The sequence below is a fragment of the Bidens hawaiensis genome, unplaced genomic scaffold (genome assembly GCF_021521415.1).
Source record: "Bidens hawaiensis isolate Kalapana, Puna unplaced genomic scaffold, B.hawaiensis_p1.1 tig00025785_1, whole genome shotgun sequence".
Lineage (NCBI taxonomy): Eukaryota > Viridiplantae > Streptophyta > Magnoliopsida > Asterales > Asteraceae > Bidens > Bidens hawaiensis.
The window spans coordinates 236,182-308,064 of record NW_027494130.1 but is presented as its reverse complement, the minus strand read 5'-3'; the positions used below and the strand labels follow the sequence as shown (position 1 = coordinate 308,064).

General features: G+C 37.3%; 2 protein-coding genes and 1 pseudogene across 2 annotated transcripts in view; 2 read left to right on the top strand and 1 right to left on the bottom strand.

Moving 5' to 3' along the window:
* The first annotated feature begins 13,746 nt into the window (after positions 1-13,746).
* Positions 13,747-16,386, top strand: LOC143572265 (putative receptor-like protein kinase At5g24010 pseudogene; annotated as a pseudogene).
* Positions 16,387-24,979: 8,593 nt separating this feature from the next.
* On the top strand, positions 24,980-40,161 carry LOC143572268 (uncharacterized). The gene is made up of 2 exons (XM_077057472.1): positions 24,980-25,114; positions 39,925-40,161. The coding sequence occupies exons 1-2, from the start codon at positions 24,980-24,982 to the stop codon at positions 40,159-40,161; spliced, it is 372 nt and encodes a 123-aa protein (XP_076913587.1).
* Positions 40,162-70,379: 30,218 nt separating this feature from the next.
* The window catches only part of LOC143572256 (uncharacterized), a 5,758-nt gene continuing 4,254 nt past the window's right edge, over positions 70,380-71,883 (bottom strand). Inside the window, exon 2 of the mRNA XM_077057465.1 lies at positions 70,380-71,477. Within this exon, the coding sequence (XP_076913580.1) occupies positions 70,553-71,116 (564 nt within the window). The 5' untranslated portion in view covers positions 71,117-71,477 and the 3' untranslated portion in view covers positions 70,380-70,552. The remainder of the gene's footprint in view (positions 71,478-71,883) is intronic.

Below are 71,883 nucleotides of genomic sequence, written 5' to 3'. Positions count from 1 at the left end.
TCGATTCCAGAAGAAAGTCAAATAAGATAAGACTGACACTACAACAAATAGACTTATAAGTAGTGCCACGTGACTAGAAGTTTATGTATGTCCCACTTCGGATCATTACATTCAGAACTTTATTTGTAAACAAGATCATTTTTCATAATTTGATTTAAATAATATAAAAGTTGCTCTATATTCTTTGTACTAATAAACCTGATTTTATATTTTGTAATATGCAATCAACTTTAGTGATTTACATTATACAATTCTAAATTTATAAAATGAGCTTGTGCTAAATTTGTTATTCCTCTTTAAAATGTTAGCCTTCAAATTTTTAATTTTAAATCACAAATGTGTTAGTTTTAGTATTGGTGAACCAAAGCGTTGTTTGTGTAATTTACTAACGAAGATAAAGACAGAAGCTATTCAGTTTTGAAAGTAGAGAGAATTATCAAGACGTACTATATTAAAACGTTGAGTTTGGCGCAAACCGCACCTAGTAGCTACATTTACATAAGATACATGTTGGGCATGAACCCATAATAACCCATGTCGCTAATCAATCAGACGACAAGTGTGCTTACCTTGACTCGGGTTTGACTCATTTATAAACAAGCTTGTTTTGAACAAGCTTTGTAATGTATAACTTATTTAGAAAAAAAAACCACCAGTTGTGAATTATTTGAATAAAGTATTTGAGGTTTAGGTTGTGCTCGATATGAGTCAGATCAAAATTTTATCACTACCCTCTACAAGTGGTCCAGTAGAGATGTGGTATTGTACGACAACATAACTTTGTAAAGCGTAACATTATGTTTCTAACTTCTAATAATATAACAAAGTACAAATAAATGATAAAGAGATAAGTGAAGGAAATTCTATCTCACATTAGTGGAGTAAAGAAATGAAGAAGGAACCACATTAGTATAAATAGGTTTGTAAACTCTTGTCCCACATCGCTAGATTAACAAACTAGTGAGCTCTTTATAAGAAAGGAAATTTCTTTGTTAATGTTCCTATAAGGCATATCACACCCAGTGGTCCTAGCGATTCGCACCCAAACGCGCACGTGCTTGGGCGAAGTGCGATGGGAGCAATGTGACGCTTTAATGGCGCACTTTGCACTTCGCCCGCCTTAGTATTTTTGTTGAGAATTAAGAAAAATAAAATAAAATAATATAAATAAATAAATAAAAATATAAATCATTCCATCGCGATACGCGACGGGTTTAGATTACCCATCGCGTACCGTGACGTGGAGGTTACGCAGAGGACATGTAGCCTGCTACGTGGCGTGCCACGTAGCAGGCCTAAGGCTGACTCAGCGAAGCTATAAGATGCTTCGCGGTACGCGACGGCTTTCTATTTATGGTCATCGCGTACCGCGATGGGGTCCGAAACTTACTATAAATAGGTTGGCAGTGAGACATTCACAACTCGCTCAAAACTTTCTTTCCTTCTCTGAATACACACACATATATTAAGATATATAGTATAATACCGAGTTGTCGTAACGATACCCTATCCGATCGGAAGAAATATACACGAATCCGAAAGCTCTGCCTGTTAAGGTATGACATTGTGCCATCGTGTAAAGTTTCTACTCTCGTGATTATCGTTATGATTATTGGTTTTATACTAATCTAAACATGCTACATTGTGTTTATCCTAGGTGCTTAATACCAGGAGGTTTTCTTTAATTGTAAACCTGCAAAGGTGAGGAGTTTTTGTACTACTCACATTTGCGTGAGACAACTGTTTTTCCGACACTGTCAGGATGATTTCAAAACCTATAAAACTCATGGCAGATGATCTAAATATTTTCAAATATATTTTTAAAAGTATTTTAAATACATTACAGTGATTAAGTCTCTATAGACTTACGGGATGGTTACTACTGGTATTGTGGGTTTTGTATACAAGGCTTGCCTACTGGGCTATTACACGTTACTTATTGGACAAGTGTTAGCCAATAAGTAATATGACCACAGTCATAGATACGGTCGAGTGACAAGTACCTTTCGGTAATTTGTAAGCAGGCAGGTGTAAAAACATCTTAATGTTGTAACTGTAAACTGTGTCATTTTCAAATGAATGTACTCACCAGTATTTCTTGCTGATCAAATATTTTAAACATGTTTCAGGTGACTTGTTAGAGACAAAGGAATGATGTCTGCGGGCTTCCAGCTTAAATAAGTGGCTTGTCATCAGAATAAAGAAACATGTTTTGTAAATTAGGGTTTAGCCCTATAAAACTTATGTTTGTATCAAAAGGGATTAAATTCCTGTTTTATCATAATCATAATCATAGTGTTTTTATAACTCTGATCATTTTTTCTAACTACGGTTCGGATGAAACTTTCCGCTGCAAAATAATTTAACAAGCACCGATACCACCAATCAATGTTCACGGCTTCCCTCCCGGGGTATAGGGGTCGGGGGTTGTGACAGCTGAAATGGTATTAGAGCCACTGGTTTAAGCAATATGGGTATTTTAATAATACCTAATCTTAGGAATTAATGTTAGGAAATACATGCATTAAGCTATGTGTTAACCATAAAAATAAGATTCTAAACACACGTGAAAATAAGTACTATTTTCGTTGGAGTTCGTTGTTTTATTGTTTTTGATTAACAACATGAGTGAGCTAGTTGAAGCTTTTGAACACATATCCGTTAACTCCACGGATATAGAAGAAGGAGAAGCTAGTCAACAACAACCTGAACTTATGATCTTTCAAGCCCTACCTGTAGAAAAACAAAAGCCTAAAAGAAGAAGAAGGCTCAAGGACTGGCAACGGGGGTTGAGAAGAAACAAGAAAAGAAAAACCACAGTCAAACAACCAACTCAACCACAACCCGAAAAACCAACTCAACCACAACCGAACAACCAACTCAACCACAACCTGAACAACCAACTCAACCACAACCAATAGAACCACCACCAACTTTACCACCACACATGTCAACAATACCAATGGAGGAGCGACTAGGCAGATGCCTAGATGAATGTGAAATATTTCAACCCATATTCAATGATATAGGTGCAGGAAGCTCCAGCAACCCGAATATGCCAACTCATAACCCAAATGATACATTTCCCCATGATGATATTATCAGTAAGCTCAAATGGAGGAATGGTGGACCAATGATTGGCAATATCAAACAATGATGAATAACCCATATGCACCGTTCCAGGCAGAAACCGCAAACTACCCCACCATGACACCGGAGATGAAGACAGAGCTCCGTCACTATGGGGAAGAATTGGTGGATCACGCCAATAGACTGAGGGATGTCGGGGAGACCCTACTCTGGAGGTTCTACGACCGAGAGCCTTGTATATAAAGCTATATATATATATAATATTTATATGTTTATTATCGTAATTTCTTTGATAAAAAAAAGAGTGTATGTATGTAAGAAAGGTGTGTAGTGACGCATATATATAGTGTGTAGATGTAAAATATAGTGATTTATATATATATAAAGAGTAAATGTCGCAAAGATCGACGATTTTGACATATTTTGTGCCTATGTGTTTATGTGTTATTAATATCTTGCTTACTCTATTATTTGATCACGATATTAATAATTCCTTTCTTATATGTAATTCAGATGTCGAATGGGCATAGTCACGAAAATGAGCACAATCGCGAAGATGAGCACAATCGCGAATATGAGCACAATCATGAAAACGAGCATAATCATGAAATTCATAATCCAGAAACTCATCTGAATATGAATGCCATTAAAAACATGATAGTTCAGAAAATCACTGAAGCAATTCCTTTAATTGTTGATGCTATTAGGCAACCCGTTTATGTAATTAGGCATAAAACCGAGAGTAATAAACGCAAGTCTAACAATGAGGCTAGTCATAGCGTGAATGGAGGAAATAGCAACCCACAACCCAAAAAGTCAAAAGTTCACGGTTGTACTTACAAGGATTTCTTAGCCTGTAAACCAACCGAATTCTCTGGAAATGAAGGATCAATTGCAGCATTACGCTGGTTAGAAAAGACGGAAGCCATTATAAGAATCGGCAAATGTGCTGAAGAAGATAAAATAATATATGCTTCTAACCTCTTCATTAATGAAGCAATGGAATGGTGGAACACGATTCTCCAATCAAAAGGAAGTCACAAGTCTATATTATGACCTGGGAAGAATTTAAAGAAATAGTAGAAAGAAAATTTTGGCCTCCTCATGAAAGAGAAAAGATTGCTACTATGTTCTTAAACCACAAGATGGAGGGTGTGAAGTGTCGTGAGTATACGACAAAATTCTTCGAATATGCAAGAATGGTACCGGCTTTGGCTTCGCCAGAATCAGTACTAATTTCTCGTTATATTTGGGGATTAGTAAGTGAAATTCGTGATCTGGTAAAGTCAGCTAGACCTCAGACTATTGAAGAAACAGTCGAGCGAGCGAATACCATGACAGATGGATTAGTCCGAACTCAGGAAGAAAATAAAAAGAAAGATTTAGCCCAAAATATTTCCCAAGAATTTCGGAAGAAAGGAACAGGGCAATCTTATGCTCATCCTTTCTGTAGATCTTGCAGAAAAAGGCATTCAGGGAGATGCGCTTTTAAGAAAACCAAGTATTGTAATTATTGCAAAATGGCAGGACATACGGATGAAGAATGTAAAAGAAAGGAAAGTCGTGTTTGCTACAACTGCGGAGAACCTGGCCACATCTGTGACACTCGTCAATTTCAGGTTAACTCCGTTAATTCAAACTCCGTCAATTCACACTTAAGATCACTTGATCTATAACGCACATCTCATTACATTTAAACTAGGGCTTTAAATGACGCTTGACAATCACTACACATGTAGTCTTTCGGGATTGCACCGAAACGCAAACGAGTTGACGCAAACCATTGGTGAATAAACGACAAAACATCCAAACAATAAGTATTTGAGAATTATGTGTTAGGTTTATGTGTTATTTGATATTCATATGTAAAACATTAACTCAAGATGCAAAAGTCTATGTTATGCTAGAAATTGATTAATTAGAAGCTTAAGGGGGTTAAGTGTAACATAATTATATATATAAACAACATATTAATAACCTAAACCCTAATCCCCTCTCTCCCTCCCCTCTCACCTGGCGGCAGCCCCCCTCCCCTCTCCTCTCTCGTCGACCGAGCCACAAGGCACACACACACACGTATACAAGTCAGTTTCAAGCTTGATCGAAGAGTTAAGAAGCTAATTAGGTAATATAAACACCATATCTAATCCATTCTATCATTTAATTGTATGATTAAACCTGTAATCATAAACCCTAAGTGTTAAATATGTTGTTTGTTGATGATTTAGGGTTACATGCATGATTGTTAGTTCATAGGTTAATTGTTTATTGAGTTTTGATGAAAACTGATGCTGGACAGATTATTGAATTCGTGTTTGGACGGCTGTAACTCGATGTTAATGTTATGTTTTTATACTATTGTTGATTCTACAGTATACTAGGTCGAGTCTAGTTTCTGAAAAGTCCGAGTTTGTAATTTTTGGACGTATAAAAGTCTGTTTTTATTATTTTACAAAACTGTTGTGCAAGGCTGATTTGGGAGACCTGCTGTTAGGCTGTTTTGCGATTAAGATATCTCATAAACTACAAGACCAAATTGGTTGGTTCAACTTCTGGAAGAAAATAGATTGAGTTAGGAACCTAACCTAATTGGTCTTGCATTAATTGGATTTTTCATTTAACGGGAATAACAAATAACATTCTGTTGCGCATGATTCTGACTGCTGTGAGTTTACTGTAATGTTTTGACTATTGTGAGAAATCTATGTGGAATAAACCTACAATAAAAATATTTCTTGAAACCTAACTCATGTGTGCTTTTTTGACGATTTTTGGTGAATTAATTGATATGTTATGATCTGTTGAATAGAGTAATCTTTCAAGTAGAAATCTGTCCTAATAGAACTAGCTGCTGAACTATATGAAAATGTGCTTGTTGCTAGATAATTGCCATGTTTTGACTAAATTGACCTTGTGGGGAATGATTGCTAGTAATGTACAATATTAATATTTGACACGTAAGTAGTTGTTCACACATGTAACGTATCACCAATGTGTTTGTTGAGTCACACACAATTCACAAACGAAACACGAAACGTATCTTATGCATAGGTATTATGTGCCAAGTCTAGAGACTCAATAATAGTTCCAACACTTAGAAAATCTCATTCTTGTGTTAGAACGCTAGTGAGGATTTTCTGTGACGCGCATCTCTTGGTTGACTTATTTTTGAATTCTTCGCAAACAGTGAGTTTCACGTTTCCCCTTTTACTCTTTTAAACGCTTTTACTTGGGGGAGAATACATACTCCGAAACGCTTTTGATTTTGTTATTAGATTATATATCACTTGTAAAGGCTAAGTGGCAAACGAAGCAACTAAAGTCCTTCATAACATCGAACCGTTTAATATTGGATAATAGCGAATCACTGTTGAGTAGTACTACTGGGTTTGACAAACCCCACCCAACGCTAAACTCGACTGGAGGTCGAGCGGGTGTAATCTTGGCTAACACATTTTCCATGGTCTGGATAGACATGGTGGCAAGGCAATTGATAAACAGTCAGCTTCGGTGTCGAACACTTAGTAATACTTGTTTTATAGGCTAGCTACCTATAGATATATAATTGATTTAACATTATCTGGTAACGCAAACGCAAACGCAAAACGCAATCGCTTTATTTATATAAACTTGTGAACTCACCAACCCCGTGTTGACACTTTTAGTATGTTATTCTCAGGTAGCCGAGGCGGGCGCGCGGTATAGGATCATGCATTACCTTGAACTCTATCGTTTTTGCAAACTTGTTTTTAAAGTGTTATCAATTGGGTTTTATGTCGTCCTGCGTGACGCAACACTTGGTTTATGATTTTACGCTTCCGCACTTATTTACACTTAAATGTTTCGTGGTTTGAAAACTTTACTTATGATGTTTGATTATAACTAATGATTCCGATCCTGTTAGTTCACACCCTCTGACGGTAAAACTCCGTTAGTGGATTTTGAGGGTGTGACAACATCCGTCCAGAATGTCCAAAGCTGATAAAGGCGTCTGACAACAAAGCAAAGAACACAGATGGACCTAAGAAGAATGCACGAGCCTTTCAGCTTACTGCACAAGAAGCAGCAATGATTCCGGACATCATTGCGGGTACGTTCCTTGTCAATAATGTTTACGCTAAAGTATTGTTTGATTCCGGAGCAAACCAAAGTTTTATAAACACAAAGTTTTGCCAAGCCTTAAATCAACCATTAACCAAACTCCATCAAGTCTGCACGGTAGAGACGGCAGATGGAAATTCCATTCATATTCATGAAACACTCCAAGAAGAAAACATAAACTTACTAGGCCACCAGTTTAAAGCAAATTTACTCCCAATGAATCTGGCTGGATTCGATGTTATATTAGGAATGGACTGGCTAGCAGCCAATCATGCTCGAATCCTATGTAATACAAATTCTGTTGAAATTCGCTCGCCAACAGGAGAAATTATTACAATTCAAGGGGATAAGATGCTTAAGCCTAGAAAGTTTATATCGGTAATGAAAGCGGCAAGCTATCTAAGGAAACAAGGCGTATTATATATGATTTCTGTAATCATTAGCGCCAAAGGAAAAGAGCTAAAAGAAATTCCGGTAGTATCGGAATATTCTGATGTCTTTCCAGAAGATTTACCTGGACAACCGCCTAATCGAGAAGTTGAATTTAGAATCCATATAATACCAGGAGTAGCACCAGTTGCTAAAGAACCATACCGATTAGCGCCAACAGAGATGTTAGAATTAAAGAAGCAATTAGATGAATTGCTAGAAAAAGGTTTCATACGACCTAGCTCATCACCTTGGGGAGAACCGATACTGTTTGTCAAAAAGAAAGATGGGTCGATGCGTATGTGTATTGATTATAGATAATTGAATAAAGTCACAATTAAGAATCGGTATCCTTTACCGAGAATTGATGATTTATTTGATCAACTCCAAGGAGCTCGATATTTTTCTAAAATCGATTTACGCTCAGGATACCATCAATTAAAAGTGCAAGAAGAAGATGTTCCTAAAACAGCTTTTAGGACAAGATATGGTCATTATGAGTTTATAGTCATGCCATTTGGTTTAACCAATGCACCAACTGCATTCATGGATATGATGAACCGAATATGTAAACCATATTTGGATAAATTTGTAATCGTTTTTATAGACGATATACTTATTTATTCCAAAACCAGTGAAGATCATGTCAAACATCTTCATAAACTTTTGACACTATTGAGAAAAGAGAAGCTTTACGCTAAATTCTCAAAATGTGAATTTTGGTTACAAGAAGTACAGTTTCTAGGACACTTGATTAACCATGAAGTATTCATGTGGACCCTTCCAAAATAGAAGCTATTACTAATTGGGAAATTCCTAAAACTCCTACAGAAATTAGAAGTTTCTTAGGATTAGCAGGATACTATAGACGCTTCATTCAAAATTTTTCCCGAATAGCAGTTCCGTTAACTAAGTTAACGTGTAAGAATGTCAAGTTTGAATGGGGACCTAAGCAAGAAGAAGCTTTTATAACTTTGAAGCAAAAGTTAACAAATGCACCAATACTTGCACTACCAGAAGGAACTGAAGATTTCACAGTTTGTTGTGATGCTTCTAAATCAGGATTGGGATGCGTACTAATGCAACGTGAGAAAGTTATTGCTTACGCATCTAGACAATTAAAGAAGCATGAAGAGAATTACACAACACATGACTTAGAATTGGGAGCAATAATTTTTGCCCTAAAGATCTAGAGACATTATCTATATGGTAGTAATTTTACCGTATTCACAGATCATAAAAGTTTAAAATATATCTTTGGGCAAAAGGAGCTTAACATGAGGCAAATACGCTGGATGGAAATCCTTAACGATTATGATTGTTAAATCCTATACCGTGAAGGTAAGGCAAATATAGTAGCCGATGCATTAAGCAGAAAAGAGCATGAGAAACCTAAAAGAGTGCCAGCTCTAAGGTTAGAACTTCAAATCAATTTAATTGATGAAGTAAAGAATGCTCAGAAACAAGCAATAGAAGAAAATAATATTGCTGATGAGAAAAGAAATGGTACCATTGATCTACTTGTCAAAGGAAATGATGAAATTCTCCGAATGGGGAACAGGATCTGGATACCAATCATAGGAGGATTACGAGAAAAGATTCTTGAAGAATCTCATAAATCCAAATACACAATGCATCCTGGAAGAGATAAAATGTATCAAGATTTGAAGAAAATCTATTGGTGGATAGGAATGAAAAAGGACATAACCAGTTATGTTTCAAAATGCTTAACTTGTTCACAAGTTAAAGCAGAACATCAAAAGCCATCAGGATTACTTCAACAATTAGAAATGCCAGAATGGAAATGAGAATTAATAACAATGGATTTTGTTACCAAATTACCTACCACAAGAAGAGGTAATGACACAATTTGGGTGATTGTGGATAGATTAACAAAATCAACTCATTTCATACCAATGAAGGAAACTTTCAAAATGGAACAATTAGCTAAGCTGTATGTATAAAAAGTTGTCTCATTACATGGAGTTCCATTATCCATTGTATCGGATCGGGATATCCGTTTTACTTCTCATTTTTGGAAAAGTTTCCAAATAGCTATGGGAACAAAATTAAACTTGAGCACAACATACCATCCACAGACTGACGGTCAAAGTGAAAGGACCATACAAATATTGGAAGACATGCTAAGAGCATGTGTAATAGATTTTGGTGGAAATTGGGATGACCATTTACCACTAATAGAATTCTCCTATAATAATAGTTATCATACAAGTATTAATGCTGCCCCATTTGAAGTCCTTTATGGACGAAGGTGCAGAACTCCAGTGTGTTGGGCAGAAATAGGAGGAAAACAATTATCTGGTCCTGAAATTATACAAGAGAGCACTGATAAGATAAATCAAGTTAAGGAAAGATTAAAGACCGCACGAGATCGTCAGAAAAGTAATGCGGATCATCGACGCAAACCATTGGAATTCCAAGTTGGAGACAAAGAGCTACTAAAAGTATCTCCATGGAAAGGAGTAATCCGATTCGACAAAAAAGGAAAGTTAAGTCCAAGATTTGTTGGACCATTTCAAATTATCAAACGAATTGGACCAGTAGCCTATCAGCTAGAATTACCAGAGGAGATGTCAGGTATACATGATGTGTTTCATGTAAGTAACTTAAGAAAATGTTTAGCTGATAAAACACTAGAAGTACCCCTTCAAGATATAAAGGTAAATGAAAAGTTGAAATTTATTGAGAAACCTTTGCAAATTGAAGATAGAAATATCAAGAATCTCAAGCATAAAAGAATAGTTCTGGTCAAAGTGAAGTGGGATTCAAAACGTGGACCATAATATACTTGGGAATTAGAATCTGAAATGAAATGGAAGTACCCACATTTATTCCAATCAAATCTCGAGGACGAGATTCAAAATAAGGAGGGGAGACTATAACAAATTACAAATAAATGATAAAGAGATAAGTGAAGGAAATTCCATCCCACATTGGTGGAGGAAAGAAATGGAGAAGGAACCGCCTTAGTATAAATAGGTTTGTAAACTCTTGTCCCACATCGCTAGATTAACAAACTAGTGAGCTCTTTATAAGAAAGGAAATTTCTATGTTAATGTTTTTATAAGGCATATCACACCCAGTGGTCCTAGCGGAAGGTGCGAAGCACCCGAACGCGCATGGGCACGGGCTCGGGCTCGGTAATGTGGCGCTTTAATGGCGCACTTTGCACTTCGCACGCTTGCAGAGCCGCTTACGGGCCGCCTTAGTATTTTTGTTGGGAATTAAGAAAAATAAAATAAAATAAATAAAAATATAAATCCTTCCATCGCGATACGCGACGGGTTTAGATTACCCATCGCGTACCGCGACGTGGAGGTTACATAGAGGACACGTAGCCTGCCACGTGGCGTGCCAAGTATCAGGCCTAGGGCTGACTCAGCGAAGCTATAAGATGCTTCGCGGTACGCGACGGCTTTCTATTTATGGCCATCGCGTACCGCGATGGGGTCCGAAACTTACTATAAATAGGTTGGCAGTGAGACATTCACAACTCGCTCAAAACTTTCTTTCCTTCTCTGAATACACACACATATATTAAACACATATATTAAGATATATAGTATAATACCGAGTTGTCGTAACGATACCCTATCCGATCGAAAGAAATATACACGAATCCGAAAGCTCTGCATGTTAAGGTATGACATTGTGCCATCGTGTAAAGTTTCTACTCTCGTGATTATCGTTATGATTATTGGTTTTATACTAATCTAAACATTCTACATTGTGTTTATCCTTGGTGCTTAATACCAGGAGGTTTTCTTTAATTGTAAACCTGCAAGGTGAGACATTCGAGTTTTTGTACCACTCACATTTGCGTGAGACAACTGTTTTTCCGACACTGTCATGATGATTTCAAAACCTATAAAACTCATGGCAGATGATCTAAATATTTTCAAATATATTTTTAAAAGTATTTTAAATACATTACAGTGATTAAGTCTCTATAGACTTACGGGATGGTTACTACTGGTATTGTGGGGTTTTGTATACAAGGCTTGCCTACTGGTCTATTACACGTTACTTATTGGACAAGTGTTAGCCAATAAGTAATATGACCACAGTCATAGATACGGTCGAGTGACAAGTACCTTTCGGTAATTTGTAAGTAGGCAGGTGTAAAAACATCTTAATGCTGTAACTGTAAACTGTGTCATTTTCAAATGAATGTACTCACCGGTATTTCTTGCTGATCAAATATTTTAAACATGTTTCAGGTGACTTGTTAGAGACAAAGGAATGATGTTTGCGGGCTTCCAGCTTAAATAAGTTGCTTGTCACCAGAATAAAGAAACATGTTTTGTAAATTAGGGTTTAACCCTATAAAACTTATGTTTGTATCAAAAGGGATTAAATTCCTGTTTTATCATAATAATAATCATGGTGTTTTTATAACTCTGATCATTTTTCCTAACTACAGTTCTGATGAAACTTTCCGCTGCAAAATAATTTAACAAACACCGATATCACCAATCAATGTTCACGGCTTCCCTCCCGGGGTATAAGGGTCGGGGGCTGTGACAAATAAGTTTGTGTTTTTATACATATACCAGATTTCAGTTGTAATATGTAGGAAACCCCAAAAGCTTATATACACACTAAAAGCTAACAACTTGTACAAAGTGGTAAGTTGCCCCTTTAGAACTTTCGAGGTCATAAATCCAAGTCGTGTAGGATAAGACCGCGTACATAAAACTTAGCGATCTAACACATTCCGAATACCACACAAAATAACAAATGCAAAAGATAAGTCAATATGAGCTTTTGAATTACTTAAAAGTTTGAAAAAAATCAACACACTTAGATAGGGGTGTTCATGGTCCGGTTTTGATGGTTTTTAGGTCAAACCGTAACCAAACCGTTAGTAACGGTTTTTAGTAATTAAAAACCAAAACCGAACCGTTAAAAAATAAAACCAAACCAAACCGAACCGTTACTAACGGCTTGGTTCTGGTTTGGTTTCACGGTTTAGGCTTATTGGGTAACCGTATTTACATGTCTACTTGTATTTGCAGTTGCTCGTATTTAAATTATACTGAAACAATAAGCAAATTGTGTTACTTTTTTATGAATTGACATTTAAAAGATTGAAATTACAAAACACAAGCATGAAGAATATGTAGAAGCTTACAGTAGAATCTAGTTCGCCACAAAAATAATTTGATCGTAGTCCAAATTAACACAAAGGTCTAAATACATAATAGAATAAAAACATATTTATGTTACCATTTATTGATACTTAGTTTTGCATTTTATAAAATACAGTAGAATGTAAGTACTAAATTACAAATCAAACTATCTAACTTACAGGCCCATTACATTTCAATAAATAAGCAAATTATGGGTAATATATAAATAGTTAAATATGTTATATGAAGTATTTTTAATAAATTAAAATATATTTAAATTTTACGGTGCGGTCCGGTTTCATAAGGTTTGAAAATATTGAAATCGACCGATCGAAAGCTAAATAGAAAAACCGACCGTGAAACCAAACCGATGACTAGTTTGAACGGTTTTACGGTTTCGAACCAAACCGTGAACACCCCTACACTTAGACTATCTCCGATGCACCCCTTAAGTTGCATGCCATTAACATCGGAGAATCATGTCTTTACATGTTTGAAGTAACCAAGCCCTTCCATAATGGCTTTTTTTTTTCTTTGCTTTTGCATATGAGTGGGCCTCGTTAAGTAAAAGAAAATGTTTTGTTTAAATGTCGTGTGTTGGGCGTATGTGATAAGATGAAAACTAAGAGTGATAAGGATATTTATAGGGTTAAAGATAAAATAAGAATTTATAAGAAATATAACGTGACAAATAGTGTGACATTATGGATAGTCTTATGTTATTTTTATAATAAGTTGGCATACACTCATAGATCATCATCCACCTTAACCATCATCTCTTAAAACTTTCCATTAACACTCAATTGCATAACACACCCCACCACCAACCTCTTCACCCATCATTTTTCAACCTTCTTTATTCTCCACCATTTACTCCCATTTTCCACTCACTTCCACTACCTCACTTACTCTCACCCAACCCAACCCAACCCAACCCAACCCAACCCAACCCAACCCAACACTCTCATCTCAATCCTCCATGAACACACCTCAAAACTCTCACAAACCCATAACCAAATGGCTGCAAAATACATAACCCCATACTTCCTCTCACTCATCCTCGTCTCTTCCTTAGCCTTCACACCCGAAGACAACCTCCTCATCAACTGCGGTTCAACCACCAACACCATATTCACTAATAGAGAATTTTTACCCGATTCGGGTTTTCTCAAAGACAAATCAATCGGTCTCTCAAACCCGAACCGAAACCCGAACTCACCCGAGCTTTATACTACCGCTCGGGTATTCACTACTCTCACAACTTATCATTTTAATATAAACAAAACCGGTACCCATTTAATACGTCTACACTTCTCACCTTTTAACACACGTGACTTTAATTTCAAGTCACACAATAATAATTTTAGTGTTTTCGCAAATGAGATTTTAATATTGTCAAATTTTAGTACCGAGTTAACTCTTGTTAAAGAGTTTATACTACCCTTGGATCGGGTTTGCCTCGATGTGACATTTGATCCTAATAATAATAATAATAACAACGGGTTCGCGTTTGTTAACGCGATCGAAGTGTTTTCGGCCCCGGGTGATCTTATTGTTGATGATGGGGCAAAAACTGTTAGTGTTGGTGGAATTCAAGAGTTTAAGAATCTGTCCTCACAGGTTTTGGAAACTGTTTATAGGATTAATGTAGGTGGTGCTAAATTGACACCTTTTAATGATACCCTTTGGAGGACTTGGGTTCCTGATGAGGAATATTTAAAAATTAAATCTTCTGCAAAAATTGTTGCCACCACGCAAACGCCTAATTATCAGGAGGGTGGGGCTTCGAAAGAAGTCGCGCCGGATAATGTTTATATGACGGCACGAGAGATGAATAGGGGGGACTTGACTATAAACTCTGTGTTTAATCTGACATGGGGTTTTCCGTTTGATTCGGGAGCTAATTCGCAAGGTGGGTTGAAGTATTTTGTTAGGTTGCATTTTTGTGATATTGTTAGCCTTTCACTTAATCAGTTGTATTTTAATGTGTATTTGAATGGGTTGCTCGCGTATAAGGATCTTGATTTATCGTTACTTACGTTCCGTGTGTTGGCGTCTCCGTTTTATGCGGATTTCGTTGTTGATGCGGGTGAATCCGGGGTTTTGGAGGTGAGTGTCGGCCCGTCGGATTTGAGTACGAGTTTGAATAAGAATGCGATATTAAACGGTGTGGAAATTATGAAGATAGTGAAGCCTGTAAGTCGGAATATTTCGACAAAAAAGAAGAGCATTTGGGTTTTGGTTTCTTTAATTGTTGGAGGATCTGTTTCTTGTTGTGTGATATTAGCAATCTTGATTCTCTTGAAACTTAGAAAGAAAAAAACAAAGACAACGCGAGCCGAAAGCAACGGATGGACACCAGTGCGTGTGCACGGGAGTTCGCATAGTAAATATTCGGACGGAACGAATAATATTAATAAGTTAAAGATCCCTTTTGTCGATTTACAATCAAGAACGAATAATTTTGACAAAAGTCTGATAATCGGTTCGGGTGGATTTGGTATCGTTTACAAGGCGGTTCTTCGTGACAACATTAAAGTTGCAATAAAACGATGTGTTCCTGGTTCAAGACAAGGGCTCCCAGAGTTCCACTCGGAAATTACCATTTTGTCCAAGATTCGACACCGACATCTCGTGTCTTTAGTTGGTTACTGTGAAGAACAGTCGGAGATGATACTGGTGTACGAGTACATGGTAAAGGGTCCGTTAAAGAACCACTTATACGGGTCGAATCTACCTCCGTTGTCATGGAAACAGAGGCTTGAAATATGCATTGGGGCTGCACGCGGGCTTCATTATCTTCACACCGGTTCAGCACAGGGTATAATCCATAGAGACGTGAAGTCGACGAACATATTACTTGACGAAAGTAACCTTGCGAAAGTGGCAGATTTTGGGCTATCGAGGTCAGGCCCGTGTTTGAGCGAGACGCATGTTAGCACGGGCGTGAAGGGTAGTTTTGGGTATTTAGATCCCGAGTACTTTCGAAGGCAACAACTTACTGATAAATCTGATATTTATTCCTTTGGGGTTGTGCTGTTTGAAGTACTTTGTGCTCGGCCTGCTGTTGACCCGTTGCTGGCTCGGGAAGAGGTCAACTTAGGCGAGTGGGCGGTTCAGTGGCAAAGGAAAGGACTGATTAAAAAGATTGTGGACCCACGTATTGCTGACGAGATAAAACCGGGGTCTTTGAAGAAGTATGGGGACACGGCTGAGAAATGTTTGGCGGATTATGGTGTCGACAGACCGACTATGGGTGATGTGTTGTGGAACTTGGAATATGCACTTCAGATTCAGGAAACTGAAAATGTGGATGCAGTGACCACAGGTCATTCGGGTGCGCCAGAAATTGTGTCGGGTGCTGGACCGAGCAATGTTGATGGTTCGGTTTCGGGCTTGAAAACGAACCAAGTGTTTTCACAGTTGTTGACCAACGAGGGTAGGTAACAAGTGGTTGATTTGTTGTGATTTTTATGTCATATGTTTATACTTTAGGGGTCATAACTCATAAGTTACATGACACATAAAATTAACATAAAGATCGTGTATTGGTAATATACTTTGTTTAATAGTATAATTGTATAAACTCATGAGTTTGTTCACTTAATACTTGGTTTAAGTTTAAAAAACTAATTGAAAAGTTGGTTTATCCCTAATTTTGTATACAAGCAATAATTATAGTTATAGAAACATGATTAAATACATTTTATTTTTAACATGAAAACAGTGAGAACCAATTTGTTGTTATCATTAGGTTTATTTTTACAGGTGTTTGCTGTTAAATTTTATTCGTATTTGCTAATTTTTGATTATGAGACGTTATAAGTATTTGCTGATTTATATTTTGTTGTTATTATTAAATTTTTTTTTCTTTTGTTGGTATTCTTTTGTTCTTGATTTTGATTTTTTTGTTGTTGTAATTTTTAGGTTTTTTTCTTTGTTATCATAAACCATTGTTCATGTAGATTGGTATTGGTATTGTATTGTTTCTTACACTCTCAAAATTTTTAAATTAGTATTATTTTCAACGTTCTCATATTTAGATTAAAATGTACATGAGTCTTCTCCTATGGTTATATGTAAAATATACAATAAATAATTTATGTGTTTGTGTTCTCTTTGACTAGATTGTAGATATGTTTAAAATAAGGCATCGATGCTTAAAGTAAAGTGTTTGAAATGATTTAAGTTTTGAGGCCTTGGAAACCACTGCAATGTTCCCACTCGATTTTCAGTAGCTTTTCCAACAAACACGAAAACAACCAAAATCCCCCCATGGTCCCGAAATCGAGGCTTATGGCGGTGTCAAATTGCTTGAGTATGTCGCTTAGCTGACATACTGTTGTATTTGTTCGATTTCACCACGGAAAGGTTGAGTGGCATCATTGACATCGTAATTGCCATTAACCTAGTATAGGAAAGTGAGATCAATGGGATTGGGCGTGAAAAGTAAAAAATAAATAGAAAGAAAAGTGTAAGAGCATAAATGTTAGAAAGTTGTTTAACGACTAGAGTATAATAGTGTGACATTCGTCAATTTCAGGTTAACTCCGTTAACTCAACTCCGTCAATTCAAACTTAAAGATCATTGAATCTATAACGCACACCTCATTACATTTAAACTAGGATTTAAATGACGCTTGACACTTACTACATGTGTAGTCTTTCGGAAATTGCACCGAAACGCAAACGAGTTGACGCAAACAATTGGTGAATAAACGAAAAACGTCAAAACAATAATTATGTGATAATTATATGTTAGACATATGTGATACTTAATTATATTATGTGTGATGCTAGACAAGAAACAAGAACTAGTTAATTAAGCTAGAAAAGTAACAATTAAAAGTTGAGGGACTAAAGTGTAACATCTTGTTATTATCAATATTAACCTAGAACCTTAATCTCTTTCTCTCCTCTCCCTCACAATTGACGGCAGCCCCCCCCCCCTGCTCTCCCTTGGATCGGCTCACACACACACACATATCTCTTGGTTTTTGATCTTGTTTTTCACAATTAAAGCATCCTACACCCGATTCTAGTCATCTTCTACCTTCCTCTTGCTTATTTTTGTGCTTTTGAAGGTATAATTATAAACCCTAGAATCTGGAAATTATATATATCCGACCTAGCTCATCGACTACAGAGAACTGAACAAGGTGACGATCAAGAACCGTTATCCTTTACCCCGAATTGATGATCTGTTTGACCAGCTTCAAGGATCGAGTTACTACTCGAAGATCGATCTGCGATCTGGTTACCATCAACTAAGAGTGCGCGGAGAAGATATCTCAAAGACGGCTTTCAGAACACGGTATGGTCACTACAAGTTTTCGGTTATGCCTTTTGGCTTAACCAACGCACCAGCCGTATTTATGGATCTCATGAATCGAGTATGCAAGACGTACCTCGACAAGTTTGTGATTGTTTTCATTGATGATATTCTCGTCTACTCCAAGGACAAGGCTGACCACGAAGAACACTTGAGGTTAATTCTGGAGTTACTAAAGAAGGAACAACTGTACGCTAAACTCTCGAAATGCGAATTTTGGCTTCGCGAGGTTCACTTTTTAGAACATGTGATCAATGAGAATGGTATCCATGTCGATCCCGGCAAGGTAGAGGCCATCAAAAACTGGGAAACACCTAAGACTCCGACTGAGGTGCGGCAATTCCTAGGACTGGCCGGCTACTACCGGCGTTTTATCGAGGGATTTTCAAAGATTGCTCAACCCCTCACCGCTTTGACTCACAAGGGTACTAAGTACAATTGGGGTGACGCACAAGAGTCCGCTTTCCAACTGTTGAAAACCAAACTCTGTAGCGCCCCTATTTTAGCCCTACCCGAGGGAACAGAGAATTTCGAGGTACATTGTGACGCATCGATACAAGGCCTCGGTTGTGTGCTGATGCAACTCGAGAAGGTTATAGCCTATGCCTCTCGACAACTACGGATTCACGAGAAGAACTACACGACCCATGACTTGGAACTTGGAGCTGTGGTGTTTGCCCTTAAGATATGGAGGCATTACTTGTACGGTACCAAGTTTACCATTTACACCGACCACAAGAGTCTCCAACATATCTACGATCAGAAGGAGCTGAACATGCGACAGCGTCGTTGGGTCGAGCTGCTTAAGGATTATGATTGTGCCATCAAGTACCACCCTGGCAAGGCCAATGTAGTGGCCGACGCTCTCAGCAGAAAAGAAACCGATAAACCCAGGCGGGTGCGAGCATTGCAACTCACGATTCATGCCAACTTATCCGACCAGATTCGCGATGCCCAACTCGAAGCTTTGAAAGATGATAATCTTCCACCGGAACACATGCGGGGCATGAACAAACAACTTGAAACCAAATCGGACGGGGTCCGATACTTTGAGAACCGGATTTGGGTTCCACGATACGGAGAGTTGAGAACTCTAGTGATGGACGAAGCTCACAAGTCCCGATATTCTATCCACCCTGGCTCAGATAAAATGTATCATGATTTAAAGGCACTTTACTGGTGGCCAAATATGAAAGCCGACATTGCCACCTACGTGAGCAAATGCTTGACTTGTGCCAGAGTCAAGATAGAATATCAGAAACCATCTGGTTTGCTGCAACAACCGGAACTTCCAATGTGGAAATGGGAACACATCTCAATGGATTTTATCACGGGTTAACCTAAGACACCGACGGGATGCGATACCATCTGGGTGATCGTTGACCGGTTGACTAAGTCGGCACACTTCTTAGCGATCAAGGAATCGGACAAAATGGAAAGATTGACTCGCATCTACATGAAAGAAGTGGTGTCTAAACACGGGGTGCCTGTCTCAATCATTTCTGATCGAGATTCCCGTTTCACTTCGCACTTTTGGAAGTCGCTACAGAGCGCCCTAGGCACCCGTCTTGATATGAGCACAGCATACCATCCTCAGACGGATGGGCAAAGTGAACGAACTATTCAGACCTTAGAGGACATGTTGCGTGCATGTGTGTTGGATTTCGGAAAAAGTTGGGAACCTCACTTACCTTTGGTAGAGTTTTCGTATAATAACAGCTACTACGCAAGTATTAAAGCAGCGCCGTTTGAAGCACTGTACGGAAGGAAGTGTCGATCACCTCTCTGCTGGGCAGAGGTGGGTGACAGCCAAATCACTGGTCCAGAATTAGTACTCGAAACTTCGGAAAATATTGTTCAAATCCGAAATCGCATGGCAGCAGCACGAGATCGCCAAAAGAGTTACGCCGACAAGCGCAGAAAACCTCTCGAATTTCAAGTGAACGATCAAGTGTTACTCAAAGTCTCACCTTGGAAAGGTGTGGTTCGCTTTGGAAAGCGAAACAAACTCAACCCACGATACGTTGGTCCTTACCAGATAACTGAGCGCATTGGTCCGGTGGCGTACCGACTGGACCTACCAACGGAACTCAGTGGCGTACACAATGTATTCCACGTATCCAATTTGAAGAAATGCCTATATGATGAAACCCAAGTAGTCCCTTTGGATGAACTTCAAATTGACGAACAATTACGCTTCATTGAAGAACCAGTCGAAGTTTTGGATTGGGAAACCAAAACACTTAAGCACAGCAAGATTCCAATCGTTAAGGTTCGTTGGAACTCGAGACGTGGACCGGAGTTCACGTGGGAACGCGAGGATCAAATGATGAAAAAGTATCCTCACCTTTTTGAAGGGCTGACCAAACACCGGAAACCGCGAAACCCGTCAAATTGTCAGAAATCACCGGAGATACGAATTAAATTTTGAGACGAAATTTCTTTCTACTAGGGGATGATATGACAAACTGAAAATTTTTCTTACTTTTTCAGACACTCATCACGACTTGACTCAAATTTTCGCGACGAAAATTCTTTAACATGGGAATGATGTGACATTCGTCAATTTCAGGTAAACTCCGTTAACTCAACTCCGTCAATTCAAACTTAAAGATCATTGAATCTATAACGCACACCTCATTACATTTAAACTAGGGTTTAAATGATGCTTGACACTTACTACATGTGTAGTCTTACGGAAATTGCACCGAAACGCAAACGAGTTGACGCAAACAATTGGTGAATAAACGAAAAACGTCAAAACAATAATTATGTGATAATTATGTGTTAGACATATGTGATGCTTAATTATATTATGTGTGATGCTAGACAAGAAACAAGAACTGGTTAATTAAGCTAGAAAAGTAACAATTAAAAGTTGAGGGACTAAAGTGTAACATCTTGTTATTATTAATATTAACCTAGAACCCTAATCTCTTTCTCTCATCTCCCTCACAATTGACGGCAGCCCCCCCCCTGCTCTCCATTGGATCGGCTCACACACACACACACACACACATCTCTTGGTTTTTGATCTTGTTTTTCACAATTAAAGCATCCTACACCCGATTCTAGTCATCTTCTACCTTCCTCTTGCTTATTTTTGTGCTTTTGAAGGTATAATTATAAACCCTAGAATCTGGAAATTATATATATAATGTTCATATGACTTGTTTTGATTAGATGATGGTTAATTACGTATTGATTGTTGATTTGATAACTAGAATGGATGTTATTGCATGTTAATTGCTTGTTTCTTTGATTCTGAGTTCAAGTAAAACCCTAATCATGTATGTTGTGTGTATTTGATGTGCATGGATAATGATTATGGTGTCTAGAATGTCATATGAACGGATTATGGTCCATAGATAGTTAATATGTTGAGTTTGGATGCAAACAGTTTCTGGACAGATTGTGTTATTGATGTTCAATTGACTGTAACGGGGTGTGAATGTGAAAATTGGTCGAGATAATTGATACTACAGTAAACTAGGCCGAGTCTAGTTTCTAAAGAATATAAATTTGCAATTTTTGGACGTGTAAAAGTTAACTTTTATGATTTTACAAAAACGTTGTGCAAATCTGAATTGTGAGACCTGCTGTTAGGTTGTCTTGTAAATATTATATCTCATGAACCACAAGACCAAATGGGTTGGTTCCACTTATGGAAGTTAACTTGTTGAGTTAAGAACCTAACCCAATTGGTCTTGCATTTGTTGGATTTTTCATTTAACGGGAATTTCAAATAACATTCTGTTGCGCATGAATTTGACTGTTGTGAGTTTGCTGTAGTAAAATGGTCATTGTGAGAAAAATATGTGGAATAAAAATACAAAAAAATATGTTCTGGAAACCTAACACATGTATGCTCTTGTGGTGATTTTTGATGAATTAATTGATGAGTTGTGATCTGTGAATTAGAGTAATCTTTACTAGTAGAATTATGTCTTGGTAGAGTTAGCTGCTGAACTTTGTGAAAATGCATGAAAAGTGCTAATTGCTAGTTAATTGTTATGTTTTGACCAAATTGCCCTTGCGGGGAATAATTGCTAGATACGTACAAATTAACACTTGACACGTAAGTAGTTACTCACAAGTGTAACGTATCACAAATATGCTTGTTAATACACACACGATTCACAAACGAAACACGAAACGTATTTTGTGCTTAGGAATTATGTGTCGGGTCTAGAGACTCGATAATAGCTCCGATTCTTAGAAAATCTCCTTGTTGTTATAGAACGCTAGTGAGAGTTTTCTGTGACGCGCATCACTTGGTTACTTGTTTTGGGAAATTCTTCGCAAACAGTGAGTTTCACTTACCCCTTTAAACTGTTTTAAACGCTTTTCACTTGGGGGAGATAACATACTCCGAAAAACGCATTTAAGATTTTGTTAGTAAATTATATATCACTTGTAAAGGCTAAGTGGAAAACGAAACAATTGAAGTCCTACACATCGAACCGGTTAATATTTGGATAATAGCGAGTCACTGTTGAGTAGTACTACTGGGTTTGACAAACCCCACCCAACGCTAAACTCGACTGGAGGTCGAGCGGGTGTAATTTTGGCTAACACATACCATGGTCTGGATGACCTGGTGGCAAGGCACTTGATAAACAGTCAGCTTCGGTGTCGAACACTTAGTAATACTTGTTGTATAGGCTAGCTACCTATCGATATATAATTGATTTAACACTATCTGGTAACGCAAAACGCTTAACGCAAAACGCTGAACGCAAACGTAACGCTTTATTGATATAAACTTGTGAACTCACCAACCCCGTGTTGACACTTTTAGTATGTTATTCTCATGTAGCCGAGGCGGGCGCGCGGTATAGGATCATGCATTGCTTGAAAACGCTTTTGTTATGCAAACTATTTTAAAACTGTTATCATTGGATTTAAGTCGTCCTGCGTGACGCAACATTTATTTTATGGTTTTTACGCTTCCGCATTTAATTACTCGTAAAAGTTTTCGTGGTTTGAAGACTTTGTTTTATGGTTTGATTATAACTAATGAATCCGATCATGTTAGTTCACACCCTCTGACGGTAAAACTCCGTTAGTGGATTTTGAGGGTGTGACAAATAGTTATTTAATAGAAAGTTATCCTAGTGCCTAATTATAACAAAAACCAAATGTGGTACTTATTATTAATAGAAATTAATAACCAACACTTCAAAAGTGTGATTTGACTAGTTTCTAAAGTCTAAAGGACTAAGACCACAACCTAACTATACCATTACCAACCTAAAAAGGTCAACAAATAAAAGAATTATCTAGATACCTTTTTACGAGGTGACTCAATGGCAAACACAACCATTAGCTGACTCAACCTAGTTGTACGGAGCCCTTAAATGCTTCAAAGTTATCACCAGTTCAAGGAAAACTCACCCGCCCTAAGGCCTACTTGTGGTAAAATCCAGACGCCCTCATGATCTAACTGGAGATCACAAATATGACACTCTTCTTTTATTGAGCCACTCATGCACTCCCCAAAGTATTGTCTGTGAGGATCGACCCGAATCTCCATCGAAGAACCCCATATTTTCTACCAGCACACCACATTAGGCCAGTGGGTATGAATCAACAGGCAACCCCCACTGGTCCTACGCGGTAGCGCCCTCAATCAAATGAGGCCAGTAAACACCCCTTGCCCCCTCCCTTTTCTTCGTTTCAATAGTGACACGAGACCACTCACCATGGTCACGCTAGTCAGTGACCAATCAATTTTTTTTCTTTTTCAGTAGTTTATAATATTAAATAGTAGAATGGTGAAGAATGAGAGGAATGATCCATATCGCTCGTTAAAGAGTGAGGAAAAATGAGAGAGACAAAACTGACCTGATGATTAACAACCATGACAATATGACATTAGCAACTAGTCTCCTTTGATTCTTTCTAAACTGAATATTCAAAAATATCAAATAAAAAGCAAATCTATACTATATATAATGTACTACCCATGGGCAAATTAAGACACATAATTTTAAGTAATTTACAAATTTTCAAACACATTGTACAACCTTAAATAGGGGCATAATAGACATTCTAACACTAAATTTTACGTTTCTTTCATATTTCTTCAAATTATTTACAACAATACCCCCTCAACTTTAATCAACATTTGGAAATTTAAAGAATAGTTACCACTTTGATCCCCCATCTTTTAACTATATATTATTTATAATTTCACTTTTAACCCAAATTCCTCCACGATTTTTAACCGGTCATAATTTTTTCATACGTTAATATTTTTTTAAATAAACTGCATTATAAAAACAAGCATTTAATTCTTTTTAATTTGAGTATGATATTGTCATAGTTTGTTTTCAGTTAAAAAAAAAATCTTACGTGTAGTCGTTTGTGGTCCGGTTTTGATGGTTTTAAACTAAGCCGTGAGCCAAGTCGTTTTTTGTCATCGAAAACTGAAACCAAACCGTTGAAAATTATAACCCAACAAAAACAAACGATTAACAATGGTTAGATTTCGGTTTCTTTTGTACTTCGCTACTAAATTGAGTTTAAAATAAGAATTCTTAATTCATGGTTTAAATGGAACGATGAGCACCCAAAAATCTCTTACGTGATTATTAAGGCCTGTATTTCCCGCTGCATCGGACGGGCACTCGTCTAGTATTAATTAATATACAAAGTCTAAAACAAATAGAAAAAATTAAGGAATCTATAAGTAACGGTACAATCCATTCCTTTCGCTTTTACTAATTATTGACCCACGTTTGTACTCGTGACGCTGCAACAGAATTAAACACACTACTCATCGTCATCATGACGTCTTCTTTCTATTTCTAATCAATTTCATTTCAATTCAAACAACTTGTTAGGGTTTGTAAATCTATCAAGTTCAAAGATGACAGAGGTTGTACTCCATGTATATGACGTCACAAACAGTGGTTCATATAACACTAACAACGCCATCCTTCAGATCAACCGGATTTTCAAAGACGGTATCGGTGTCGGTGGCATTTTTCATAGTGCCGTTCAGGTATTTATATATATGTTTTACACTAATTAGATTAGATTAATTAATATGCCAACCATCTAGGGTTTCATTACGGTTAGTTAATTGAATGTTTGGTTTCTACTTTCTAGATTCATATTGTTTAATGAATATGATTGTAGTAGAGATGTACATGATTGTTTGAATCTCAGTACATTTGCATCAGGCAGTAGAACTCACTAGGCGCTAGTCGGCAGTTGTGGCACCGGATTAATCGAATTGGAATTTTTATATGTAATTTATATTTTATATATGTACACAGTCACCTATGGAGTCGATATCACCGATGTATCATCGATAGATCGGTCCCTTGGTAAAATATCAGTGCAAAATATCGTTCCCGATATTATCGGCGATATTAACCGATATTTGACTGATATTGGACCGTTATTTAACCGATATATCACTGATTTTCCCCATATTAGTTTAATAAGTCTTAATTGTCAATTTTAGAGTTAGAGTTAGTGTTAGTGTTTTAACTTTTAAGTCTTAATCAGTTCCTACTTGCTACAATTGTTAGTGTTTTGTAAATTGCAAAAGGTTAATAGTACGAGAGTATAATAAAAGGTTAAATAGTAGAGTTGATTAATGATTGTAGTAGAGATATGACTGGTTTGAATCTCAGTACATTTGCATGACGCAGTGTTGTAGAACTTGCTACTTGCTAGGCGTCTAGTGTGGTACTGACTAGCGATTAATCGAATTGGAATGTTTATATGTAATTTATATTTTATATATGTACACACACGTTTATATGTATTTAAGTAATTTACAGAGTTTGGATGGAAATTAGCCAGTAATTTGGTCCGAGTAGTGCAATTTGGTCTGACTATGACCGACTTGGTCCAACTAGACCCGACTAGGGGCGATTTGGACGTCCTACTTGTGACTAATTTAGCCGATTAGCAAAAAATTAGTCGGTTGAACATGACTACCGACTAGTTCTGTATGTTACATTGATTAGGCTCATATGCTAACAATTTAGGGTTTCAATTTCGGTTCATATAGTTAGTTAATTTGATGTTTTGATTTTAGGTTTCTAGATTCATATTGTTTACTGAATCGTAGAGTTGATTAATGACTATAGTAGAGATATGATTGGTTTGAATCTCAGTACATTTGCATCAAGCAGTGTTGTAGAACTTGCTATGCGAGTAGGCGCCTGTCGGCCGGTGTGGTAGTGACTAGCGATTAATCAAATTGGAATTTTTATATGTAATTTATATTTTATATATATACATGTTTATATGTAATTTAGTAATTTACAGAGTTTGGCTGAAAATTGGCGGCGATTTGGTCCAACTAGACCCGTTAGGACCGACTAGCGACTAATTGGCGGCATTTTTCACAGCGGCGTTCAAGTATTTCTGTATGTTACTGTAATTAGGCTCGTGTTGTAATGATTGTAGGAAAGATATGATTGGTTTGAATCTCAGTACATTTGCATGATGCAGTGTTGTAGAACTTGCTAGGCGCCTGGTGTGGTACTGACTAGCAATTAATCGAATTGGAATGTTTATATGTAATTTATATTATATATATGTACACACACATGTTTATATGTAATTTAGTAATTTACAGCAAGTAATTTGGTCCGAGTAGTGCAATTTGGTCTGACTATGACCGACTTGGTCCAACTAGACTCGACTAGGGGCGATTTGGACCGACTAACGACTAATTTAGCCGAATAGCAGAAAATTAGTCGGTTGAACCTGACTACCGACTAGTTCTATATGTTACTGTGATTAGGCACATATGCTAACGATCTAGGGTTTCAATTTCGGTTCATATAGTTAGTTAATTTGATGTTTTGGTTTTAGGTTTCTAGATTCATCGTGTTTACTTAATCGTAGAGTTGATTAATGACTTAAGTAGAGATATGATTGGTATGAAGCAGTGTTGTAGAACTTGCTAGGCGCTAGTAGGCAGTTGTGGCACCGGATTAATCAAATTAGAATATATATATATATATATATATGTAATTAAGTAATTTACAGTGTTTGGCTGGAAATTAGACGGTGATTTGGTCCGACTAGTGGCAATTTGGTCCTACTAGATCCGTTGCGGCGATGTGGACCGACTAGCGACTAATTTAGCCGATTAGCTAAAAATTAGTCAGTTGACCTTGACTACCGACTAGTCGGCGGCTTTATTTCACAGTGCCGTTCAAGTATTTCTGTATGTTGCTGTAATTAGGCTAGTGTTGTAATGATTTAGGGTTTCAATTTTGGTTCTTATTGTTAGTTTTTGTTTATTGTATTGTTTATTGAATGTGTTAATTTTTAGGTTTCTAGATTTATCTATTTTACTTGCTTTTACTAAATTTTAGAGTTGATTAGTGAGTAGTGACTGAAGTATTGGTTTGAATCTGAGTGCATTTGCATCAAGTAATGTTGAACTTAGTTATCCCTTAGGATAGTTGTGAAAGATCATGAATTTGGGAAAGAAAGCTCTTTGTAACAGTCCATACACAATGAGTAATATTAGTGATTAACTGGTACATGGTTTGACCTATAATTGGACATTTATCAGATGAATTACCTTGTTGATGATCCTTTGGTAGTCATTACTCTTGTGGCTAGGGCTGTAAACGAACCGAACAAGGCATTGTTCATGTTCGTCTATTAATCTTTTATCAGATAAAGATAAGTGAATGGTTCACGAGCAGCTAAACCGAATGAAGTTTCTTGTTCGTGTTCCTTCATTAAGGAAATGAACTTGTTCGTGAACGATTCATGAACACAAACAATGTTTTATTTGATTTGTCTAACCGAGAATGGTCAGTGTCAACGGTTCGATCCGGCTACCAAGTTTGTGTCCAGCGTCAGGTTGATGTCACCACGTCCGTGTCCAGCGTTTCTTCCTGCCATTTCCTTGTCCGAGTACTTTCCGACTGCTCCAAGTACACTCAACTCCTCTGTCGGTCGCCTAGGGTTCGCTTACCGATCTTTGCAACCTTGCATGTGTATAAGATTTTATGAAAGTAGTCTAGTCCATCGGTAGCATCTTCACTAACCTTTGTAGTCGTACACCATATAAAACAGTAGCATCCACCTAGTATTGTAGAGAACATAATCCTAGATATCTCCTATATCTTGAAACAATGACTGCTTGACCGGGTGGATGATGGTGGCCGCCAGTTGGTATGGATCATGAAGCGGCTGAATGATAAGAAAACGTTGCTAGTGCTATTTTTGTTCGGGTCCTTGCTACTTGGAGTTGCTCTTGCAAGTCTATCATCTCGGCTTGCCTCCTTCTCATAATCTTCATCTGATGATCACTAGCCTCTTGCATTTCCTTCATTGCCGCTGTCAGGCGGAAAATTTCCTCCTTAGTCTCGGTTCCATCTTTTAACAGTCCGGAAACGTTAGCTCTCGTATAGCGCATGTAACCCACATCACGCTCCAAACAAGAAACGACAGCCGCGAGAACTCGCTCCACAGGTTCGGTTATGGGTGGTAGAGTGTTGGGGTAAGCAGGATGGTTCGGGTGAGGTAGCGGGGGAACTCGTTCGCGATAAACCATACGCCTAATCATATTAGGGTACCAATCCCAGCTAACTTCGTTTTCGCACATACCTACGGATAAGCGGTACCTCTTCGGTGCGGGAGCTTCGAGTTCCGGGACTACTCGGGGTGGCGATGCGGTAGGTAACTGCGGTTCTTTCCCATGAGCATGAGTCATCTGATCGGACGAGGATGATGGTAGAGTCGACATCCCTACAGGTAAGCCGTGTATGCGCGCGTACGAGTGAAAGAGGTAAAGAGATAAGATAACAAAGAATACACAAACATATGCAGTGTGTATTATTATAACTAATGGGTCGTCGCGGTTATAGTCTAGTATGCATGCAATTTCTAGTTCGCTATAACCAATGGCTTTGATACCAATATGTCAAACCCTCAAAATCCACTAACGGAGTTTTACCGTTAAAGGGTGTGAACTAACAGGATCGGAATCATTAGTTATAATCAAACCATAAAAATGTTTAAATGAAAATAAGTGCGGAAGCGTAAAAACCAAAAGATAAAAGTTGCGTCACGCAGAACGACTTAAAACCCCATAACAACAGTTAAAAATCAGTTTGCATAAACAAAAGCGTTTCAGATAATGCATGATCCTATACCGCGCGCCCGCCTCGGCTACCTGAGAATAACATACTAAAAGTGTCAACACGGGGTTGGTGAGTTCACAAGTTTATATAAAATAAAGCGTTTAGCGTTTGCGTTCAACGTTTTGCGTTTAGCGTTTTGCGTTACCAGATAGTGTTATGTCAATTATATATCTATAGGTAGCTAGCCTATAAAACAAGTATTACTAAGTGTTCGACACCGAAGCTGACTGTTTATCATTTGCCTTGCCACCAGGTCTATCCCGACCATGGTATGTGTTTAGCCAAGATTACACCCACTCGACCTCCAGTCGAGTTTAGCGTTGGGTGGGGTTTGTCAAACCCAGTAGTACTACTCAACAATGACTCGCTATTATCCAATATTAAACGGTTCGATGTGAATGAAGGACTTTAGTTATTGCGTTTGCCACTTAGTCTTTACAAGTGATATATAATCTATATTAACAAAATCTTAAAAGCGTTTTCGGAGTATGTTAGTGAAAAGCGTTTGAAAACAGTTTAAAAAGGGGTAAGTGAACTTACTGTTTGCGAAGTATTCCCAAAATAAATCACCAAGATGCGCGTCACAGAAAAACTCTCTCAAGCGTTCTAAAACAACAAAGAGAATTTTTCTAAGTGTCGGAATATTATCGAGTCTCTAGACCCGGCACATAATACCTATGCACACAGTATGTTTCGCGTTTCGTTTGTGAATCGTGTGTGACTTTAACAAGTACATCTGTGATACGTTGCATGTGTGAGCAAATTATTTACGTGGCATGTATTAATAATGTACATCACTAGCAATTACTCCCCGTGAGGGCAATTTGGTCAACACATGACAATTAATTAGCAATCATTCCCCTCAAGGGCAATTTGGTCAAAACTCGACAATTAATTAGCAATTACCATGTTTCATGCAACTTTTACAAAATTCAGCAACTATTTTCTTAATGACAGAATTATACTTATAAAACTAGTCTATTCCACCGATCATAGCATCTCAATTAATTTACCAAAAATCATCACAAAAACATACATGTATTAGGTTTCCAGAACATATTTTATTTTATATTTATTCCACATATGTTTCTCACAATGATCAATTTACCACAGCAAACTCATAACAGTCAAATTTATGCGTAACAGAATGTTATTTGAAATTCCTGTTAAACGAAAAATCCAATAATTGCAAGACCACTTGGGTTAGGTTCCTAACTCAACAAGTCAACTTCCAGAAGTGGAACCAACCCAATTGGTCTCGTAGTTCATGAGATATAATATTTACAAAACAACCTAACAGCAGGTCTAACAACTCAGCTTTGCACAATGTTTTTGTAAAATCATAAAGTTTAACTTTTACACGTCCAAAAATTGCAAATTTATATTCTTTAGAAACTAGACTCAACCTAGTTTACTGTAGTATCAATAATCTCAATAAATTTTCACATTTACACCCCGTTACAGTCAATTGAACATCAACAACACAATCTGTCCAGAAACTGTTTGCATCCAAACTCAACATATTAACTATCTATGGACCATAATCCGTTCATATAATACTCTAGACACCATAACCACTATCCATGCATATCAATTACACCATACATACATGGTTAGGGTTTTTATTTGATCTCAAAATCAAAGACACAACAATTAACATGTAATAATATCCATTCTAGTTATCAAATCATCATCAATACATCATCAAATCAAACAAGACATATGAACACAACTTATATACAAAAATAGGCCCTAGGGTTTTTAATTAACCCATTAAAAATCGAAATTAAGTATAAAGGATGCAAGGGATAGTCGTTTATACCTTCCTAGCACCTTAATCTTCAATCAAAAGCTTGAAAATTTGCTTGTATGTGTGTGTGTGATTGGCGGCAGCCGTGAGCAAGGGGGAGGGGGGTCCGATCGGGGTAGAGGGAGAGGAGAGAAAGAGAGGCTAGGGTTTATAATATTATTAATAATAATCATGTTACATCTAGGTCCCTCCACTTCAAATTGTTAGTTTACTTGCCCAAAGTAATTAGTTTGCATCTTGAGTTAACTTCTTAAACAATGTAATCACATAACACATAAGCCTAACACATAAATATCACATAATTATTGTTTTGACGTTTTTCGTTTATTCACTAATCGTTTGCGTTAACTCATTTGCGTTTCGGTGCAATTCCCGAAAGACTACACATGTAGTAAGTGTTAAGCGTCATTTAAACCCTAGTTTAAATGTAATAAGGTGTGCGTTATAGATTCAATGATCTTTAAGTTTGAATTGACGGAGTTGAGTTAACGGAGTTAACCTGAAATTGACGATTGTCACATCATTCCCATGTTAAAGAATTTTCATCCCGAAAATTTGAGTCAAGTCGTGATGAGTGTCTGAAAAAGTAAGAAGAATTTTCAGTTTGTCATATCATCCCCTAGTAGAAAGAAATTTCGTCCCGAAATTTAATTCATACCTCCGGTGATTTCTGACGGTTTGTCGGGTTTCGCGGTTTTCTGTGTTTGGTCAGCCCTTTAAAAAGGTGAGGATACTTTTTCATCATTTGATCCTCGCATTCCCACGTGAACTCCGGTCCACGTCTCGAACCTTAACAATTGGAATTTTGCTGTGCTTGAGTGTTTTGGTTTCCCAATCCAAAACTTCGACTGGTTCTTCAATGAAGCGTAATTGTTCGTCAATTTGCAGTTCATCCAAAGGGACTACTTGGGTTTCATCAGATAGGCATTTCTTCAAATTGGATACATGGAATACATTGTGTACGCCACTGAGTTCCGTTGGTAGGTCCATTCGGTACGCCACCGGACCAACGCGTTCCGTGATCCGGTAAGGACCAACGTATCGTGGGTTGAGTTTGTTTCGCTTCCCAAAGCGAACCACACCTTTCCAAGGTGAGACTTTGAGTAATACTTGGTCGTTCACTTGAAATTCGAGAGGTTTTCGGCGCTTGTCGGCGTAACTCTTTTGGCGATCTCGTGCTGCTGCCATGCGGTTTCGGATTGGAACAAACTTTTCCGAAGTTTCGAGTACTAGTTCTGGACCAGTGATTTGGCTGTCACCCACCTCTGCCGAGCAGAGAGGTGATCGACACTTTCGTCCGTACAACGCTTCAAACGGCGCTGCTTTAATACTTGCGTGGTAGCTGTTATTATACGAGAATTCTACCAAAGGTAAGTGAGGTTCCCAACTTTTTCCGAAATCCAACACGCATGCACGCAACATGTCCTCCAAGGTCTGAATAGTTCGTTCACTTTGCCCATCCGTCTGAGGATGGTATGCTGTGCTCATATCATGACGGGTGCCTAGTGCGCTTTGTAGTGACTTCCAAAAGTGCGAAGTGAAACGAGAATCTCGATCAGTAATGATTGAGACATGCACTCCGTGTCTAGACACTACTTCCTTCATGTAGATGCGAGTCAGCCTTTCCATCTTGTCCGATTCTTTATTCGCCAAGAAGTGTGCAGACTTAGTCAATCGGTCAACGATCACCCAGATGGTATCGCATCCCGTCGGTGTTTTGGGTAATCCCGTGATAAAATCCATTGAAATATGTTCTCATTTCCACATTGGAAGTTCCGGTTGTTGTATCGGGCCAGATGGTTTCTGATATTCTATTTTGACTCTTACACAAGTCAAGCATTTGCTCACGTAGGTGGCAATGTCGGCTTTCATGTTTGGCCACCAGTAAAGTACCTTTAAGTCATGGTACATTTTATCTGAGCCGGGGTGGATGGAATATCGGGACTTGTGAGCTTCGTCCATCACTAGAGTTCTCAACTCTCCGTATCGTGGAACCCAAATCCGGTTTTCAAAATATCGGACCCCGTCCGATTTGGTTTCAAGTTGCTTGCTCATGCCCCGCATGAGTTCTGATGGAAGATTATCATCTTTTAAAGCTTCGAGTTGGGCAACGCGAATCTGATCGGGTAAGTTGGTATGAATCGTGAGTTGTGATGCTCGCACTCGCCTGGGTTTATCTGTTTCTTTTCTGCTGAGAGCGTCGGCCACTACATTGGCCTTGCCAGGGTGGTACTTGATGGCACAATCATAATCTTTAAGCAGCTCGACCCAACGACGCTGTCGCATGTTCAGCTCCTTCTGATCGTAGATATGCTGGAGACTCTTGTGGTCGGTGTAAATGGTAAACTTGGTACCGTACAAGTAATGCCTCCATATCTTAAGGGCAAACACCACAGCTCCGAGTTCCAAGTCATGGGTCGTGTAGTTCTTCTCGTGAATCCGTAGTTGTCGAGAGGCATAAGCTATAACCTTCTCGAGTTGCATCAGCACACAACCGAGACCTTGTATCGATGCGTCACAGTGTACCTCGAAATTCTCCGTTCCCTCGGGGAGGGCTAGAATAGGGGCGCTACATAGTTTGGTTTTCAACAGTTGAAAAGCGGATTCTTGCGCGTCACCCCAATTGTACTTAGTACCCTTGTGAGTCAAAGCGGTGAGAGGTTGTGCAATCTTTGAAATTCCCTCGATGAAACGCCGGTAGTAGCCGGCCAGCCCAAGGAATTGCCGCACCTCAGTCGGAGTCTTAGGTGCTTCCCAGTTTTTGATGGCCTCTACCTTACCGGGATCGACATGGATACCGTTCTCGTTAATCACATGTCCTAAAAAGTGAACCTCGCGAAGCCAAAACTCACATTTCGAGAGTTTTGCGTACAGTTGTTCCTTCTTCAATAATTCCAGAATTACCCTTAAGTGTTCCTCGTGGTCAGCCTTGTCCTTGGAGTAGACGAGAATATCATCGATAAATACAATCACAACTTGTCGAGGTACGCCTTGCATACTCGATTCATGAGATCCATAAATACGGCTGGTGCGTTGGTCAAGCCAAAAGGCATAACCGAAAACTCGTAGTGACCATACCGTGTTCTGAAAGCCGTCTTTGAAATATCTTCCTTGCGCACTCTTAGTTGATGGTAACCAGACCGCAGATCGATCTTCGAGTAATAACTTGATCCTTGAAGCTGGTCAAACAGATCATCAATTCGGGGTAAATGATAACGGTTCTTGACCGTCACCTTGTTCAACTCCCGGTAGTCGATGCACATGCGAAAAGTCCCGTCCTTCTTTCGGACAAATAAGACAGGGGCTCCCCATGGCGATGAGCTAGGTCGGATAAAACCTTTATCCAATAAATCTTGCAACTTAGTGGACAATTCCTGAAGCTCCGCCGGTGCGAGCCGATACGGGGCTCGTGCTATGGGTGCTGCACCGGGGGTCAATTCGATTTGGAACTCGACTTGTCGAATAGGTGGGAGTCCAGGCAAATTCTCCGGGAAGACTTCTGGAAAAATCTCGCACAATCGGTATGTCTTCGATTTGTTTCTCCTCCGCGGGTTTCTCGACAATATGGGCTAAAATCGCCGGATGACCCTTTCGTAAATATTTCTGTGCCTTCATGAGGGCGATGACGTTGGTGGTCATGCCGCTCTTCTCGCCCTGGATCGAAATGATCTCGCCGGAAGGGGTAGTAATGTGGACTATCTTGTCGTGACATATAATCTCCGCTCGGTTCTCGGATAACCAGTCCATGCCGACCACGACATCGAAACTATCAAGCGTAAAAGGAATAAGGTCGATATCAAAAACATGACCTGACAGTTTTAACTTACATCCCGCAAGTACATGAGTCGTTACTATAGTCTTACCGTCAGCTAATTCAACAGGAAACTTAGCATCTAACGGGGTTGGAGTTAAGTCTAAGAGTTGGCTAAAGGCTTTCGACACAAAACTCCTATCAGCTCCAGTGTCAAACAATACAGAAGCAAAACAATCGTTCACAGGGAACTTACCAGTCACCACGTACGGATCATTGCGGGCTTGACCCGACCCAATAACAAAAGCCCTTCCTTTACCATTGTTTCCACCACCACTGCCACTTCCATTACCTCCATTGTTGTCGTTCTGTTTCAGCTTAGGGCAGTCTTTCTTAAAATGTCACTCTTGTCCACACTTAAAACATCCCTTGGTTGTCATGGGTGGTTTAGGAGCACCCTTTTCCGCAAGGTCTCCTCTACATTCCTTTGCCTGGTGACCCATCTTTCCGCATCTCAGACACTTGACACGGTCACACGGGCCAACATGATGATAGTTACACCTGTTGCACTTCGGATATCTACCAGCATAGCCGCTCGAAACCCTGCCCGCTACCGTTGTTAATGTTGTTGTGACCCTGATGGTTGAAACTCCGGGTGAATTCGGGCTTACGGTAGTGGTGTTGCTGTGGGGGGTTCGAGGATGAGGATCTGGTGTTGTCAAACTTTCTCTTTCCGCTGTTCGGGTTGCTGTTGCTGTTGTTGTTGTCAGTGTTCGGGTTGTCACGGGCTTTAGGGACTGAACCTCTAGGTGGTAGCGCACCTTGGGTCACTGCCTGATCCGTCAGTTTGTGAGCTAACCGGATCGCTTGTTGAATCGTGGTTGGTCTGGAAGACGTCACCATGCCCTGAATCTGTGGTGCTAACCCATCAATATACATTTCAATTCTCTTACTCGGCGGATCTACCATCCGCGGACACATCACAGCTAACTCGTGAGAACGGGTAGTGTAGGCTTCGATTTCTGAACCCACCATCTTCAATGACCAAAACTCGGATTCCAACTTTGCAATCTCCTCTCTCGGACAGTACTCTTCTCGCATCATGTTTTTGAACTCCTCCCAGTTCATCGCGTTAGCCAGTTCCAATCCAAGAATCTGTACGTTCGAATTCCACCAAGTGAGGCAGAATCTTCAAGTGTTCCAGCAGCAAATTTGACCCTACTGGCGGGTGGACAGTTACACATCTCAAACGCCGATTCGGCCTTCTCAGCCCAACGCAGGAAGCCTATAGCTCCCACAGTGCCCTTAAACGTACTGGGCTTGTAGTCAAGGTACACGTTCCTATTGGACCTCCAGCTTGGTTCTGGACATGTGCGGCTAGAGCGGCCGCCGCATGGTCGTTCAGCAGAGTTTGGAGTTTTGCTGCAGTCAGGTTGATGTCACCACGTCCGTGTCCAGCGTTTCTTCCTGCCATTTCCTTGTCCGAGTACTTTCCGACTGCTCCAAGTACACTCAACTCCTCTGTCGGTCGCCTAGGGTTCGCTTACCGATCTTTGCAACCTTGCATGTGTATAAGATTTTATGAAAGTAGTCTAGTCCATCGGTAGCATCTTCACTAACCTTTGTAGTCGTACACCATATAAAACAGTAGCATCCACCTAGTATTGTAGAGAACATAATCCTAGATATCTCCTATATCTTGAAACAATGACTGCTTGACCGGGTGGATGATGGTGGCCGCCGGTTGGTATGGATCATGAAGCGGCTGGATGATAAGAAAACGTTGCTAGTGCTATTTCTGTTCGGGTCCTTGCTACTTGGAGTTGCTCTTGCAAGTCTATCATCTCGGCTTGCCTCCTTCTCATAATCTTCATCTGATGATCACTAGCCTCTTGGATTTCCTTCATTGCCGCTGTCAGGCGGAAAATTTCCTCCTTAGTCTCGGTTCCATCTTTTAACAGTCCGGAAATGTTAGCTCTCGTATAGCGCATGTAACCCACATCACGCTCCAAACTAGAAACGACAGCCGCGAGAACTCGCTCCACAGGTTCGGTTATGGGTGGTAGAGTGTTGGGGTAAGCAGGATGGTTCGGGTGAGGTAGCGGGGGAACTCGTTCGCGATAAACCATACGCCTAATCATATTAGGGTACCAATCCCAGCTAACTTCGTTTTCGCACATGCCTCCGGATAAGCGGTACCTCTTCGGTGCAGGAGCTTCGAGTTCCGGGACTACTCGGGGTGGCGATGCGGTAGGTAACTGCGGTTCTTTCCCATGAGCATGAGTCATCTGATCGGACGAGGATGATGGTAGAGTCGACATCCCTACAGGTAAGCCGTGTATGCGCGCGTACGAGTGAAAGAGGTAAAGAGATAAGATAACAAAGACTACACAAACATATGCAGTGCGTATTATTATAACTAATGGGTCGTCGCGGTTATAGTCTAGTATGCATGCAATTTCTAGTTCGCTATAACCAATGGCTTTGATACCAATCTGTCACACCCTCAAAATCCACTAACGGAGTTTTACCGTTAAAGGGTGTGAACTAACAGGATCGGAATCATTAGTTATAATCAAACCATAAAAATGTTTAAATGAAAATAAATGCGGAAGCGTAAAAACCAAAAGATAAAAGTTGTGTCACGCAGGACGACTTAAAACCCCATAACAACAGTTAAAAATCAGTTTGCATAAAGAAAAGCGTTTCAGATAATGCATGATCCTATACCGCGCGCCCGCCACGGCTACCTGAGAATAACATACTAAAAGTGTCAACACGAGGTTGGTGAGTTCACAAGTTTATATAAAATAAAGCGTTTAGCGTTTGCGTTCAGCGTTTTGCGTTTAGCGTTTTGCGTTCAGCGTTTTACGTTACCAGATAGTGTTATGTCAATTATATATCTATAGGTAGCTAGCCTATAAAACAAGTATTACTAAGTGTTCGACACCGAAGCTGACTGTTTATCATTTGCCTTGCCACCAGGTCTATCCCGACCATGGTATGTGTTTAGCCAAGATTACACCCACTCGACCTCCAGTCGAGTTTAGCGTTGGGTGGGGTTTGTCAAACCCAGTAGTACTACTCAACAATGACTCGCTATTATCCAATATTAAACGGTTCGATGTGAATGAAGGACTTTAGTTATTGCGTTTGCCACTTAGTCTTTACAAGTGATATATAATCTATATTAACAAAATCTTAAAAGCGTTTTCGGAGTATGTTAGTGAAAAGCATTTGAAAACAGTTTAAAAAGGGGTAAGTGAACTTACTGTTTGCGAAGTATTCCCAAAATAAATCACCAAGATGCGCGTCACAGAAAAACTCTCTCAAGCGTTCTAAAACAACAAAGAGAATTTTTCTAAGTGTCGGAATATTATCGAGTCTCTAGACCCGGCACATAATACCTATGCACACAGTATGTTTCGTGTTTCGTTTGTGAATCGTGTGTGACTTTAACAAGTACATCTGTGATACGTTGCATGTGTGAGCAAATTATTTACGTGGCATGTATTAATAATGTACATCACTAGCAATTACTCCCCGTGAGGGCAATTTGGTCAACACATGACAATAAATTAGCAATCATTCCCCTCAAGGGCAATTTGGTCAAAACTCGACAATTAATTAGCAATTACCATGTTTCATGCAACTTTTACAAAATTCAGCAACTATTTTCTTAATGACAGAATTATACTTGTAAAACTAGTCTATTCCACCGATCATAGCATCTCAATTAATTTACCAAAAATCATCACAAAAGCATACATGTATTAGGTTTCTAGAACATATTTTATTTTATTTTTATTCCACATATGTTTCTCACAATGATCAATTTACCACAACAAACTCATAACAGTCAAATTTATGCGTAACAGAATGTTATTTGAAATTCCTGTTAAACGAAAAATCCAATAATTGCAAGACCACTTGGGTTAGGTTCCTAACTCAACAAGTCAACTTCCAGAAGTGGAACCAACCCAATTGGTCTCGTAGTTCATGAGATATAATATTTACAAAACAACCTAACAGCAGGTCTAACAACTCAGCTTTGCACAACGTTTTTGTAAAATCATAAAGGTTAACTTTTACACGTCCAAAAATTGCAAATTTATATTCTTTAGAAACTAGACTCAACCTAGTTTACTGTAGTATCAATAATCTCAATCAATTTTCACATTTACACCCCGTTACAGTCAATTGAACATCAACAACACAATCTGTCCAGAAACTGTTTGCATCCAAACTCAACATATTAACTATCTATGGACCATAATCCGTTCATATAACACTCTAGACACCATAACCACTATCCATGCATATCAATTACACCATACATACATGGTTAGGGTTTTTATTTGATCTCAAAATCAAAGACACGACAATTAACATGTAATAATATCCATTCTAGTTATCAAATCATCATCAATACATCATCAAATCAAACAAGACATATGAACACAACTTATATACAAAAATAGGCCCTAGGGTTTTTAATTAACCCATTAAAAATCGAAATTAAGTATAAAGGATGCAAGGGATAGTCGTTTATACCTTCCTAGCACCTTAATCTTCAATCAAAAGCTTGAAAATTTGCTTGTATGTGTGTGTGTGATTGGCGGCAGCCGTGAGCAAGGGGGGAGGGGGGGGGGGTCCGATCGGGGTAGAGGGAGAGGAGAGAAAGAGAGGCTAGGGTTTATAATATTATTAATAATAATCATGTTACATCTAGGTCCCTCCACTTCAAATTGTTAGTTTACTAGCCCAAAGTAATTAGTTTGCATCTTGAGTTAACTTCTTAAACAATGTAATCACATAACACATAAATATCACATAATTATTGTTTTGACGTTTTTCGTTTATTCACTAATCGTTTACGTCAACCCGTTTGCGTTTCGGTGCAATTCCCGAAAGACTACACATGTAGTAAGTGTTAAGCGTCATTTAAACCCTAGTTTAAATGTTATAAGGTGTGCGTTATAGATTCAATGATCTTTAAGTTTGAATTGACGGAGTTGAGTTAACGGAGTTAACCTGAAATTGACGATTGTCACAGTTTTGAGTGTTTCTATGCCGACCTAACTTTACTTTTTTTTTAATCTTTTTATAAATGAATATAGTTCAGACAAGCTAAAACCGAGAATGTGACAGCTAGCAAAGTGGCATATCGGTTTCTTGCAGGCATCGGTTCAAACAATGCCAACAATACCGCCCCGGGATCTCCAGATTCCCCGGGCAGTACGAACAGAAACGGACCTAAATTCCAACAACCTGCTTGGTTTAAAAGTCTCGTGTCTGCTGGAGCAAAACCATCAAGTAGTGCTACAATTGAAAATGTAGACAACCAAGTTCAGTAACCGCAGCAGCAAAGACAAGAGAAACAGCAACCCTGAGGTCACATGAGATGTAAGACAGTGTCGTGCAGCCTGTTTGTGTACTGGTTATATAGGCACAGGGTAAACCTTCTGTGTTATTCGTTTGTGGATTTGTCATGGTTCCTTCCATTCTTGCACAAAGTTTCTTTGAACTAAATCGACTGTAATTTTGTCATTCTCTTCTCTATTTTCTTGGGTACATAACATAATATGCTATTTGTAGTCTTCATGAAAAAAGTTTCACTTTGGGCTTGAGGATTTTGAAGGTGCATATTTGGTTTCTTAACATGAAGTTAGTTTAAAAAGGTGTGCCTGATCCGTGGGGCGCATGGGCATCCAGTTAAAACTCGGGTTCCTGTGGATATAATCATTGAGGGAGGGAGATACAAGAAATAAACATACACGCTTATCATAGAATTATCACTGAGACATTTGAGACACCCCTGAATAATATACAAGAGTCATTATAATCCCACATGTTTAATATATTTTTAAGTTTAAGCATCTTTAACCATTTTTCTAACTATAATATTCTATCAATGAAGCTATTATTTCTAAGACTAACATTAACTATTAAAAAATGGAAAAAGAGTTTTGGGGGAGGTGTGGACAAACCAGCAATGATCTTCAATTTAACTATGAAGGCGTTCGGGTTTTATCATGACCGAGTCTTCAGGTGGCTTAATGAAAAAAGATTGGGATCTTTGTAATCTCCAATTCAAACCTGATGGCGTCCGGGTTTTATCATCAGTGGGCCTTTGTACGATTGGGTTTTCCACAACTGGGTTGGGCCTCGGCGGTGACCTTTTGCCATTGGGTCACCCGATAGTTACGGGGTATTTAGACAATTATTCATTTTGTTGCCCACATAAATTTCAAGTACCATAGAATAAAAAGTTAATTAATAAAGAATTATTTTTGAGTGAATAAGTTTTTGCAATTTATAGGGTTTGAACCCATGACTCGAGCTGAGCTTGGGACAAGTTTGGCTCGGTTATGAAAGTGAGCCAACTCAGTTCAGGTTGTTTCAAATCATGTTTTGTAACTAGTTTTATTCAAGCTTTTATCGAACGAGACACGAACTTATTTAAACAACCTTAGTTTCGTCCACCCGGAAATATAATCTCCACTTTGGCTCAATTTCCTTTTTGGCTTAGGTTCTTTTAGTAAAGTACTTCTATTATTATAAAAATCTTAAATATATATATATTTTTTTTTTTTTGAAAATTGACTTTCATTAAAAACAGACACAACCAACGACTATCACCAAGACGGAGAAAGACGCTGAAAACCAAAAACCAAAACCAACGATCACGTTACATCAAATAAACACCAACTTTTCCAATCCACTACCCCTATCTTAGATCTATTTTTGTACCAAAGAAAACCCAAAGATTTTATGTCCGCAACCATTTCTGCCACCTTAGTGTTCTTGCCCGAAAAAATCTTTTCATTCCTAGCCCGCCAAATCCTCCAACAAGTAATGATGACAATTCCATGAATAATCAATCTTTTATTCCCCGTCGCACCACAAACCTTATGCACTTCCACCAAATCATTGACATGAAAAACAAAAGATCTAGGGATGTTGCACCATGAACCAATCGCATTCCAAACGGCCATAGAAATGAAACACCCGGTTAACAAGTGCTCGAGCGATTCCTCATTACTTTCACATAAAGCGCAACTATGATCATCACAATACAAATGACGTCTAGCTAAAGCCTGCTTGGTTGGAAGGCTATCCAGAACGGCCCTCCACATAAAAATATTACATTTTTTCGGGACCCAATTGCTCCATTGGAAACTGGAACTCCCAGCATCCTCAACGGACCGCACCATCCATCTTTTAATCGCCGAAACCTCGAACTCTTTGCAGCTACCAACCGCCCAAGACCATGAATCTTCACGGTCAACCATCACCACCTCTTGAAGGAGATCTTCCAACTCCTGCTTCTCGAACACCTCCTGTTGGGAGCAAGGAGCTCTAAGCCAATCCCACACAATGCGACTAGAAGATCCAGTGACCACCAACCGATCAGCTAACAAGACATTTTTATGTTTTTCTACCGCATATAAGGACGGATACTTGTCCATAACCGGCGCCGAACCCAACCACAAATCCGTCCAAAACCGAACTTGGCGACCATTCCCAACTGTGGCCCGGATCACTCTATTAAAACCCACACCATCAACCTTAAATTTGTTCCAGAACATAACACAATTCTTCCAAACCCCGGGAACTCCATTATTAACCGGAGCAAGCCCCCAACAGCGCGAGGACCCGTGAATAGACAACACTACTCTTCTCCACATCGCGTGCTGATCATTTAGAAATCTCCCAAGCCATTTAGTAATCAGCGCTTGATTATTAACCTCTAAACGAGCGATACCTAAACCCCCTTCTTTTATAGGTTTGGTGACTACCTCCCAAGCCACCCATGACATCTTCCTCACTTCATCCGAACCACCCCATAAGAACCTTCTCATCAAAGCTTCTAAATCATTGGTAACCTTCTTGGGTGCCTTAAAAAGCGAAAAATAATAAGTGGGAAGACTATCCAGCACCGATTTAATAAGGGTTAACCGACCAGCCATAGATAACGAATTAACTTTCCATTTAGATAGCCTCTTCTTGAACTTGGACACAACCGGTTCCCAATTAACCACCCTATTCATGTTAGCGCCAACCATAATCCCTAGATAAGAAAACGGGATTCTACCCGGCTTACAACCCATGAAACCGGCTTGGATATCGATCTCACCATCTTCTACACCTACTCCAAATAACACTGATTTATGGAGATTAATCTTTAGCCCCGAACACAAGTAAAATATGCGAAGAATACGTTTCAAGTTATCAAAATTAAAAGAAGACCACTCTCCCATAATCATAGCATCATCCGCATAAAAAAGATGGGATAAAGTAGGACCTTCATTAGGAAGAGTAATACCATGAAACGCACCTATATCACAGGCTTGTTTCAACATACCTGAAAAAGCCTCCATCAGAATAATAAAAAGAAAAGGCGATAGCGGGTCACCTTGACGAATGCCTTTATGACATCCAAATTCGAATGTAGGAGACCCATTAACAAGAACAGACGATCTGCTCGCCAACAAGATACCACTAATCCAATCGCACCAAACCGAAGGAAAACCCATCTGAGAAAGAACCGACAACAAGAACTCCCAATTCACATTATCAAAGGATTTATCGAAGTCAATCTTGAACATAAAAATTCTTCTTTCCCTCTTCTTAGCCCAAGCAATAACCTCATTAGCCACCAAAGGGCCATCAAGAATATATCTCCCGGATAAGAAAGCCGACTGATGTTCTGAGACAATCATATTCATAACCGTTTTGAGTCGATTCACTAACACCTTCGACACAGTCTTTAAAATACAACCAATGAGACTTATCGGTCTAAAATCCCCCAAAGAAGACGGATTGTTTACCTTAGGAATTAAGGTGATAAAAGACGAACCAACCCCCGAGCAAAAACTTTTAACCTTATGAAAATGATCAAGAATATCCACAAAATCCTTCTCGAACAACTCCCAATAAAACCGAATGAACCTAAAATTAAAACCATCCGGCCCAGGAGCTTTGTCACCACCGCAATCAAAAACCGCCTTCTTGATCTCATGCACGGAAAAATCACTGATCAAAAAATCCGCCTCCACCGAAGACAAGACCGAAAACCCATATCCAATCAACCGAGGCCGATGTGTAATAGATTCTTTAAACTTACCAGCAAAGAATCGCAAAACTTCCTTTTTAATGAGAACCGGGTTTGTTTCCCACGCCCCATTCACTTCCAAACCCGGAAAATAATTTGAAGCTTTACGTTTATTAATAAAACCGTGAAAAAATCGAGAATTTTCGTCTCCATGAATCGCCCAATTACACCGAGCCTTTTGCTTCAAATCCCGGTAATAATGATTATCCAACTCGCCTAGCCGTCTTTTAATTTCGCTTAAAGACCATGTCTCTTCTTCCAACAAATCCCGGACCTCCAAGGTTTGGTCCAAGTCACGCAACTCTTGCTCCAATAAAACCCTTTCCTCCTTTTCTTTGGCTTTACAATCGATCGCCCATCTAGTGATAGCAGCACGCAAAGCTTTAAATTTATACAGCAATCTCGCGTCCGGAGAACCATGAAACGAGCCATCAACAAGCGTCTTCTTAACCAACGTCCCAAAATCCTCTCTACCGAGCCATGAATTGAAAAACCTAAACGGTTTGGGACCATAGTTCTTGGAAGAACCAATTTTCAAAACCAACGGACTATGATCCGGCTTATTCCTTTCGAGAGCAATATACTCCGCACACGGCCATTCCATAAAGAAATCCCAATTAACGAAGATTCTGTCAATACGGCTTAATTTATTTCCTGCGACAAAAGTAAAACGCCTCCCTTTCAAGGAGTACTCGTGAAGATTCGAATCATCAATGAAGTCGTTAAACTCATTGGCCTCACCCACATTAAACAAAGAATTCCGCCTATCCTCAGCACACCGAACCGAGTTAAAATCTCCTGCCACAATCCACCTCCCATTACCCTCCTCGATCAAATCACGAATTTCCCCCCAAAGAGCTCGTTTAGTAACTAGATTTTGAGGAGAATAAACATTGAGAATATGATACGAGCTCCTCTTTCCTTTCACAGTGCCCGAAACTAGAAGCCAATTATTATTCTTGACCACCCTTTCCATACGAAAGACTTGAGAATCCCAGATCGATAATAACCCACCCGACCTTCCAGATGAAGGAACCCAATCAAAAGAATACTCACCATAACCCCAAAACCGTCCCACATCCACAGAATCCAAGGAAACAAATTGCGACTCTTGTAAGACAATAAAACTAACCTCGTGATGGACTCGAAGACCTCGAATCCAATCGGCTTTGCTAGAACTCCCTAACCCACGAATGTTCAGAGAAAAAACATTCATTGAACACCTTCTTGATAGCCTTCGGAAACAAGAACCTCTTTAACATTAGAAACAAAATCTTGCAAATTCTCAACGCCTAACGCCTTACTCAGCTCAATGGTCTTCTCCAACTCCACCTCAATCGGACCTTGGTGTTGCACCGGATCTATACCTCTACCATTCATCGAGGCCTCCGCAGTCTCTCCCTCGATGTCTCGAACCACCTCCGTATTAGTAGACATCCCTTTGTTAAGATCCGGTGTTAAGAACACTCCTTCAACACCTGTCTCGTTACCCCTAGTAACATCCGAAGGCACGTGCATAATACCGATAAACCTATCAAGATCAAACATATCTTTATCCTCCCTTGGTCTCTTCTTAGGACGCTCCCTAGAACCACTACCCCCACTCCGATTAGAAAATAAAGATTTCCGTCTGAACTTCTTATGTCCCTTGCCTTTCAACACAGAAACATTAGTACTATCAACGTTACCATTCTCAACCGCCTCCTCATTAGAAAGATCATAAGAGTTCGAAAATTCACCGACCATCACGTTAGAATTATCGTTCACACAACCATCCAACCCATTAACAGCATGTTCCCTGACAGAAAACTCATTAGCTTGAGAACATTCGCCCTCTTCACGATGCACATTATGGGACTCATCCTGCACGATATTATCATCACACTTATCCTCCTCCGGTAAAACGGAACCATCATCCTCTTCATACTCTACTACACATTCCGGTATCCATTCCCCTACATCTTCATCTACCCACACTTTAAAAATTTTTCCCCTCCAATTAATGTCCACCCGATCCACAATCCGTTTGCACTCTTTACTCAACACACCGATGAGAGTATACGATAAGTTGTTTTCATCACCTGATAAGGAAGCCGATTGAACCACCTTGCCAAATCTGCTTCCAATCAAATCGAATACCTCGTCTAACACCAACTGAGCCGGAACCCCATGAACTTGGAGCCAGGCTATCCGACCCTCCTCCACTCCATTTCTATCAGACCAAGGTTCTAAAAACTCAAACCAGTCTGACCATTTGTCTTTGTTATTCAGGAAGGCATCCCTATCCCCACTAACGTAGAATACCAACACCACTGAAAGCCCTCCCAGATACTTAATCTCTAATGATCTCCAACCATGCTTCCGAACCAACTTTTTCAGAGACGTTAACGTGTGAAGATTCACCACCCTCCCCGTAAGAGCACATCCCTTCCAATGAGAAAACCGTTCCACCGAATCATCCACCTTAATCTCATCTACTTTGTTCCGATTTAACAAGGAATCAACAAAGGAACGCCCATTACCAACTGATGCATAGGGAACCCCATTCCTATCGGATCCTTCGGAACTAAGTTTTGTTTGACCACTAGGTTTTGCATGACTATAAACAGGAACCGAAGCCGTCTTCCTCCTATTACCAGAATCGGGTCTATGTAGATTCCCACCATCCACAAACCGAGCAATCGCAATAAACAACTTATACGAACCGATCCATACGTCTGATAACTCATCTCCCAACCGATTGACATCTTTCACCTCGGAAAACGATACAAAAGCAAACCTCTTGCCCCATTTATCCAGCTTCCTAGCTATATAGGAACCTTCGTAACGACCAAAACTACCCATAACATCTTTTAAGTCTTGCGAAGAACACTTTGGGGGAAGATTTGAGACAAAAAACTTCGATAAAACCTTGTTATTACCTTGAGCCTGATGACCATTCCGTTTCCCTTTCCGATTACGTGGATGTTCCCATTCTTCTGAATCCATGCCGCCGAGGATCGTGGTCAAAGCAGCAGGGTTGGAGGCTGGGCGGTTTTCCCGGTGAGATGTGGTGGTGGCTGAGGTGAGGCGGAGAGCCGGTTTTCCGGCTGGGTCGGGACGGCGACTGTGGAGGGTGGTGGCTGACTGTGGAGGGTGGTGGCTGAGTGGCTGGGTCGGGGCGGCAACTGTGGAGGGAGGTGGCTGAGGTGGGAGTTCCCGGAGAGATGTGGTGGTGGCTGAGTGGCGGAGAGTTTTCCGGCTGGGACGGTGGCGGCGACTGTAATCGGTGAGAGAAGAGGGTTTTCCGGTGAGTTGTGGTGGCTGAAGGAAGAGTGGCGGCGGTGTGGTGGAAGAGGGTTTTCCGGTGTGTTGGCAGAGGTGTGGTGGAAGAGAGATGTGGTGGCTGAGGTGAGATGTGGTGGCTGAGGTGAGGTGGAGGGGAGGATTTTCCGGTGAGAGGGAATAGTGGCGGCGGTCGGGGGTAGGGTTACGGGAGGGAGTCGGGGGTAGGGTTACGGGAGGGAGGGAGAAAGTGTATGAATATCTTGAGATAATTAAAAATCTTAAATATATGTAAACAAAATCTCCCTATATCTTTTAATACATCATATTGATTTATTTATAAATAAAGGTTTCTCATGCATTTGTCTCGACTTCACGGGTATGGGTCTCATCAAACTCAGACTGCTCTTAAACGAGTTATAACATCCCATTAAATTGAAAATTAACCTCACCAAATATTTGATATAAAAATATAAATAGAGATATACTAAACATTTATATCTAATTAAAAAAAGTATTAATATATAATTAAAAAACAATTTTATAGTAATAAAGATAAGCGATCATGAGTCTCACCAAAATCATAACTTTTAAATCGAGTTGTAACATCTCATTTATTTGTAAATTATAAAATTAAAAATATAAAAAATGTATATAAATATTATAAACAAATAAGAATAATGTAAAACAATGTATGAAAACTAGTAATATTAAAAAACACAAGCATTTTATAAAAAGGTTTGTTTGAAGCAATATAAAAATTAACGGCTTCCGCTCATTGAAACCCTAAACCCCAACGGTCATCGATCAAACCCCTACGCAATTAAGCCTCCGATCAAATCCATTCTCCGATACGACTCGATACGCTTTTCGTTCGTCTATTCTTCGTGTTATAAAAGACACCACGACTCAACGGTTCCGTAAATAAACTCTGGTAAGAATATCGAAGCTGTGATCTCGTAAGCTCAAACGTTACGTACACACACTAAACTCTGTTATTCCTATTACTTAGGCTTTTCATTCGGTTCTCAGCTGCTGTTAAGTATTCTGATTGTACGGTTCATCATCGTCAAATCCGGTAAGAAAATCGAATTTCTGATCTCGCAACCTCATACGTACACTCTGTTAATGCTATTAGTTAGGGTTACAGTTATAGTTAGTGTTTTAAGTTAGCTGTAGAGGTTAATTTAAGAACGATTTGGTGAATGATCATTGAAAGGTACTTACAAGAGTTGGTGAGTTGTAAGGACGTAAAATCATACATTCCGCCATTACTTAGGGCTACGGTTGTTGTTCTCAATGTAGAATAATGACCGGTGATCTATGGTAATAGCTTTTAAGCGATTAATGATAGACGATACAATCAGAGTAAATATGATTTGGTAATAGCTTTTAATAGGATAATGACAGACGTAATTACCGACTAGCGATCTATGGTAATAGGTTTTATTTTTTTGGATTGTTGTTCGTGGCATCGGAATAGTGAAAACTATAGGTTAAACGATCATACCTCCTTTAGTTACTGGTTATGTATATGTTATAAAAGCATTACCAAGGATCTAGAATTTAGTTTCCAATATCAACTTCACATCTTGATATTATTCTTGAAACTATATGCTCGTGATCGATGGCCAACGGATTAAAATTTTGTGTTTGGCCTGAAATTGAATATTATAAACTACTTGAATGTTGTATATACATGAGGAGGTTCATTATAGAAAACTGAATTTACGCGAGAACGGAAAAGCAAACTAAATCGTTTTATTTTTTTACTTAGTGATTTATATTTTTTCAAAGATTTTACTACTAAATACATGCATATGTGTATGTTATATATATTTCCAGTCGTTAAACTGATTTGTTTCATTTAACAATTTTTTGCAAGTTGGTTTAGTGATTTTTTTTATGCATATAACATATACGTTTGCATCTACGATGTATAAATTCAGATGAAAAAATATTCATTATTAATGAAAAATTAAACAATTAAGATTTTCTTTTTGTTCTCGCAATAACTTAGTGTTCTATAGTAAACCTCTTATATGTATATGCACGTTAAATAATTTAAATTATTCATTAAAATAATGATAAGGGACTTATGGTGGTGTTTAGGTGTAAATACAGACCGGTGATCTATGGTAATAACTTTTAAGTAGTTAATGATAGACGATACAGTAAGAGTAAATGACGATTGATGCTATGGTGATAAACTCATGTGAATACTGAATGATGGTAGGGGACTTATGGTAGAAGATTTTAAGTGGTATACTTTTTAAGTGATTAATGATAGACATAATTACTGACTAAGCTATCTATTGTAATAGCTTTTAATTGCTGGATTATTGTCCCTGATATCGGAATAGTGACAAGTATAGGTTACTGATCATATCTCCTTTTGTTAAAGCATCCATCGTTGAAAAAACCAATAAGATAACAGAATAGTACTTATTAGCTACTGATTTTTTGTATCTATTATAAAAGCATTACTAATTAAGATCTAGAATTTATTTTCCTAGATTGATTTCACATCTTGATTGCCTTACGATATTCCGCTTGAAACTATATGCTTGTGATTGATGGGCAACACATAAATATTTGTGGGTTGCATTTTGGCCAATCACTAGAAAATTGAATATTTTAAACTTCTTAAATGTTGAATATATATGGTGAGGTTCACTGTAGAACACTGAGTTTATGCGAGAACGAAAAAGCAAACTAGATCGTTTATTTTTTAATTAGTGGATTATATTTTTGTTTTTTGAAGTTTTTTATTTCATACATTGAAATATGTATGTTATATATATTTATAATCATTAAACTGATTTGTTTCATTTAACAATTTTTTGCAAGTTGGTTTAGTGATTTTTTTATGTATATAACATATGTGTTTGTATGTATGATGTATAAATTCAAAAAAGAAAATGTATCATTAATAGAAAATTAAACAATTTAGATTTTTTTTATTCTCGCCATAACTTAGTATTCTATCGTAAACCTCTTATTTTATGTATACAATAACATCCATTGTTCTACTTAATTATTATTTTCGTTCTTATTATTACAATTTTTATATACAGTTTAGTAAAATCTATTTTAAGCAAATTTTTATTATAAAATTAAAATTATGTTTATTTTAACATAAAACAAAACTAATTTAAGTTTGAAAAAACAATATAAAACACATAAGTTTGAGAAAACAGTTCCTAATAGTTTACCTGCTAAGCTAGAATAATTAATTAGCAGAATTTATTGTATTGATGCGATATTAATCCAATTTCATTGGTTTCATTTTTGGGGTTTGAACACATCGGAGATGGAGGTGCTAAACATCATAACTGAAGCTCTGAGTCATACTACCGTGGATGTATGTGTTACTGCTTGGATAAGTTTGAAATATTATCCGCTCGGTTAAGGTTTGTCGTTTTGAAATGATCAGCTTATGGTGGATATTATTTTCTAAGAGCTTATTGACTTTTTCAGTATTTCAGTGCAGGTCATTTTATGACAGAAGCAGTTATTTTAAAGATTTTACTGCTGATTCAGCTTCAGCCTTTGTTCAGGTATATCATAACTTTAATTCGTGTCAACTTTTATGAGGGGTTTTATGGGTCATCAGATGTTTAATCAGCCAGAAATAACTTAAGTATAATGCACTTTGGCCCGTAACAGACTTGTTAAATAAACCAACCTGTATCCTAAATGCCCTTGTACTTCCACTGTGACAAGTACAAATGATTATAAAAACGACCCACACAGAATTTGTATCAGTTGCCCAAAATTACCACAATTTGCAAAAACCTTTTCATATTGCTTCCGCAAATTGTAATCACGTTTTAGTATGTCCAAAATATCCTTAAATAATAAGAACCTGCATTTGTATCTTGGAATTTAATTTCCAAGATCAACTTCACATCTAATCTCTGTTTTGCCTGAAAATTGAATATTTTAAACTATATATTTTGTTGTATATATATGGCGAGGTTCGTTTTAGATTTAGAACATCGAGTTTATGCGAGAACGAAAAAGCAAACTAGATCGTTTAATTTTAAATTAATTGTTTATATTTTTTTCCAAGTTTTTTACTTCATACATGCAAATGTTAATGTTATATATATTTATAATCATAAAACTGGTTTGTTTCATTTAACAATTTTTTGCAAGTTAGTTTAGTGATTTTTTTGATGTATATAACATTTGTGTTTGTATCTAAGATTTATAAATTCGAAAAAAATTATGAATCATTAATAAAAAAATTAAACAATTTAGATTATTCCTTTTTCTCGCCAAGCTTGTATTCTATAGTAAACCTCTTATCTTGTATATACAATAACATCCATTTATCTACTTTAATTTATTTGTTTATTTATTTCTTATTGTTATAATTTTGATATACAGTTTAGTAAAATCTGTATTTAAGCAAAAGTTTATTATGAAATTAAGCTTATGTTTTCTCTAGCACAAATTAAACTAATTTTAGTTTGAAAAAACAATATAAAACAAACAATTTTGAGAAAACTGTTCCTAATAGTTTACTTGCTAAGAAAGAATAATTAATTTTCATAATTTATAGTATTGATACGATATTAATCCAGTTTCATATTTGGGGTGTGATACACTGACACATTGGAGATGGAGGTGGTAAACATCATAACTGTGAATGTATGCTACGCTGCTTGAATATGTTTGAAATATCTCCCCCTCGGTTAAGGTCTGTCCTCTTTTGGAACTTTAAATATATGCTTTTTTTTTCCCTAAATTTCTAGTGTTATGGATCATAATGGAATCAATCTTTTTGTTTGTTTTAATCGATTATCCAAAGGGGTTTAAAATCAATCTCAATAACACATCGCCTGACCGGGGTATGTAATTTCATTCTTGCCTCAGTATGAAAAGGGCCGGGCGAGTTGGGTAAGGGGTCAGGTTGGGTCGATCCTTGCATTTACATGAGCAAAGTTTAGCATATTACCTCTTTCTTTCATTCGGTGCCTTCTTTAACCAGGTTAAGTCATCTTTTAACTAGGTGCAAGTTATCCCAATAACATGCATAACCCACTTCGATCCCTTAGCATACTCATAATAAGTCCATAGAAAACGCGCCTTTAACAAAAGAGTCCAAATGTTTTCTTTACTGACCCTATTTGGCAAACTTTCAAACTGACACAGTTCTTTCCCGTGTCCAGATTTTCCGAAAAGACCAAATTACCCTGTTAGTCATACATCAAACTATGACTAATGGTAGTTTAGGTTTTTACAAAACTAGTTTCAACCCAATGCAAATGTGGTGATAAACCCCTCATAAACTTTAGAAACCTCCAATAAATGATATTGCAAATAGGAGATGTAGTTGAAAATTCTTGTTACAACTACGTTCATATATGTTTATAATATTTTCATATTCGTAATCATATCGGTTTTCCCATTCTTGCAGGTTCGGGGTAATGCATTGCCACTCTATGTGAAACACCTTCTGGCGACCCCGATCAAACAGAACCATTCGGTTTATCATCTCTGATTCGGGGTAATGCTTTATTGCTCTATGTGAAACACATTCTGGCAACACCGATCACACAGGACCACTCTGTTCATCATCTCCGGTACGTCCGAACAGGTAACTAAATCGAACTTCTTGTTAGTATGATTTTGTTCCATGTGAGTGTACCAATAAACGACACACTAGATACTTCGAATCCGGTTCGGTTTGTTCTCAAACCACTTATAAACTGGCAGTTCAGTTTACTTTCTAACCGGTTTCAATATGCACCCCGTCACCAAGAACCTAATTACTTTTGCCCATGAAATAAATATAAATTGGGGATGAAATTAATTAATCAATATTTAGTTTGTTCTGGTTTAATTGGAGAACTATTAATTAAGAGTAAATTACACGGATGATCTTAGTTGTTTGGTCAAAATTTTGAACTTTGTAAACTTTAAAAGTTATGGGTTTAATGAATACCCAACCACCTAGTTTGCTTTCATAAATGGGTCGAGTCGATCTGCTAAACTTTTTTTATCTGTTTCTTTATTTTTTTTCTAAAATGTTTAATACCTACACAAATTCATACTGTTAAAATATCGCTCTAGATCAATAAATCGGGACAATTTAGGACATCCAGATCCAATCTGTTTGACCTATTTGACTTGCTCCCTTTTAGCTGATTTTTTATTTGCCTAAGTCAACCAATCTTCAAATGGGTCAAGTTTTTTACTTCTAAGTATACTAATGGGTTAAACAGGCAAATTTTGCAATCTTCTAATCTGCATTATCTAGAAACATTGAATCATCATCTTAATGAGCGTCCGCCCTTAATTTTAATTTTTAAGAGCTTTTAGTTGAAACTTCTTTTAAGTTTGTTCATAAAATATACAGATATTATATTCTATCATAACTATATATTTTTGAATAAAAGATTATTGCTTCAGGTTATATATGACGTGTTTGAAATTGGTTTGATAGAAATATAAAATTGCTTTAAGAGAATTTTGAGTCAAAAAGTATCTTGTTTGACTGCAAAAGTCAAAGTTTACCTTTTCTCAAAAGAGCATATTTCATGATAAGATAACCAAAGTTAAGTTCTTAAACATCTTTTACTCTTTTTGCTGGAGAGTCAAAATGGGTTTGGAAGTCTTACATGGTGATATATTCAACATTGTAAAGTTGTTTGGTCATTGGTGTATGTTGTTTTGCGTACCGTTTTTTTTGTTTGTCAAATTATTCTCTCTTTTTTTGTGTGACATTCTCATTTTTTTATTTTTAAAAAAATTGTTCATCCTGCTTTTGGGATATTAACCATTTTTTAAAAAGCCCCGTCTTGACCCTAATTAAAATATTCATTTTTAAATCGGCCCATTCTGACTCTTAACCGTTTTGACCCGTTACTCAGCCCAACCTGATTTGTCCATTTTGCTCAGATATGCTAAATTTAAGTAGTCTTTTTACCCAATCATTGACTGGTTACCTGACCCGCTCAACCTGCACATTTGCTAGTTCAATACATATTTCATCTCGTCACCTGTAGCATTATTTGTAAATAATATCGGTTTTCCCCTTTGTGCTTTTAATAACTTTGTATTTGTAATTATATCCGTTTTCCCATTCTTGCAGGTTCGGGGTAATGCATTACCGCTCTACATGAAACACCTTCTGGCGACACCGATCAAACAGAACCACTCGGTTCGTCATATCAGGTAACTAAATCGAACTACCTGTTTGAAATTATTGCTCCAGGTTATATAAGTAGTGTTTGAATTTGGTTTGATAGAAATATAAAATTGCTTTAAGAGAATTTTGAGTCAAAAAGTATCTTGTTTGACTGCAAAAGTCAAAGTTTACCATTTCTCAAAAGAGCATGTTTCATAATAAGATAACCAAAGTTAGGTTCTTAAACATCTTTTACTCTTTTTGCTGGAGAGTCAATGGGCTTGGGTTTAAAAGGGTTCAAGTTGTCCTGTTATAATGTTGGAAGTCGTCTTTCTAAAAGAACAAGTTTACATCAGTATTCAACATTGTAAAGTTGTTTGATGTATGTTGTTTTGCTTACCGTTTTTTTTGTTTGTCAAATTATTCTCTTTTTTCTTTTTTGTGTTACATTCTCATTTTTATTAAATTGTTTCGTCCTGCTTTTGGGAAACTAACCATTTTTTAAATAAACCAGTCTTGACCCCAATTAAAATTTTCATTTTTAAATCGGTCCATTCTGACTCTTAACCGTTTTGACCCGTTAAATTCCCCCCCCCCCCCCCCCTCAACTTGCACTTTTTGTAGTTCAATATATATTTCATCTCGTCACCTGTAGCATTATTTGTAACTTTCATTATTGGTTAAATATTTTGTTTTCTAATTTGCTGAGACACTACATTATTGTTGAGTTTTCCCATTTTTGCATGTTCAGGGCAATTCATTACTGTTGTAGGAGGACTTATTTCTTTTTTTGGAACGACCAACTAAGTAACACCGGGTACACCGTAGGAGGACCTATTTCTAATCCTTCATTCTTGAAGTTTGAAGCTCTTTTGTCTCTAGTTTCATATTGATGCTCTGAAAGGTATGTTTTACCCATTACATTGGTACAACGTATATTCTCGTTTAAAAAAAAAGACATCAATTTTCTAACTTATTTTTACGAGGTAATGATGGCTTTTGTTTTGGTAGTTTCACAGAATTCCACAATTACCTAATGAGGTTTTGGGTTGAAATTCTGGATAAAACTTAGACTGGCAGCTCCGTCGCGCAAAGGAAGCCGACTGTTTCTCTTTCGGTCGTGATCGGAAGGCCAGAACCAGTTTCAAGCAGTTTCGGGGGTTTGCCTTGTGTGATGTTTTTCATTAGCGGATTTGAAAACCGAGTTGTCTCGTGGTGTTTCAGTTTGGTGCAGTTTCCACAAACCAGAAAGGTACAAGTTTCTTACTTTTCTATGGTTGTGTATTTAAGTTTTGTTGTATTCGCATCTGGACTACTGAAGGTCGAGAATGGTTCATACACAAAAGATTTATGAAATAATTAATTTATAAACCTGTGTACGAATCCCGACAGTAGTATTGGAGCCACTTTTGCGAATCTTTAAAACTCTTATCGGTTAAAACCGATTAAATCAATTTAGATTTACTTTGCCAAAACTTTTGTTTGGCAAATGGTTGCTACCTTTAAGTTTTCTTAATATTGAATTATTGTGTTGGTTGCAAATCAAGCCCTAGACCTCTGGTTGTGTTTATTTTTATGGTGGTTTGCATTTTTTTGGTCTTATAATCCGTGTTGTAATAGTGAGGTTATCTTTGTAAGCAATTTATGATCATTGTACTGTAATCAAACCAAGACGAACAAGATTTAAGATGGAAACATGAAGATCAAGAAGCGGAGGAACAAAGATGTCACAGGGAAGGTGATGGACATCTTGAAGCAAGTGCGATATTATTGAAGAATGAAGTTTTTAAATTGTCCCCTTGACCTGTTTGATGTTGCTAATTGGCTCTAGCAATATCAAACATCATATGGCTTGATTTGCAACCTGTGTTGTTTAGACTCAGGGTTTAAAATATACAAGTATATTATAACTATTAAGATATTTTAAAATGGTTTAAGAACTAAACAACACAATTTAAACTACGAGGTATTAAAATTTATTTACTTCGTGTATGATTTTAATTAATTAAAGTTAAAACAAGAGATTTTGAAAAAAATAAATTAAATGAGACTTTAATTTATTTAAAATTCACATGTAAATAAAAGAGTTTAAAAAATAGATAAAATGATTCGTGATAAAATCACACTTATTAAATTTAAAGTATTAAATAAAACTGTCCTAAGATAGATGCTATGAATTTACTTAAACCGGTAAAATACTAAACAAAATGATATGCATATTTCATTATGCCGTCGTAGTATTAGGACATTTGAATTGATACAAAACGTACCCTTATGTATGTGTGCTTCAAACCCAAGTCACCTCGCCATTCACTTTCAAACCCAAGTCACTTCGTCATTCACTTTCAAATAACACTCTTTAACTATACTTTAACTATATGATCTAGAAGTTATTTCCAAATAAAATTATTTACCTTTATTATACCTAGTTTAACCAAAATCTAAGGTCGACCTCTTGATCCTTCGAATTATCTATTTTCCATACCGTTTTCACCAAGAAAGAGGCTTTTGTGCCTTTCTATTCATTCCAAATCCATATGTATCCGGCACATCCAACAACCTCACATCATCATAGAAACTAAAATCATACAGTCATGAAACTCTAATATTTGCTATACCGAATTGGGAATTTTTTTCCACCTCCAAAGCCAAGTCACTTAGTCATCCACTTTCTATAACACTCTTTAACTGTAACATATTTCTCGCTCTCCATGTCAATTGGCAAATAGCAGCAGGTTGCTTGATTTCAATGGTTGTGACTAACCCATGTATCTAGCCAAACCAAAGTTTTATCTCCCAACCCCATTTGTAACTATAACATGTCCATCAACTTAGATCTTGAGCTCGTTTTTGCCATGTTGTTTTCCAACAGGCTAATATACCTTTACCCAAAGTGAAGAGTTATCATTCTTATAACGGGATCACCATTAATGAGCAAAAAACGTGCTAATTAGCTGCGAAATACCCACGTTAAGACCACCACACTTTTTGTCAAGAACTATCTTTTTCCATGCGAGCCAACTAATTTTATCTTTTTCCTTGTTCCCGCCCCATAAGAATCTTCATCTTTTGCTTTCTAGTTGCTTTAACACCTTTATCAGAGCTTTAAGCATAGAGAAGAAATATGTACCCAAACTTCCTAAAAACAATTTAACGAGTGTTAGATGACCTCCAAAAGACTTTCCTTTTGGACAGTTTTGTGTCAAACTTATCAATGGCTGGCTGCCAGTTCTTAGTTAAGCATATATTTGCGCTGATCGGTAGACCTAAGTGCAGTAACGATATTTAGCAGGTTTACAGATCAATACCGAAGCCATATCTTCCACCTCCTTCAATTCTAACTTGACACCAAACAAAGTACTCTCTTTCAAATTGATCTTAAGCCCAAAAATAATATAAAAGCATCTTAGAATACGGTTTAGATACATAATATTAGAGGGGCACCATTCACCAATAAATAGCGCATTGTCTACGTAGGATAGATGTGATATAAGAGTCCCGCTACGAGGTGTTCGGATGCCCTTAAAGAGATCTCCTGAACATGCGGTTTTCAATGTCACATGAAGAGATTCCATAGCAATAATAAACAAAAATGGTGAGAGAGTGTCTCCTTGTCGAATCCCTATTCGAATATTGAACTCTAAAGATGGTCACCCGTTCACTAAAGCTGATCCCAAGAGTCTCAAATCAAAAATAACCTTCACAAGAGCCCTTGGAGACCTTTCAATCTGTTTAAAAGTCCTATTATTCCTCTCTTGTCAGATATAATAGATCGTAGCAGCTACCACTAATCTTTTAATCACATTCTAGATAAACTTATTCATATGCATTGAGCCAATGTAATTAGGCAAAGAACTCAAAGAATTAGGAGCACCATCCAACTTAGCCAAAGGCTTAATCAGATTCCAAACATTCTCGGAATAACCATACTCAAAACACACATGTTAAGTCACCAAAACCCTCCCAAGCCATCATCCTATCTTGTGTTAACAACCTATACTTGAAAGCTAGCCAAGAGATAAAAACATGCTTAGGGATATTCTGACTAAACCACACACAAAGTCATGACAATTCACATCCTCCTTTTTGAGTAACAAGACTTCCCTAGACCGAGGCATCAAATAACTCCTTAACAGATCATACAGTTAGTCTGTCATAACACTTCCGCTAAACCATATCGTTACTCTTTCAATCCAATGTATCAGGCCAAGAATCAAATAACTCTGTATATTTGTAAAACCAGAAAGATGGGAAATTCCATTCATCATTGCTTTAAAAATCAATCAACTTAGTATCAATATTGAATTCACTCATCCAGCAGACTTTATCTCTCTTCTAGAGACATGTTCATATATACCTAATTTAAAAACACAGTTAGACCTTACATGTGCTCTAGACTGCAAAATCATTTTCCAACTCCAAGTGTCTCTGTTAGATTCCCACACATCCCACAAACACTTACCCTTTAACTTATACTCCTTAATCCATTCAACCCAAATAGAGCTCTTATTTAAAACTATATTCTAAATATGCTTAGACATTTTGCCAGATTTATAAAATTTAAGTAGTATTTTTACCCGATCGTTGAGTCGTTATCCGACCTTCTCAACCTGCATATTTGCTAGTTTATTATATATTTCATCCCGTTACCTAATTAATTTTTTTACACTCGATTTATAGCATCATTAGTAAATTTCATTACTGGTTATTTTGTATTCATTTTTTTCTGTCTTTGCAACATCTCTTTGTTATTTTCTTGTTTTCTAATTTGCTGAGAGACTACATTGTTGTTGAGTTTTCCCGTTCTTGCAGGTTCAGGACAATGCATTACTGTTAATCCTCCATTCTAGATAAACAGAGACTGGTAGCTTCATCGCGCACAGGAAGCTGGCTGTTTCTCTTTTGGGCTGTGATCGCAAGACCAGAAGCAGTTTCAGGTTTTTGCCTCGTGTGGTATTTTGCGTTACCAGATTTAGAACCCGATTGTTGCTTCGTGGCGTTTCAGCTTCGTACAGTTTCTACAAACCCGTAAGGTACAAATTTCTTACTTTTCTATGGTTGTGTATCCAAGTTTTATTGTATTCGCATCTGAACCACCGAAGGTCATGAATGGTTCGTACACAAGATTTCTAAGGTAGTTAACTTTAAAACATGTGTACGAACCCAACGGTGGTATGGAGCCACTTTTGCGAATCTTTAAAACGACTATCGATTTAACCGATTAAAGCAATTTGCATTTACTTTGCCAAAACTTTTATTTGGCAAAGGGTTGCTTCCTTTACATTTTGTTTATGAATTATTGTGTTGTTGCAAATCAAGCCCTAGACCCGTGGTTGTGTTTATTTTTATGGTTGTTTGTGTTTTGTTGGTTTTATGGATGTATTTTTTTGGTGTTTTATAATCTGTGTTGTAATAGTTAGGCTATTTTTCAATTTATGATGATTGTAATTTAATGAAGCCACGACAAGAGCAAGCTTTAAGATGAAGATCAAGAAGCGGAGAAACAAAGATGTCACGGAGAAGGTAATGGGCATCTTTAAGCAAGTGCGAGCGGATTTAGGAATGTAGGTTTTAAAATTGTCCCTTTGACCTGTTTGATGTTGCTAATTGGCTCTAGCAATATCAAACATTATGCGGCTTGATTTGCAACTTGTGGTTGTCTAAACTAAGGGATAAGAATATACAAGTAAAACATACAAGATGTTTTAATATGGTTATAGAACTAAACAACACAAACTAAACGACGAGGTATTTAAATTTAATTTTATGTACCTCATGTTAAGATTTAATTAATTGAAAAGTAAAACATGAATTTTTGAAAGGATAAATTAATTAAGACTTAACTTATTAAGATTCACATATAAATAAGAGTTTATCAATAGATAAAATGGTTTGCGATAAAAGACATTTATTAAATTCACGGTGTTAAAATAAAGCGTCCTAACATAGATACGATAGCTCTTTCTTTTTTGTCTATTCTTGAGCCCAACAAATTAATAATTTTGTCCCAAACATCAACATGAGATCTGTTACACACTATGCCTTCACTTAAACTGGTAAAATACTAAAGAAAATCACGCTTAAAAATGATATGTGTATGTCGGGATAGTATTAGAACATCTGAATGGATGTAGGCAAACCCTTGAGTATATGGGGATTCATAGAAAACAATATTGTGAATCCGGAGAGTTTAGTTTAGTTATGCATGTTACTATATAGAATCCTCTTATAGGATGATTTATCGCTAAGCCCTATAAGAACCGCTCAAGCTAATTACCAAAAAAATGCGGATATAGTTGGGGTTACGCGTGTCAACTTAGGGACTCGTCTTTGCGATCCCATGAGCTACTGAGGGTTGTGTAGAGATAATTGGTCGATCATTCTTGGTGTATGTGACCCATTGATCTCTGTCCTTAATTAAAGTAAAAGTTTTGAAAGGGTCATTATTTACCAAGTTTTCGAAGACATCAAGATTTAAAATCCAATTATCTTTTACTAGATATTTTTAGTTACAAATAATCTCACACTTCAACCTCCCACTTGGGTCTCTTTTGAGCAAAGAGAAACCAAACGACTCAAACTTCATTAATTCACTCCTCAACTTGAGAATGGTTATCAAAGCGCAAAATAAACTTTATGTTCTTGAGAAACCAATCCTTGAACAAACTTCTGCCAATGCTTCTTAAGATGTCAAAGAACCTTGAAAAAACCAAGTGGATGATTCATATGTTGAGTTATTTCTAACAATTCGTCAACCTCTTTTTCATTCTTAACAATCTATCCTCTCCGATAATTATTTAGATAATTATCGATTAAGCTTCCGTTTTTTCTATTTCAAATTTTTCTCTTTTAAGTATTAGTTCTACTCTTCCCTTTCAACTGCAAGCATCTACTACATTTATCTTAATTTCAAGGTAAACGAATCTCGTAATCATAGTCACTTAAGACTTCCATCTTATTGCATAATATTCAAATCTTTCTAATTGAATGCATGCTTTAAACTCTTTTGGTTTAGTAACACACTTAGTACCCGTATACACAATTGCCTCCATAGATTTAAGGAGAATACTGCTCTGGACTCTAATCTGCACATAAGTATTTCCCTCTTAACTTTTATCTCATCCTCGAGATTAGTTGAACAAATGAAGATACTTCTTTATTTCATACTCTAAACTACACATATTTTGCACCTCATTACAGTACAAATTGCTCCTTATATGCATGGCATATACTCAAAATCTGCACATAATCTATTTTGTAAAATCATACAAGCATGACATCAACCCAAAAACAGTAAAAACTATACAAAGTGGTCATATAAAACTCATCCGTCATGTCTCGTCGCATGACGCGACTCGAAATCTCTCCTGCTTTTCGTTAATCCGACAAAATTTTCTTATTCTCAAATTTTACTTCTTTCCATGTTTGATCCATGAAATTGTTAGAACTAAACTTTTGTAACCCTAGGCCCCTTTAATCGTACCACCTTTCATCAACTACACCCCCCCCCCCCCACAGTAACTTTGACTTGTGCTATACTTCTCATAACTTTACATGGCATACAGTAGCATAGCATTGAGTCATATTACATCCAACGAATCATCCAACTTTCATGACCTTCAAGGTTTTGTAGGCCCTAGTCCGTTAAGGCATAACTTACAAACATCATATAACATCTAACTTTAAACTTTATTAAGTGCACACAAAAAGGTAGAAAGCAATAAAGCACACAAAGTAAAAAATGATCAATTCATGGGTTCGATCACATTACTAAAAACATTATAGCAAGCATGTGTACCAATCCATAACATAAATAAAGGAGTATTTAGGAACCCTCCTAGGCTTTGGATTTTTTGCAGTCTTTGATCATGTAACAAGTTCCGCCACAATTATGGCACTTCTAAGAGTTTGGGTATTCATGATGATAGTGTTCTGCTTTCCACATTGAAATCATAAATTTGTTCCTACCTTGAATTTTGACAAATGTTGCTACTACATTTCTCGCGTGGATCCACCAGTTCATTCTAGCCATCTTTTCTAAAAGCTCATGGATGTCATCACGAACTTGTTTAATCTAATTAACACTGGCGGCCCATCTCTTCTTGGTTCCGGCGATGGCATTTCTTCTTGCTAATCATATAACTTTCCTCTAAACTCAACTGATGACCAGAATGTGCTAGATTAAGCTGTCAACACTAGTCTTCTTACATCAAATTCATTTCAATTTTAGAAGCCAAATATGGAATTAGGTGACATGTCTCTTTAACTCTTCCCACTTCATTCTCTGGATAACTCTTTTATCCATGATTTCCATATCCATTTCTATAATCCAATGGTGAGAAATTACAACATCCTTAGTACCATAAAGGCTCCTTGGTTATTGTCTTTCTTCACAGTCGAGTCTCTTTATTCACGACTTTTAATTACCTTGACCATGATTTCGAGCATGGTACATGAATCCCCTCGTAAACTTCATCAACAATAGCATCACGAACAGTAGATTCCAAGACAACTCTTATCTTCCGAACGAATCCCTAGCATCAGCATGCGATCTCTTATACACAATGCCTTTCACTTAAGTTGGTAAAATACTAAACAAAATGATGGTTAAAAATGATGTGTATGACGACGTAGTATTAGAACATATGAATTGATATAGGTGAACCTTAGTATATGTGCTAGAGCTTTACATTTAGAGCCTATGGTTCTCACAGAAGGCCAAACTGTGAATTCCGAGAGTTTGAGTTTGGTTATGCACGTTACTACTATAGGATACTCTTATAGGATGATCTATTGCTAATCCCCATAAGAACTGCTCATTCCAATTGCCAAAAAAAAAGTGCGGGTATAGTTGGGGTTACACGTGTCAACCTAGGGACTTGTCTTTGCGACCCCGTGAGCTACTGAGGGTTGTGTAGAGATAATTCGTCGACCATTTGTGGTGTATGTGACCCATTTTCTCAAACATCAAAATTTCTAAATACTGTTATCTTTTGCTAGATGACTTTATATACAAATAATCTACACACTTCAACCACCCACTTGGGTCTCTTTTGAACAAAGAGTAACTCAAACTTCATTATTAATTCGCTCCGCAACTTGAGAATAGTTACCAAAGCGAACACGAAACTTATGTTCTTGAGAAACAAATCCTTTAACAAACTTCTGCAAATGCTTCTCGAGCTGTCAAAGAAGCTTGACTCAACCTGTTTTTCAATCTTAACAAATAGAAAATTGAGTAAGCTTCCATTTACTAATTCAAAATTTTCTCTTTACATATTAGCTATAGTCTTCCCATTTAGCTGAAAGAGTCATCAACTACATTCATCTTAATTTCAAGATAACGAGTCTCATAAACACAGTTAATTAAGAATTCCATCTTGTTGCATCATATTCAAAATTTTCTAATTAAATATATGCTTTAAACTCCTATAATATAGTAACACACTTAGGACCGTATATACAATTCCATGTAGAAGTACTAAAAATGCAATTTTTTATGATTTGGATTTGGATTTTGATTTTATGATTTGGGGATTTTGGGTTTACAATATATAAGCGTATAAAAGAAAAGAAAAAAAACAAATAAAACAACGAAGTTACCAAATTATCCCTGACTTAACGGAAAAAATAGACGGGGTTAGAAAACAAGTACTAAAAATGCAATTTTTCTGAAACTGAGGTAGCCATTTACATAAAATAAAGAATATGTACTAAAGTTGCATAGTTGGCCAAATCACAGGTACTAAAATGCACTTAACTCCTTTACATATTAGCTATACTCATCAACTACATTCATCTTAATTTCAAGATAACGAGTCTTATAAACATAGTCAATTAAGACTTCCATCGTGTTGCATCAAGACTTCCATCGTGTTGCATCATATTCAAAATTTTCTAATTAAATGTATGCTTTAATCCCTTATAGTCTAGTAACACACTTAGGACCATATGCACAATTGTCTCCACATATTTAAGGAGAAGAATACTGCTCTAGACTCTTAAATCATGTGTTGTATAGTTCTTTTTAGAGTTAATCGATTAGTCCCTCACCTTTAAATATATATATATATATATATATATATATATATATACAAGTATCTAGATACTATAATACGGTATGCTTTATAGGAGGTTTTACATTCTTCCCTCTTTATGTTTATCTCGTCCTCGAGATTATTGAACACATGAGGATACTCCTTTATTTCAAATTCTAATTTGCACATATATTTTGCACCTCATTGGCGGTTCCATTTTTCCATTTACGGTACAAATTGCTTCCTTTTTAACTTCTTCACTTGGCAGTAGTTGCTCAACAAAAATTGACTTTTTGCTTACTTGAACGTCTTGTAAGTTAGGTCATTTATAAGCAAATAGTTCACTATTGGATTATGATTGAAACCAATGCCCATCCCTTTACAATGTCCATGACATGGGTAAGAACTTTTATATATGTATGTCACCTATATCCGATTGGTTTAGGTGTATGGGATCTTCATGCATGACCTATGCGAGATCCATAAACTTCATTTATGCCAAAAATGGCATCATATTTCTTTCTATTATTCTTTCATTCACATTTGATCTTCTTTAAACATATATCCATCTATAAATAATAACATAAACTCACGTATTATATATCTAGGTTTATACATAATCTATTGTAAAATCATACAAGTATCCACTCAACCCAAAATCGGTAAAACTATACAAAGTGGCCATTTTAAAACTACACGTCATGGCTCGATAGTCGATACCCATCCAGCCTTTCCTAAATCCATCAAAATTTCTATATTCTCATATTTTACTTCTTTCCATGTGTGATCATAAAACTATTAAAACTAAACTTCCGTAACCATAGGCCCCTTTAATCATACCGCCTTTCATCAACTCCGGTCCCCCCTCCTAGTTCGTAAGAACTATCGTTCTAAGGATCCGTAACCATAACCCTAGGCTTGTACCATATTTCCCATAACTTTACATAGCGTATAGTAGCATATCTTTGAAGTCATATTACATCAAACAAATCTTCCAACTTTCATTGCCTCCAGGGTTTTGTAGGCTCTAGTAGGCATAACCTACAAACATCACGTAATATCAACTTTAAACTTTATCACGCACACACAAAAAGGTAGGAAGCAATAAAGAGCACAGAGTAAAAAATGATCAATTTATCGGTTAAATCTCATTACCAAAAACATCATGCAAGCATATGTACCAATCCATTACATAAACAAAGGAATATTAGGAACCATCGTAGGCTTTTGGATTTTTGCAGTCTTTGAACATGTGTAAAGTTCCGGCCACAGTTATGGCACTTCTAAGAGTTCGGGTGGTCGCGATGATAGTGTCTCACTTTCCGCATTGAAATCATAAATTTGTTCCTAGCTTGAATTCTGTCAAATGTTCCTACATTTCTCGCGTGGATCCACTACTTTTATCCTAGCCATCTTTTTCTACAAACTCATGGTTGCCATTACGAACTTGTTTAATCTTGGTTTCGGCGAAGGCATTTTTTCTCGCTAATCATATAACTTTCCCCTAAACTCAACTTACGAACTGACCAAAACGTGCTAGTTTAAGCTGTCATACTAGCCTTCATACGTCAAATGGCAATCCATGTACATATCATTGTTCTTTTTAGCTTTAGGAGTCACCAAATCAAGAATTAGGTGATATTTTATTACATTTTGTACACTCACGGTGATTCATGTTTTCCCGCAAGATCCCAGTCGTTTTAGAAACCTTCTCGATCTTGTCTGGTTCAATAGTCTAGCAAAATTGTTTGAACACAGGTCTCTTTAACTCTTCCCATTTCATTCTCTAGATATCTCTTTTACCCATGGCTTGTATAATGTTATGCCACCAGCATACGGGCTAGCCTAATATACAAACAAATGAAACATACTTGGTCTTCCTTGCAATTAATGATCTTGATTTTCGTATCCAATTTTGTGATCCACTGGGAAAATGTAACATCATTTTACTACCATAAAGGCTCCTTGTCTTTTTTTCACAGCCGAGTCTCTTTAGTCACAGACTTTAATTACCTTGACCATTATTTCGAGCATGGTACACGCCTCACCTTGTACACTTCATCAACAATATCATACGCTTGGTAACTGGTGATTTAGGATTAGGTCTAGAACGGTAGGCACCACGACCGCCGAAGCGCCCTTCACCTCTAACCAAGGCAATGCATAATTACACACGCATTTTTATGTATTCCCTATCTGTACCCTACGGGTCCGGTTCGGGGGTACGAGTTTTGGTACTGAAATGCATATTCTATCTGTACCCTACGTGTAGGATCGGGTATAAAAAAACCGGTTTTGGGTTTTTTTTTGGGGTCCGGTTCCGGGTTCGGATTTTTTGTGTACCTCTAAATCCATGCATGCATACATACTTTAAAACAATCTATCGTTCATGCTAAGACTATCAAATTTATTGAGTGAATTCTGTTTTGCTTTAAAACATCATAAGTTTTTATCCTTTCGCAAGCATTTCATGATTTTTATAGCATTTATTACATCAAGCGCTACTAGCGTCACTGCAATTGTTCACCGGAAAACCAAATAGGTCGACAGATTCTTAATCTTTAACGATTCTAGGTCAAATCACACCACTTGCCTATGTCTTTGGTTATGAACCACTACACCATCTAGAACAAATTCAAATCACGTCCAAGTAGCCCTTATCGCATGCGTTGGTTACATACACGAACCCTAATTAAAATTGTACCCTACTGAACACTAGGTGATTTTCTCAACCCACCACCCCATTGTGGCTTCCGACAATTTGTTTGATTGGCTTTGCGCATGCTAGGATTGTGGTCACGTGTGTCTTAGGTTTTAAACGCTCTCCATGTGTCATGCGATTATGCATGAACTCATCTTAGCTCACTTAAATGGCTGCTTGATTTGGAAGCTAATATACTTCACTTAAATAGCTACTTAAATAACTTCTTGAACTCAGGCTTTCAAGTTGCTTCTTTTATTCTTGTCATTCCATTGTTTAACATTACGACGAACTCCACTACCAAATTAACTGTTTTTGGCCTTGTCGCCTTTACTTTATCACCATATATAACAACTAATTATCCCGATTCATGGGTACCAAATGTGGGACTAACCTCGAATATTCAAAGAATTTTGTTTATTTTCAGTGGTTAGAACTGATCGGGTTCTCATTGCATTAGCAATGAATTTTGAAGCTATATCTTCTTAGATTTAGAAGTGTTGTGACTTAATGTTTTCTTTTATAGCGTGCTATCTTTTTCTCTGTGTTATTATTTTTTCATTTAATCCTCTCCTAGTATATCTAAAGTCTAAACAGTCCACATATTTGTGACAACGGTCCTCCTTTCTTTGGCATCTTGAAGGCGATAGAATATAAAAAGAATTCTTAAATCTCATTTCAACACAACTTTGTTTACTAAAAACAAAATGTTTATTACGTAAAAATTCACAACCTTGCGCTCATTTATTTATAACACAAAACTATTATCATAATGTTATTTATTTCATATAAAGCTTTCCCAAAGTTAACTGATCCCACTTCTAGCTTTTCTTTCACTCTTTCTTAATTGGCGTTTTGTTCATGAGTTCCCTATAATGCTCGATCCACATATTCCATGCTGAAGTTGGTTTGAAGTTCACGTTTCCGCCTACCATGTCTTCAGTGTTGGGTGGTACTGAGGTACTTTATACTACAAGTAACTACATGGAATCATCACTTGATACTTCAATTGGTGTGTTTTGTGACACCGGTGAGTTCACATTTCCTATCAGTCACACTCTATGGTTTAAGCCTAGGTTTAAATCATAATCGTTAAAACCTTGGGACTCGGATATGAATCTATCACACTTCACCTTGCTAATACCCTTTCAATACTTCTTCTATCAGATGTGTTTAAAGTTTAAACCTTATTTTTGCTAACTGATTTCCATTAATAACCGTTTTTTTCTTGCCCACTTCTAGCTTTTCTTTCATTATTTTTTAATTGGCGTTTTGTTCATGAGTTCCCTATAATGCCTGATCCACATATTCCATGCAGAAGTTGGTTTGACGTTCACATTTCCGCCTACCATGTCTTCAGTGTCGAGTGGTACTTAGATACTATATACTACAAGTAACTACATGGAATATACTTCAATTGGTGTGTTTTGTGACACCGGTGTGTTCACCTCATGGTCATATCCTATACTAAATTACTTAATATTAAGTCTTCATTGACTCAACTAGGTTAGAGAGATAACATCCATCGGCTCCACACATCCTACACATGATAGATTTTACAATCCTTATCTATTCCTATTAGTCATGCTCTCTGGTTTAAGCCTAGGTACCCTAATCGATAAAACCTTTGGACTCTGATATGAATCTATCACACTTCATCTTCTTGCCGATTCAAAACTAGCGTGTAATGCAATTGGCACCGATAACTTTTACATAACCAAATGACAACCCATCTATTTGATTACAAAATAAAATATAAGTTCAAATCTATTCCCTCTTCAAAATTCCTACAAAGGTTATATAAAATTCAGCTGCAAAATATCGTATGGGTGTTAATACCCGTTCAATATTTCTTCTTCATTTGTCTTTAAAACTTATTTTTTACTAATTTTCTATACGATCACCTAGAAATACTTTAAAAAGAATATGTTAGTGATAAGACAACCACCAATCTTACATATTCAAATCTTCAATGTTTAATCGTGTTATAAAATGATATGCGATGCATTATTAGACTATAAGTTTTAAGTGTGAACAAAGTTATCCATAAAAACATCGATATATATTTATATTTAGGAATTGGGATCATTGCATCAACAAACAACTCATATATTACATGCGAAATGACCTTATTATTTTATAAGGTATGTATATTATAAAAACCCTCGTGTAATTCTATCAATTTAGTACAAGTAATAGTAATAAAAATAAATTTTATAAAAACTGCCAAGCCTTAAGACTAAATCATAGAACGAACCCCCAATAATTTATATAACTACAATTTATATCGTATGCACAGTTTACTAGTAAACTAGCTATTTAATCTGAATCTTTACTTAATTCAAACTTACTACAATTTAATCAACATTATGGTAGAGATGAGATCACTACCTATACGGCTACGGTTGTACCTAAAAACGGGTGGCGAATTTCAAGAAAAGTGAGTGTCGAATGTCGTATCGAATCTATTGGTATGGTACGGTTCAATAGGTACCAGTACTTGTTACATATGATATCAATATTGAATCAGTATAAGAACTAGAACTGTATTTCAAGAAAAGTGGATACCGAATATCGTACCACATTGGTATGATAACAGGATTACTTAAATACCAAGCCATGTACTCGATACCAAATGCACCTATGTAAAATCATTAGTTCACTAGTTTTCCCTTCACTTCGCCTACCCACCTCATTTTTCCATCACCGAGATTAATTAAAATAAAATGTCAATTAATTGCTCATCCTTTTTTTTTTTTTGCAAATTATCGAATGACAAACGCAAATTAAGGCAATGTGACATGTTCGAGAGTGTAATCGAACGGTCGTAATTGAGATTATTCTTGTCATAAACTAGCAATCACATTCTTATTTCTCCAAGCTATGGTTTCTAAAACAATAAAATCAGGTGTCACAGTTACTTAGGCATTAGTACATTTGCTCAGATTTATAAAAGAACATCTAAAGCGCGACATGCGATTAGATTCATAATTCATCAATTTGAAGATGAAAACCAGCACTTGATTACTCAAAATCAAATTGAAAAGAACCGTTTTTCTTTTAAATACCTCGAAGCGTCTCATGTTTTTTGAAACCAAGAACATGAACCACAACTTCTTACCATCCTCACATGTAACACTTGCACTTACACAGCTGTTCAAAAACTTGTATAGAAAAAGATAATTGCGTATTGAATTATTGATTGTATATAATAAGATTACAATTGTATATTTCTTGTTAAGATAATATACAGCTAGTTTAGAGAAGAAACAAATAAAAGATGCACAATCTATCAACACCATAAGGCATCATCAAACATCAACTATGGACTTTGTTATTTAATAACACCAAACTTTAGTACCAGTATCTGATTTCTCACTAACAAACGAAAACTTTAAGAAACAAGATCAAATGATTCATCAAGATCTCTGTAAATACACACGAAATAAATCAACATTGCATCAAACATAACACTTGAAGACGCATTTCATCCTCTCATCATTCTATTGAAAACAAAGGCGTTCACACCATAGTCTGCAATCTGGAGTGAAGAAATAGCTTCCGTAGGTTCCCAGTCTGTCTCCATAACATATGGTGCATGAACATCACTCGAGAAATACCTATACCCGTTCCACTGGTATCCGGATCCTACACAAACCCGACCTGTATCTCCATTTGGACTCACGGGAAGTTGACAGGAGTGTGAAATAACAGTAGCTGTCGTTCTAGTTCTAGCACGACTGTCGCAATATCCCCATGGATACCATTCTTCTTTCATGGCTTGAACACATGACTTGTCTGATTCTTCACCAATCAGGACCTGCAAAGCAACCGCCTCGGCTATGGCTGCACACTCGTCATCCAGCCTCTGTTGTTGTTCTTTCTTCTTTTGATTCTTCTTCTCTAGCTCAAATATTATGGCTGCTGATGCTGCAAGGGCTTTCTCTAAACGCCTTTTTTTCTTCTCAGCTTGTTTGATACGATCCAACTCGTCCTTCACTTGCTTCTTCTTAACTTTCCTAACACTAGATGTCGCTTTACCACACTCCATTTTACCTAAACTCTATATAAAAAAACTAAACCTTTTTTAATTACTTAACAATAAACTTCTCTAAAACGTATAAATCATCACTATGAACTATGATTGTTTTTTTTATTAATGTAACGATCACGATTTCCCCTGCCCCTACAACCACTCGGGTCTGAACGAATACCTCTTTTTACGAATAATACATTCCCAAACGGAAAGAACCGGAGATAGTGTGACTGTAAGGGAAAGTTGAGCACCCGTTAAACCGCCCCGTTGCAGCATTGTGTATTGATTTCTCACAGCCTTTTAAGTAGCAAAAGTCAAATAAATAGTAATCGAATGGCGAATCTTGTTCTTGTTCAAATTCACATGGCACACTCGCCTGAAAGAAAATCAAATCAACAATTTTAAGGATGAGATAATAAAGTACACCACACAAACATGTATATTCACATAATTTGTAGATGCCCTAAATGTAGGCTTGTAAATGAACCAAACCTAACAAGTGAACGGTTCACAAACACAAACGGACTAACACAAACTTACACAAACAATAATTTATTTGATTTGGTTAATCGAGAAAGAGTCGTGTCAACGATTCACTCCAGCTACCAAATCTGTGTTGATGTTTTTTTTTCTAATATTCATATACAGATGTTAATTTTACATATATACTGATCACATAATTCTCAAACTACCAAATTTGTGTTGGTGTTTTTTTTAACATTCATATGTTAATTTTACATAATAGATGATCACATAATTCTCATGCTTCTGTATTTTTTAGC

Coding starts and splice junctions, on each gene's coding strand:
- LOC143572268 (XM_077057472.1), top strand. CDS start 24,980: ATGACAGAGGTTGTACTCCATGTATATGACGTCACAAACAGTGGTTCA. Junction 25,115..39,924: donor TTTTTCATAGTGCCGTTCAG/GTATTTATATAT, acceptor AAATGAATATAG/TTCAGACAAGCTAAAACCGA.